This window comes from Solanum lycopersicum, chromosome 11 (assembly GCF_036512215.1).
Source record: "Solanum lycopersicum chromosome 11, SLM_r2.1".
Taxonomy (NCBI): domain Eukaryota; kingdom Viridiplantae; phylum Streptophyta; class Magnoliopsida; order Solanales; family Solanaceae; genus Solanum; species Solanum lycopersicum.
The window spans coordinates 12,323,318-12,391,466 of NC_090810.1; the positions used below are offsets into that span (position 1 = coordinate 12,323,318).

Below are 68,149 nucleotides of genomic sequence, written 5' to 3' on the forward strand. Positions count from 1 at the left end.
TACCTGAGTCTGTAAAAAGGTGTAGGTATCTTTCTTGCATATCAGCCTCCTTCTACCAAGTGGACTCTTTAACTGGCCGATTCTTCCATTGAACTTTGATAGATGCAATCTCCCTTGACCTCAACTTGCGGACTTCTCTATCTAAAATAGCAACAGACTCCTCCTCATAAGAAAAATTCTCATCAAGAAGAACTGAATCCCAACGAATGATGTAGCTTCCATCCCCATGGTATTTTTTCAACATAGACACATGAAATACCGGGTGCACTCCTGACAGTCTTGGGGGCAAGGCTAACTCATAAGCTACCTCCCCCACGCGCTTCAGAACCTCTAATGGACCAATATACCTCGGACTATACTTACCTCGCTTACCAAACCACATCACCCCTTTCATGGGTGAAACCTTCAGCAAGACTTGCTCACCCTCCATAAACTCCAAGTCTCTAACCTTTCGATCTGCATATTCTTTCTACCTACTTTGACCCGCTAGAAGCTTTTCCTGAATGGATTTCACTTTATCTAACGATTCCTTCAGAAGGTCAGTACCCTAAGGTCTAACCTCAAATGCATCAAACCATCGAATAGGAGACCTACATCTTCTCCCATACAGTTCCTCAAATGGGGCCATATCAATACTTGAGTGATAGCTATTGATGTATGAGAACACTGCTAAGGGTAAGAAGTTATCCCAATGACCACCAAATTCTATCACACATGCACAAAGTATATCCTCCAAAACCTGAATCGTTCGCTCAGACTGAACATCGGTCTGAGGGTGAAATGCAGTACTAAGATCAAACCTAGTACCTAATTCAGCATGCAATGTTTTCCAAAACATGGAAGTAAACTGCGTACCTCTATCTGATATGATGGAAAGTGGAACTCCATGCAATCGAACAATTTCTGAGATTTAAAGTTTGGCTAATTTCTCTGCATTGTAAGTCACCTTGACTAGAATAAAATGAGCAGACTTAGTTAATCTGTCAACAATTACCCAAATGGAGTCATACTTACCCATTGTCTTTGGAAGACCAACCACGAAGTCCATTGCAATTCTCTCCCACTTCCATTCAGGAATGGGCATTCTCTGAAGTGTACCTCCAGGCCTTTGGTGTTCATACTTTACCTGCTGACAATTCGGGCATTGAGCAACAAAATCAACAATATCACGCTTCATCCTACTCCATAAAAAATGTTGCTTTAAGTCACGATACATCTTGGTTACACCAGGATTTATGGAATACCTTGAACTATGAGCCTCCGTAAGAATAGTGTGAATCAAATCATCGACCCGAGGTACACATACCCTTCCCTTAATTCTCAAAACACCTTCCTCATTGATTTTTGCTTCTTTAGCCTCTCCTCGCAACACCTTATCTCGGACCCGGATCAGTTTCTCATCAGTAAACTGCTTTCCCTTAATCTTGTCAAGAAAGGAAGATCTTGACTCCACACAGGCCAAAAATCCTCCCTTCTCATTTACTTCTAGCCTCATAAAGTCATTAGACAGAGTCTGAACTTCTCTAGCCAATGGGCGTCTGGAAACCTGTAAGTGAGCTAGGCTTCCCATGCTCCCTGCATTTCTATTTAACGCATCTGCCACAACATTAGCTTTTCCCGGATGATACAAGATAGTGATATTGTAGTCCTTCAGTAGTTCCATCCATCTCCTCTGTCTCAAATTCAAATCTTTCTGAGTAAAAACATACTGTAAACTACGATGATTCGTATAGACTTCACACTTAACCCCATATAGATAATGTCTCCATTACTTTAATGCAAATACTACCGCAGCCAACTCCAAATCATGGGTCGGATAATTACGTTTATGCACCTTTAATTGCCTCGAGGCATATGCAATTACATTCTTCTCTTGCATTAGCACTGCACCCAAACCGAAATAGGATGCATCACAATAAACAATGAAATTCTTACCTTCCACTGGCAAGGTAAGAATTGGTGCAGTAGTCAACAAGGTCTTGAGTATCTGAAAGCTTTCTTTACACTCGTCCGACCATACAAATGGAACACTCTGCTTAGTCAAATTTGTCAATTGGGAAGCAATAGAAGAGAAACCCTTGACAAATCGACGGTAGTAGCTAGCTAAACCAACAAAGCTCCATACCTCTGTAACATTAGTAGGTCTTACCCAAAGCTTCACTGCTTCGATCTTAGAAGGATCCACCATCACTCCATTCTTAGAAACCACATGCCCTAACAAGGACACTGAATCTAGCCAAAACTCACACTTGGAGAATTTGGCGTAAAGCTTTTTCTCCTTCAACATTTCCAATACAATTCTCAACTGCTCCTCATGTTCTTTCCTGCTCTTTGAGTATACCAGTATATCATCAATGAATACAATGACAAAGAGATCCAGATATGGCTTAAAAATCCCGTTCATCAAGCTCATGAAAGCAGCAGGGGCATTCGTAAGCCCAAAAGACATTACTAAGAACTCATAATGCCCATACCTGGTCCGAAAAGCAGTCTTTGGCACATCCGTTGCCCGTATTTTAAATTGATGATAACCAGATCTCAAATCGATTTTTGAGAAGGTACAAGCACCTTGTAACTGATCGAACAAATCATCAATGCGAGGAACAGGATACTTGTTCTTAATAGTTACCTTATTCAGTTGTCTGTAGTCTATGCACATCTGAAAACTTCCATCCTTCTTCTTCACAAAAAAAACCGGAGCACCCCAAGGGGATGCACTTGGTCTAATAAAGCCTTTGATTAACAACTCTTGAAGTTGGGCCTTTAACTCCCTTAACTCAGCGGGAGCCATTCTATAAGGGGGTATGGAAATGGGACGAGTCCCCGGCTCCAGATCAATACAGAAATCAATATCTCTATCCGGAGACATACCAGGAAGGTCTGCAGGAAACACATCCAGAAACTCACGGACTATCGAAATAGACTCAATTGAAGGTACTTCGGTAGTATCATCCTTGAGGTGTGCCAAGAAAGATAAACACCCTTTACTAACCATTCTCTTGGCACGAAGAAAGGAGATGATACGAACTGGAGTGGAAGTGTAGTCACCCTCCCACACTAACGGATCTGTCCCAGGCTTGGCCAACGTTACGGTCTTAGCATTACAATCTAAGATTGCAAAATTTAGAGAAAGCCAAGTCATACCCAGAATTACATCGAAGTCAACCATTTCTAGGATAACCAAGTCTACATGAGTATTACTCCCCACAAAAGTCACAAGACAAGACCTATACACCTTTTCAACTATCACATACTCACCCACCGGAGTAGAAACACGAATAGGCATGTCAAGCAAATCACAATGTATATCAAAACCAGTAGCAAATGAGGAAGATACATATGCAAATGTGGATAAATGATCACATAATACAGAAGACATGCAATCACAAACCAAAAGATTACCTGTGATAACAACATCAGATGTCTCGGCTTCAGACCTCCCAGAGAAAGCATAATAATGGGCCCTATCACCTGTCTGTCTGTTGCCCCTACCATGTTGTGCTGCAGTCGCTCCGGCTTGCCCGCCACTCCGGTTAGTTTGGTGACCACCATTACCTTGGCCACCACGTCCTCCAGAATGGCGGCCTCTCCCATGACCACCTCTACCTCTGACTATTGGGGGTCTGTAACTTTGTTTTGGACAAAACCTCCTAATATGTCCGGTCTCTCCACATCCATAACACTCTCTGGATTCAAGCATAGGTCTCTGTGAGAACGACGAAGTCTGGGTATAACCTCCAAACTCATAGAAATATTGACCGGTCTGCGGTGGACCCCCAGCTACAGCCTGCAGTGAAGACTGAATAGGTCGGGCAGGATAACCTCCTGAACTCTGCTCTGTGGAGTAAGAAGCACTAAACTCGCCTCCCTTACGAAACTTCTTAGGTGTTTATGTCATGGTGAAGTGGTCTGGCTTCACTCCCTCCACTTCTATCACAAAATCTACCACCTCTTGAAAGGATTTTGCTGCAGTATCTACCTGTAAGGCTGGAATCTGCAAATCTGACCTCAATCCCTTCACAAAACGGCGAATCCGCTCTTGTGGACTGAAGCAAAGCTGGGTGGCATACCTGGATAATGCACGAAACTTAGCCTCATAAGTAGTAACCGACATCCTGCCTTGCTCTAGACTCAGGAACTCATCCCTCCTCCTATCCCTCAAAGTCCGGGGTATATACTTCTCCATAAACAAGCTAGAGAATGATTCCCAAGTCATAGGTGGTGCCCGTGCTGGTTGACACTCAACATACAACCGCCACCACATTTTGGCATCTCCCTAAAACTGATAGGTTACAAACTCAACACCGAATCGTTCCACTATGCCAATCTTATGTAGCAGCTCAAGACAATCAACCAGAAAATCATAGGCATCCTCAGATTCAGCACCCTTGAAGATTGGAGGTTTAAATTTCAAGAACTTACTGAAAAGTTCATGCTGATCACTCGTCATTATAGGCCCTGTAGTCAATCGAGGAAACATGCCTATTTCCAATGAGGCATCCATGCGGGGAGCCACAGCAGCGGCATGTTGTACTCCCGGAACCTGAGGTGCTGGTGCAGAAAACACTGGAGGTGTCTGGTCTTGATCAAATAACCCGCTAAGATAAGCAAGAACCTGATTAATCATCTCTGGGGTAGGTTGGGGTGGTAATTCCTCATTATGCACTTGTTCATTCTCCCCTTCCTCGCCCTCTCTTAATACTTACTCAGTCGGTGGAGGAGTCACCGCCCTAGTACTAGCTGGGCTAGGTGCTTGTCCTCTTCCACTACAGGACGTCCTCCCGCGACCTCTACCACGGCCTCTTACCACTGCTCTTCTTCGAGCTACAGCCCCAGTGGCTGGCTCAGACGCATCCTGTCTTGCCAGTGTGGATGTTGGCGCAGTTGTTGCTCTGGTTCTAACCATCTGCAAAATAGAATGAAGATGGTCAGATACCAATTTGTATCACCTAGATACCAATTGGATCCAAGTAATATCACGAAAGAAAGAAAGAATGGAATTTTCCTAATGTCTTATAGCCTCTTAAAGAAAAGTAAAGGCGTGCCCCACCGTTCCTCAAGACTCTACTAGACTCGTTCTTGTGTGATGAGACCAACGAACCTAATGCTCTGATACCAAGTTTGTCACGACCCAAAACGAGTCGCGAGTGGCACCCACACTTATCCTATAATGTGAGCGAACCAACCAATCTAAACTCCAATATTTCAACCATAATAAACAGAATATAATGCGGAAGACTTAAAACTCATTAACGAAAATCGATTAAATAACTTCTAAAACATAATATTGATCATTCCCAAAATCTGGAAGTCATCACTACAAGAACATCTATAATCAAATTACTAATTAAGAGAATCTAGGAAGCTAAAATAAGTAAACAGATGGTCCATGTCCGAACTTCAAGGACATCAAGACATAAATGAGAGAGAATCCAGTCCGAGCTAGGAATAATAGCTCACCCTGAAATATGATGTGATGAAGACTGGCTAGAGTTGGGTTGAGTTGAAGTCGATGGCACGTTTGCTGCACTCCACAAATAACAAAGAAGGAAATTACAAGTAGGGGTCAGTACAAGGCACAAGTAGTGAGTAGGTATCATCGGCCAACTCAAAATAGAAAGCAATATATATATCACATAATAACATAAAATCGACTACCATACTCAACAGGTGACAACAACAAGTACCATAACCATTGGCCACAACCCAAGCACATCTATGAGGACTCAAGCCTTGTCACGACCCAAAACCGAGCCGCGACTAGCACCCACATTTACCCTCCTATGTGAGCGAACCAACAGATCTAACCCTTAACATTTCAATATAATATCGACAGAAAGTAATGCGGAAGACTTAAACTCATTAATAAAAACCAATTCAATAACTATTATTTCCCAAAATCTGGAAGTCATCATCACAAGAACATCTATCCTCAAATTTCTAAACTAAGAGTATTCTAAGAAGCTAAAACAAATAGAGCTAGTCCATGCCGAAAGCTCAAGCTATCAAGACTTGAAGAAGAAGATCCAGTCCAAGCTAGAAGCATTAGCTCACCCTAAATTTCCGATGAAGTGAAGACTGTCTTGAATTACTGTTGAGTCGAAGACGACGGCACGTTTGCTGCACTCCACAAGTAACAAAGAAGAAAACATAAAAGTAGGGGTCAGTACAAAAAACGGGTACTGAGTAGATATCATCGGCCAACTCAAAATAGAAGACAATATATATCAAGTAATATTATCAAATCAACTATGATACTCAACATGTAGCAACAACAAGTACTATATCATTAACAATTACCGTCAAGTTCACACATGAGGACTCAAGCCTCAATACCGTACTCATTTGGGAATTAGATTCATTAAATTGAGTATATTAGCATCTTTCAAGATTCATTATATTTATTCCCCTCGTGTCGGTACGTGACACTCCGCTCCATATACTATCCTGATGTCGGAACGTGACACTCTGATCCTCATTCTATCCTGGTACCGAAACGTGGCACCCGATCCATATACTATCCTGGTGTCGGAATGTGACACTCCGATCCTCATTCTATCCTGGTACCGGAACGTGGCACCCGATCCATATACTATCCTGGTGTCAAAACGTGACACTCCGATCCTCATTCTATCCTGGTATTGGAACGTGGCACCCGATCCATATACTATCCTGGAGTCGGAACATGACACTCCGATCCTCATTCTATCCTGGTACCGGAACGTGGCACCCGATCCTCTATCTCTATCCTGGTACCGGAACGTGGCACCCGATCCCCTAATCTCACCACTTTCGTTCATCAAGCCTTCTTTTATACCAAGGCCTCATCATTAACAAAGTAGATTAGGGTTTTTTTTTCAAGATTTGGGATTCAATAGCTTCATCATGCTTATTTATTCACAATTACATAATCATATTCATGCAAGCATACAATTAAGCATATAGAAGACTTTACAATACAACCCAACACATATCATTCGCTATTAAGAGTTTACTATGAATAGCATAAAATAACCATAACCTACCCCCACCGAAGATTCGTGATCAAGCAAAAAATTCCTCAAAGCTTTGCTATCCTCTCCGTTTCTCTCTTTCTCGTTCAATTCTCTCTCTCTCTCTCTTGTTCTTTCTATTTTCTTATTCAAATCCTCTTTCTTTTACCCTAATTAACATATAATTAAGAATGAAAGATGGCAATAATAACCCACTAATTAACTTAAGGTTACCTCTTTTAACCCCCAAGTAATTAGACTTATTAACCTTAACCCTCTAACTTTATAATTAAAGTAGGAATAGTCCAAAACGTCCCTTAAAACGTGTAAAAAATTCCAACCCAGACTGGGATTACGGAACCTGTGACGGCTCGTCGTGCCTGCGACGGTCCGTCCTGCAGGTCGTCGCAAAGTTCAGAGACTCAATTTCCACCAAAGAGTCTGTGACGGTCCGTCACGCCTGTGACGGTCTATCCTGCCATTTCGTTACGAAGTTCAGAGAGTCGATTTTCAGTACCCAATTTCAGAATTTCTAAGTGTTTTTAAACGAGACCATGTGACGGTCCGTCGTGCCCATGACGGTCCGTCGTGGGGTCTGTCGTCTCAGCCAGTTTTCCAGAAATAAAATCTACTACTCAAAACGACTAAACAGGTCGTTACAAGCCTCCACACCATACTCATTTGGGAAATACGTTCTTTAAATTTGAGTATAATAACATAATTCAAGATTCATTCTCTTTATCATCCTGGTGTCGGAACGTGACACTCTGATCCCCTACTATCCTGGTGTCGGAACGGGACACTCCGATCCCCTACTATCCTGGTGTCGGAACGTGACACTCTGATCCCCTACTATCCTGGTGTCGGAACGTGACACTCCGATCCCCTAATACTACGTGTCGGTTCGTGACACCCGATCCCCTAATCTCATTATTTTCCAGTTCATCAACCTTCCTTTATGTCAAGACATCATCATTAATAAAGAGGTTTTAAGGTTTAAGATTCAACGGCCTTATCATGATAATTCATCACAATTGTATAATCACATCATGCAACCACACAATTAAGCATATACAAAACTTTGCAATACTACCCAATACATATCAATCGCTATTTAGAGTTTACTATGAGATAGCATAAACCATAACCTACCTCCACCGAAGAATCGTGATCAAGCAATCTACTTTCCCAAAGCTGCATTCTTCTCTTTCTCTCGCTCGTTCTCTCTTTTTCTTTCTGATTTTTCCTTATTCAAACTCTTTTTCTTTTACCCTATTTATCATATAATTAAGTATAAAAGATGATAGAAGTAACCCACTATTTATTTCAAGGTTATCTCCTATAACCCCCAAGTAATTAAATTATTGACATTAACCCACTAACTTTATAATTATTGCAGGAATAGTCCAAAACGCCCCTTAAAAACTTGTAACAAAAATCCGACCCAGTCAGGGTTACGCAGCCTCTGGCGGTCCGTCATGACTGTGACGGTCCGTCCTGCAGTTTCGTCACGAAGTTCAGAGAGTTAACTTCTGTGGAAAGGATTGTGACGGTCCGTCGTGCCTACGACGATGCGTCCTGCATTTCCGTCACGAAGTTCAGAGAGTCGATCTCAGTACCCAAATTTCAGAATCTAAGTGTTTTGGAACGAGACCCTCTCGACGGCCCATCGTGCCCATGACAGTCCGTCATGGGATCCGTCGACCCAGACAGTTACTACCAGAAATAAACTCTACTGCTCAAAACGACTAAACAGGTCGTTACAGTAGTTATTTAAACATAAAAGTTACACTTTTAGTTGAAATCGAAGGTATAAAGATAAGCCATGACAATGACTACGACTCACTAATTTTAATGTGGCTATCATTTTTTTCAACATTTTTTTATTACTTTGTTAAATTCCTCGGTTACTTATTTTGAGAAATTGAATGAGAGTTTCCTAACAAAAAGAAAAAATACAGAGAACATATAGATAACATAACTAAATAAATAAGTTTACCTACAAATGTTTTCATCCAGAATCAACCAAAGCCTTCATAATCAGTTCCTAGCCTCGACAAAAAAAGCATGTTAGCTAGAAAACACATCGGCTACTCTCATTGTACATTTGAAAGTCAAACAATTAGATACCAAAATCTAGAAGAGTTTGAAAACAATGGATAGAGTAACTTTGAGTCTCATTCATGAGGAAAATACATTACCTACTCTCACTATTGAAAATACGGAAAACGTTAATGATATACCTCCATTATTAATTTCTGCATTAAGTTGTCCACTACCAATATAACATATTATATTTCCAGCATACTAGGACCCAATTGTACGACAATAGCCATGTAGACCCATCATGAGTTCACCACCTGCCTTAATAATAGTAAAAAAAAGTGTCAAATAACTGAGAAACTTAACCAAAAAAAGAGATAAGACCTTTTGCTTATAGACTGAAGGAGGAAGTAGAAAATATTGGATAGTATAAGAAGATGAGTCTACCAATAACAAAAATCCTTTTTTGAAATTGTACAGTATTAAACTTAACTCATCTAATAAAATCATAAATGCAACGTAATTAAAAAATTTAAGTAGTTTTTCAATAATTAATCCAACTTGAATATACATCCCTTCTTCCTAGGCTTCAATCCTCCTTTGTTCTGTCATTATCAATGTTCTATCAATACATTCAATTGTTACTGTTCAGTGTAAACAACCTTTAAGGCGGGGAAGAAAATTCATGATTCGAGTTCCCCTAAACATAAAAATGGAAAGGCCTTCTGAATTTAATTAACCTAAAGGAGGTCATTTATATACTAAAATTTTCAAAACGCGAAAGAAAAGATCTTCAAGGAATGCCAGATCTAAAAAAACATAGCTATACAGACTACAAATAATTATTGAAATCATGTAGTTAAATGATTCTAATCATGTTAGATGAACATGGAGGAATATAAACATTAGAAATTGCCAAAAAAATTAAATTACTAACGATGTAGAATAAGGTAATTTCGAACACGCCAAAAATCCATTGCCGCACATAAGTCAGAAAAATCTAAAAACGTGTTTTTACTCTCATCTATCTGGATAGAGAAGAGTTGAAATTAGGTAGCCATTAAATATAAAAACTTACCTCGCCTTAGAAGTTTCTTCTCTAGCTTTATTTGACACATTTGGCAAGCATCCCAGAATATACAAGTCATATGAAAAAATGACATATTTGTTTGTTCTTGAATTGATGGACTAACTTATTTATTGAATATGACTACGAATGTGGGCTAAACATCGAGGTATGAAAATGTGTGGATCACTACATCTACCATAGATGAAGACTCGATCTTGATTTGTGAAAAACTTATGGATCACCACCAGAAAAAACGGTTTCTGCATATGTAGAGGACTTGTACATCACCACTGGTAAAGAAAAACCATATCACGTATTTGAACCAACATCAAATAAAATGGCCTTGGATTAATGGTAAAGTTTTCTCATTATGTTTTTAAAGTAGTCCACATCACACTTCTTGAGGTGCGGACTTCCTCAAATCTGCTTATAATATGAGATGCTTTTTGTACCAAAGTGCCTTTTTACCACCATATCGGCATAATGACCTTACAATAGTCTAAATCTAACACTGAAGAGGAAATGATAGAAACCTAAGTTGGATCAGGAGTATTGATCATAACATGCTTAAACTATTTACAAGTAGCTAGTTTGTCACAATAGACCACAAATACATAAAAAGAGTTATTAATTACCACTCTAACAAAGGCTAACAATTGCAGTTGAAATGAAATTAGTTAGTGAAAAAAGACTCCAAAGAAGTAATAGAACTGATTAGTTTTAAAATAACTAATACTCAACATTGAATTACACGTGTTACTGCATAGGTTTACCTTAGCTTTTCCTCATGGATTGTATCCTCTTAAATTTGAAACAGACTTGATTCGGGTACTACAAATGGAAATTAATAAATAAGACATCAATTTGACATTGAACCACCTGGGAATGGAACCAGCATGCATTGATACCCATCCACTACTCTTTTTGAAGAACCACCCGCAAATGTAGTGAATACCTATGATACTGATAAAACAGTAACCAACTTTCCAAGGAAAATAAATAATAATGAATGGTGAATAATATAATTTAGAAAACCTTAGCTCCACACCAACATCAAGGTAATGACCAAGTATTATCATCCTCCACTCCAGATATATAGAAGTCCATGCATAGGCATTTTGGCTACTCGTAGGGAGACATTTCTTCAGGAAAATATTCAAAATTATGACCAAAAAAAATCATACCAACCCATTGAATTAATTCCATCCCATAAATGGAACAATTTTGTTGAATATCAAAGTCATAATGATAGAGGAAATAGGATACTTGAACCAGATATGCAGAGATATCCACCTCATTCATGAGATGGTGTGCAGGATTAGATGATGTATTGCATCACAAATTGTTCTCATTTTACTTATAAACAATGTATACAGAAAATTCCTTCAACCGAGCACCAACAATGCAGTCATTGAAATGCTCAAAGTCTCCTGTATCCAAGTGATCTCTTATTTCCCAATGGTATAGTCTCAACAGGAAAGCAAGTAACCTTCACTGCACCTTTGCTTTAATTGTGAATGAGACTGTTGGCATAGATGAAACCTTTCAACGGCCAACAGCTGATTCTCCCATTGGTTTTGGGAGATGCTCGCAAAGCTGTCAGTCATTTAGAAATCTATATCGAACAAAAGGAGAAAGTTATAGCAACAGGACTTCTTACCTCGTTCACATAGTCCAATATGTGATTTTGCGTCTGATTTTAGTTTATTCTCCATCCATATGACTGTCATTTAAGAAGCAGAGCACATAGCATCGTGTAGTCCTACTGATCTGCTCTACTGCAGAAGAAGGCCATAGAAAGATCCATATATGGACATGATATATTAACTAAGGCATTATATGGTCCCAGCATGGCAACAAGAGTCTGAAGACTAACATGACTCCGTGAGTTCCATTAAAGTGCATACTTCAACCTGTGAGCAGACCTTTGGATGTGCCTACTTAAAAGGTTAGTAAGGAGAAGGTCCTCAATTCTTTTGTGTTGTGGATCTTTGGTAAAATAAATGTCCTCATCTCTTTTCCTCTGACTTGCTCCTAGACCAATGTACTAGCCCATTGTAAAGTACTCTTTCAATTTGATATGTCGAGTTTATGTAATTTATGTGAATTATGCTTTGTCTTGGGTTGTTGAACATTTCCCCATCTTATTCATGCTTTGTATGATCTCATATGTGTGCTCAAATCAAATTTTATCCACAATTATAGAGTCACCTATTGTATTAGTTGTACCACTAACATGAGTAACCTGGCAGCTTGTCTTTTTTGCAAGCTCAACAATGTCATGATTTAATTTTAATTCATTCCGCAAATCAATGTACATAGTATGAATAATGATGTACAATACATTATATTGTTTTGGGATAATGCCCAAGTACCCCCTCAACCTATGCCCGAAATCTCAGAGACACACTTATACTATTCTAAGGTCCTATTATCCCCCTGAACTTATTTTATTAATAATTTTTTACCCCTTTTTAGCCTACGTGGCACTATCTGGTGGGCCCAAGGATGGTTGATTTTTTTTTTCAAACTAGTGCCACGTAGGTTAAAAAGGGGTAGAAAATTACTTACAAAAGAAGTTCAGGGGGGGTAATATGACCTTAGTATAGTATAAGTGTATCTCTTGGATTTCGGGCATAGGTTGAGGGGGTACTTGTGCATTTTCCCTTTTGTTTTCACTCTTATATAAAAATGAAAAGAAATTACCTTCCTGAAAGGCGAACCTCTTTTGTACAACAACTTCGTGAAAATGCTCGTGCAACTTATATAGATTGATACCGTAAATCAAGACTTTCACTAAAAACTTGGTTCATCATGAGAAGATTTGTTGCTAGTTTCTAGAATTTGGATTTCCTTATATGTGTTTGAAATTCGTAAAACTTGTATATTACTTGTGTCCTTGTTCTCTGTCTCTTAAACTCGTATATTCAATTAACATTTAGGTATTATCAGGTGACACTCAATATAGGCCAACCCCCCAAACCATACTTTCTTGACATAGAACATGGAGTGATCGCACTTGGCTCCAATTTACGCACCTTGTGTCAAATGTATTCTAGTGAGAACACCTTTTTATTCCTTATGCAACCTAGCTCTTTCAAGTTACACGGAAGATTATTAATATGAATTTAAATCTTTATGTTCGAAGTTGAATTGAGATGTTAGCTCGAACTTGATATCAAGTTATGATGATTTAACAAACTTATTAATCTAATAAGGAACCAGATCCTTGTTATTGGAACTGCTGACATTAAGATGAATGATAAACTCAGTGTGAGGTATATTTGTGTGTTATCATCAAAAAGTGGGAAAATATTATAATATAGGTATTTTGATAATCCTCACAAATGCAGAGACTTAGTCCCTGGCAAAGTGCTCTCGTCCATAAAAAAATGGGGTACAGTCGTAAAAGTTTTCATGTCAGGTGGTAGGTGAAAAGTGCAGTATCCTATACTAATAAGAAAAGAGGACGAGATTGTATGTTTCAATATCTCAAAAATGTAAGGACCTGGTCCTAGACAGAGTTTTGTCCATCAGACACATAATTGGTTATAGCTGTAAAGCTGACACTTTTGAGGTTAGTGAGACGTCATTGTACTACACCAATAAAAATGGAGGAGAGTCTTTGTCCAACGGATAATAACTCTTTATGTTTGATATTTTTAGCATGACAAACACCATTATATATACATTCATACAATGAAGGAAGTCATCCAACAAGACTTTTCAAGAACTCACAAAGAAGTTCGCGAGGGATCTAGTCCCGGCAACACTACAACGTGAAAAGTTGAAAAGACAGCTGTCAGAAAAGTTGTCACCTGTGATGCGGTAGGTGCACAACTTTTCCAACAGCAGGCCTTCAGTCAATGGGATGGTTTCAATGAATTTGTGGTGATTTATATTATCTATTTCCAACAAACACAAAATTTAAGACTTGGCAAATTTAACTTGGATTTCCTCTGAAAATTCACAAGCTTGAACAGAAGGTCATCTTCAAGGAAGAACATTGCTCCAGAAGGAACTGATAGAGTGAAGAAGAACCTTTGTTGTGTTTAGAACTTTGTGTCTATGTACTTACATTATAAATTTGTTCCTAATCTATAAAAGATTAAGATATTTATTTTGGATTTGTAACAGTCTAAATCAGTTAAGGTTAATTGATTTAGTGGACAACATTGCTTAGTCAAATTCTAAGTCGTCTAGAGTTAGGTGGTTTAGTGGGTGGTATGGTATCCACATAGAAAAGTGTAAGTTATCTAGGGGTGATAGCTTAGTGGGCGGTGTTGTATCCTCTTAGGCTCTTCAAGTAATAGGCAGATTACTTGATCGTAAGATTAATATATTTTTCTCACATTGGTTGTAACCGGGTTTTACTTTTGCTTGAGAAGATTAGTGAAGACGGTTGAATATCATGTGCTACAGGTCATTTTTTTACTCCCTTGAGCAAGGAGGTTTCCACGTAAACTTCCTGTGTTGTGTTCTCTGTATTGTTTACTCTTCTGCATTGTTTGTGTTGTGTCAAGGGACCTGGTCCGTTTAGTGATAGTGGACACAAATATTTCAACAAGTGGTATCAGAGCGGGTTCTCTCTATCTCTCTAACACCAAGAGAGAAGTTCCTACGAGAAATGGCATCACTACTGAATAAGCAATGAAATCAGTCTCCCACAAGACCTCCTCTTTTTGATAGTAAGCTCTATAAATATTGGAAGATTCAATGAGAGACTATCTCATGGCTGAGGACAGTGAAGTATGGAACGTCATATGTAAAGGTCCTAATGTGCCAACTTTGGAGGTTAAAGATGGAGAGGTCACAAGAGTCATTCCGAAAACTAGAAAACAATATAATGACTCTGATAGATTATTAGTCCAGAAAAGTTATAAAGCAAGGCATCTACTGATGTGTGGCCTTAATATAAATGAATACAATCTAATTTCTTTTTGTGATCAGCCAAGAAAATCTGGGATTTGTTGAAAATAACTTATGAGGGCACTAAGGAAAGAAGGAAATCTAAGCTAGATCTCTTTGCTGCTCAGTTTGAAAGTTTCCCCATGAATGAAGGTGAACTCATTCATAAAGTGCGCACCAGATTCTCCAACATCACAGATGAGTTCCTGTTCCTTTAAGAACCTATTCCCATTATTAAGCAAGTCTCTAGGATACTGAAAATTCTTCCTAGATCTTGGTCAAATGATTTTGTGACTGGAAATGAGGCAAAACAATCTGATGTAATGACGATGCATAAACTATTTGAGCATCTTCAAGTTCATGAGATGCACACAAAAAATGAGGGTCTCTTTATCAAGGGCAAACACAAGAGGAGAAATCTGGTTGATAAGGCCGATCATAAGAAAAAAAAAATCATGACAAGGCTACAAGCTCAAGTGAAGTGTGTGGCAAGAGTTATCTGCCTAGTCACTACATTGGACACTTTCGTGTGCACAAAGATGACTACATGAAATTTGTCAAGACTACATAAGATAAATACAAAGAGGGGGACCAGGTCAGTCCCAAGATAAGCAGAAGAGAAGTCGTCTTCGGGGCAGTAAAAAGGGATATGGCTGCATGGGAAAAACCCTCAAGTGATTCAAATGATTATGAAAACCCAGATAATAGTTTCATGGCAAAGTCAGACGAGGAAATGTTGATGAAAATGTAACTTTATCTTATTTCAAGCAAAATTTACTTGTTTTCTAGGAAAATAATTTCTAGGAAAACATTTTCCATGGAAAATATATTCCTTCGTACCAAACACACCCTTAGTTAAAACAATTACTTCATAATTGGCAGATATAAATAATGTCAATCCTTCATTAAAATATCATTTTATTATTTGTGTTTGCTCAATTAGTATTATTTGAAATTGCACAAGTGATGAATAAGGGTTGAAATGAAGTGATGAAGATAGTTGAATTATATATGATAAATAGATGAACGATAAGATTTTATGTTGTATATATATGGTAAGAAATAAAATAAAATAAAATAAAATAGAAAAACTCCAAATCTTGAAATTACTAGATCTCTTATGTAAGAATTGTTTCTTATCATAAATAAGAATCATTCAATGTAAATTATACATAAGCATAAGGGGGTGGTAGGGAAGCAATGCAACAACAAAGTTTGCTCACATCACATCCACAACTTTCAGAATTAAAATGATCTCTACAATAGGCCACACAATCTTCACCAGTTTCACATTCAAACTTCTCCATCTTATCATGTTTTTCATCCTCCAATGACTTCACCATTTGGCTTAAATCACATAAAATTAAGCAAAACATAACAAGAAAATTCAATTTAGCCTTTGCCATCACAAGTTTGAAGCAAGTGTATGGATTTTTTTCTGTAATAAAAAGTGAAAATATATTTATACACTCCAAAAAGAAGGCAACATACACAGTGTTAAATAAATTAACTAAAATGGGACAAAATTATGCAATGCTAATATATGGTATGTATTTACTTTATGTAATCGTTCTAATAAGAGCGTGTTTGATTCCTTCTAAAAATAGCTTATTTTTAAAATCACCTTTTTAAAATGACTTTTTTTAAAAGTCTTTGAAAAAGAATTAAAACTGTGTTTGACTAATTTATTTGAAAATTATTTTTCATAAGCAAATTGTGGTTGATTGATCTTTATTTAAAAAGTATTTTTGAGAGTCAAATTACAAAAAGGAATAACTGTTAATGTACTTGTATTATTAAGATTATTTGATACATAGAAACAATTATAAATATCTATAATAAGAAAATTAATCAAATTTTTATTTTTATTTTTATTAAATTAATATATACCTATTTAAATTTTCAATCAATATTATACCTTTTGGGAGACTAATATCTATAATCTTGCAAAAATATTGTTATTACCCTTACTCCAATTTTACGACTACCTTATTACGATTCGTAGATGGCTTCCTAAAATACTACCTTAGTGTAAAAAATGCAACTTTTTCTTTCCAATTCAACTTTCAATTTTCTACGTGTTACATATATATTGGATTGTGGATGGAAGTACAAAGATCATTGTTGTTGAAATTTGGTTGAACTGGCATAAGAGGCCACATAATTTCGTACATGATCTTAAAAAAAAGTTGGTAAAACTTATAGCAATTCAATATATGCATACCATGTATTTAAATTTATAATTCATTTCATTTCACTATAATTAATTAACATGTGTTTTATTTCATTAAATCACATAATAATATAAATTGAATTAGTTTGGTGTAAACACCCGATGTGAGTAAATTTTTTCCATACAAACAATATATATATATATATATATATATATATATATATCATAATTGTTATATCGAATTAACAAGGATGAACGCTAGAAAGATCATTCTTATCCTTGAATTTGAACAGTCAAATTTAAGAACAATATTGAAAGGGATTTTAGGAGTAATTTCCCTAGATAGTCACTCATGTTTGGAAAATTACCTAGGAATATCACTTATATTTGTTTTAGAACTATAATATCATCCAATTTTACCTATTTTCCTCAAACTTTACCCAAAAAATACAATATCTCTCTCCTATTAGGATTTCATGTCACATTATTTAGTTTTTTACTATTAAAAGAATTATGTTTTAAACCTATTTAAACGTTACGTTGCAATATGTTTTTTTTCCAAAAAATATTGTTTTCGATTTATGTTTTTTGAAAATGTTTTTTTTTAGATATAAAAAGATAAGTTTTAAAAATGAATGAAAAAAAAGTACCCTATTTCTACAACTACTTACTAATGGACTGTTTTGACTATTTTTTAAAAAAATAAAATTTTCTATTTTTTAATGATAATTATAATTTTTTACTATAGTTTTTTAATTAATTTTTTAAATAATAAGTTATGGTGCACTTTTTCTTCTCCTATTTAGATAGATATTTATATATTCCATTTTATTGGAGCATTCCCTAAAATCACTTAAAGTGTGATAAATATAAATAGACATTTCAGTGAAATTTGAAGCATTTAATAAACATCTTTCATTTTTTTCCAGTAAATGCCATTACTGTTTTTATAAAAAAAATAGTTCAATTTCATTTTTTTCCTTTAAAAGTGAAATGAGAGGCATTTAAAAATCATCAATTTTTTGCCGTTATAATTTTTTTCAACAAAAGAACTTATATTTTCTATTTAAAATTGCTATATTAAAAATTCCTTCTTTTCATTGTATTTTTAGAGTATATTTAAAATTCTTTTTGAAAAATTAAAATTCTTGAATATTTATGGTGCTGACATGAGACACTTTTTACTTCTCTTATTAAATATAGATAAAAAAAATTTTTAAAAAAATAGACAAATCCACATATTATATCTAGTAAAAAAAAACTAAAAATTGTAATATAAGTTCCTCCAATTCTTCAAGAAAATATGTGGATTCCTTCGGTTCTTTAAAAGAATTAGAAAAATATTAATAATAAATTAAAAATGTGACATGGCACCCTAGTAGGAGAGAAATAATGTATTTTTTGTGTCAAGTATATTTTGAGGAAAATAGGTAAAGTTGGGTGATATTATAGATCGAAAACAAACATAAGTGATAAACCTAGGTAATTTCCCAAACATGGGTGACCATGTAGGGAAATTACTCGGATTTTAGCTAGGGAATGTTCAAGAGGTAAGTCCTTTGATTAATTACTAAATTTGAGGATTAATTGAAATTTTGTAGCATATTAAAACATGGATAAATTTTTCCATATATATACATATATATATATATATATATATATATATATATATATATATATATATATATATTTCAACAGACAAATTTAAGAACAATATTGAAAGGGATTTTAGATAATGTTCACGAGGTAAGTCCTTTGATTTATTTGTTAAAATAATGATAAAAGTTCTATATCGGTGGTTAATGAGATGAATGAATTTCTTTTAAGTCTTGTGCAATCCTCCTCCCTTTGAGTTAGCTTTTTTTTGGGGTCTGAGTTAGGCCTAAGACCTAATTTTACATAGTATCAGAGCATGACTCGTCTCACCCGATGTTGGGGTCCCCCAAAATTAAAAATTATCCACGCACCAGATGTTAAGGACTAGGCATGAGGTGGGGTGTTAAAAGAATGACAAAAGTCTCACATCTGTGGTTAATGAGATGGGTTTGATCCTTATAAGGCTTGAGCAATCATCCTCCATTTGAGCTAGCTTTTAGGATGTGAGTTAAGCCTAAGACCTAATTTCACATAATTGATATAATTTGAGTATTAATTGAAATTTTGTAGCCTATTGAAAGACATTATTAGCAATGTGTGATTCTTGAATTTGTAAAATAAACATGATTTGAGGTTTATATGTGATCACTTCCCATTAATTGATTATTGACATTTATTAGATGGTAAATTTTAATTACTTGGTGCAAAATTATTATAGAATAACGTTGATAAATTTCAATGTAAATTTTTGTACTTATTTTAAACTTATATTTTACTACTTTTAATATTAGTAATTTGATAATAATAATAATAATAATAATAATAATAATATTAATAATAATAATTATATGATCAAATTTTACTTAACACCTTTCCACTTTTAGTATTTAGTATATTATGATATGATTACTATTTAGTATTTTATTAAGTAACTGCAACAATTAATGATTAATTGAATCAAAACGAATACAACAATCATTGAGAACAACAACTCAAAGTAGGCATTTAGGAGTTGTCAAAAGTAAAGGAAACACGTTAATTCCAACTGAAGTAAAAATGTCAAAGCACTATTTAAAGTATTACAACTACTCTTATCCATACTTTGAAAAGAAACCTTATAACTCATCCTAACACTACATCAGCCTAACGTCATAAGCAGAATCAAACCCAGTTTTGTGCAGAGAACGATTCAAGTAAAATCTATCAAAAAGAGGTCAGGTCAATTTATAAATGCCACAAAAAATATTACATAAATTCAATACATTTTATATGAACTTTATGGTTAATATTCAGACATGGTTATATGAGCTTCTTGTATATAGAAATCACAAACACATTTTCTTGAGCAACAGTATTGTGGGCAGATAAAATATACAATAACCTTTGTTTTTCTATTCCATGTTTCGTTCTCAGTAGCGGTCCAACATTTCATATTTTATGCCATAGTCAAGTTTTCGCTGATTTGCATAGTCATCTAATCACAATGGATAATACAATAGTAAGGAAAAACAAAAATAGAAAGTGACATGAAAAAACATAAAATTTATAGTGTACTCATGTATGTACAAAAACGCAGTTCATAGTAGAAACTGAAATGGCCAAAATATAAATTTCGTAGAACTTAGCATGTTAGTCCATCACCAAATTGAAAATAACCCAAACAAATGAAATTAGCAACAATTGATTAATATTTAGGGTTGAAGCAAATTGAATGTTATGGTGAATTGAACACCATAATATTTGGTGTATAAGTAAGTTCTAACAAAACTTAAGATGGTAAGAAGATTTTCTACAAAAATAAAGTCATTTCTTATGGTATTATTATGATCTCTTTTATGTATATAGAAATTACATACACAACTTCTCAAAGCATACTAATTAAGACCAAAAAACCACCGACCCATCATGATTAATTTTATTTTGATCCACAAAAACCTGTGAAAGTGATTTTTGACTCAAACACTACAAGAGAGATAACGACATGATTGATAGTCTAAATAAAAAATGGGTTGACCGCCTCTACGACGATGCGCCTATGCAGGAGGAGGTAAAATATGTACTAATACGATTTTGGAGGGGCTTGGATCTTTCATAACTTAAGTATTGTACTACAATTAGTGGTTCAGGTGATGTAGCAAAGGTGAATACAAATTTAGGTTCCGGAGAGGTGAGCGCAAATAGTAGTTTAGATTCAAGTTGGTTTAGTGAGGGTGACTGCGAAAGTCACCGAATAGCTCAGTACAGTCTCTGGGATTTTCTACGCTTTCATTGGATTAGTTTTCGGATAGGGAAGAAGGGTAGCAACATTCCGGGTGTTAGGATATATTTGTAATGTAGAATATTATGTTAATAAAAAACACTTGGAGTCATTTTTGCATCCTTGCATCAATACCCTAGCACCGACTATCCTTAACGCCTGCCACCAGGCCATACCCACAATTACACAATACTGTCGCCATACACTCTCTTAGACCCACATTTTTTAAAGAGACGAATTGGTACGTATGGGCTTCCGCCATCCATCTTATCATGCGTTAGGTATCTTATGTTGCGACAAACATACTATGATGCGACATTTATAGGGGGAAGTAGCCTTGTAGTCTTGCTTGTTCATCCTCGGGATACTGAACTCCCTTGAGATAGAGAAAAAAAAAGTGAGGTAGTGGACAACTAAGAAAAATTATCTTTTCAAGGCTAAAAGTGCTATAAAGGAAAGTAGGTAGAAGAAGGAGACAAGAACTATCTTGCGATACCCGAATCAGTTGCTTGCACTTGTATCTTTCTCCCCAGCTTCTTTCTATGATTCTAGTCAAGCCTCGCTAGTACGCCTTGAGAGTCTGAGCTACTCTTTTTTTCCTTACCCATATATCACAGTTAGTACCCTCAAAGCCACTGCCTTTCAAGTAGAGCATCTTTTCAAGTCAGTCTTGTCCCGCCTGCTCATTAGCAAGTGCATCGGGCCCTGCCTCTCTTTTCCAACAATCTCAGTCGAGTGCTTCTTTCCCTCCTTTTAGGTGAGCTACTTCATTTCAGCCTTTCTCTTTCTATTTTGAAACACTTCGGCTTGAACTCTATTTGCTTGAGCTCGCAACCCTTTTCGACCTGTCTTTTCAGACTCATTCACGTGCTCTTAATGATTATTTTCTCCTCTCTTTCTAACTGATAACTTTTGGTTTCTTTTTTTTTTGGTTATTTTAACTAAAAAAATAGGTATTTATAAGCCCTTTATTTCAAATCAAAATACTTCAAAACTACCTCAAAATTATATTTACTTTGAAAGGAATTAAATAAGTCGATCCAAAGAGACTCTTACTTTTCATATTCATGTTAGATTCTTGAAAATTCCTCATATTTTTTCTTATTTTATAGGAAAGCATAAGGAGGACTTTGTGAGTTGGGTTATGTAAATTATATAACTTCAATACAAGGAAATTATAAGAAAGAGGAACTAAGTAAAATAGGAAATATCCTATTTTTTTGTAGATCATTTATGTGCATTTGTATTTGGTTGTGGTATATATTTATTTAGTTACAACTCTTTATGTTAATTAATTTAAGATTAAAAGGAGGAAATCTTGATTCACATACTTGTTTAAAATTCTAGAAATTATAATTGACTCTTGCTCATTCACGTTCTCTTTCTAATAAATAACTTATAATTCAAGAATAATTAAAATAATATTATTTAATTAATTTAATGTTTTATTTACTCTAGAGATAAAATGGTAATTCAATTTTTCATCTTTGGAATTTTCTACTTATAATTATATAAGTGAAATGGTCTGAAAGACCCTTATACTTGGCTCAGATTGTCAACTAGACCCTTCTACTCATGACTTTGTCAATCAAATCCTTAAATTCAATGAAATGCAATATTTTAAACCCTCTGACTGTTGACCAATCCATTGTGGCAACTTAATAGTCGAGATGGAACAAACGTGTAATCTCGCACGTTAAAAGAGCGTAAATAGAAAATTTGAAAGAAAAGAAAAAATCAATAAAAAGCAAATCTTCTTTTCCCCATTTCTTTTCTTTCCTACCCAACTACTGTATCTTTCTTCCCTCATTCCTAGACCCCATCTTTCTTTCTTGCTCCCTTTCACCATTTTTTATAATCATTATATGTTTGAAAAAACTATTTCAGAAATTCTTTTTCAGAAGTAGCTGCTTCACTCTTTGTGAGATAAAAAATATATGAAGAGAAGCGATTAAGGAAATGAGGAGGGGTAATTTACATGCGACTAGATGATCGAGTTTTGATTATTTTTAAGAGTGAAGAATGTTATTGTATGTCTTTGTAAAATTAAGTTGAATTTATTTTAGTATGCTTCATTGACATCAATGGAGGAAACAGATCACAATGGTTCAAGTGGTGGATGAAGACCTTGATAATAAAAATATGACAAAAAATTATGAACGATGAAAACTTGGAGAACAATGATAATTTTTTAGTTATTTAAGATAGTGATAATGAGTAAGGAATAAGGTTATAACATGGCAATGAAGTATTTGGTGAAAAAAATGGAGAGAAGTAGTCAATGATAAAGTTAGAGTGAGGAAGAAACGGAGTGAAAAAGAAAAAATGGAAATTTTAATTAAAGTTAAAAATAAGTGAAAGAAATAAATTTAAACTTCTTAAAATAAAGTAAAAATAAGTGATGTATCACTAAAAGTCTGATATGGATCATGACATGTCATTTCTATTATGTGTTTGAAGTGCACGTGAAGTCAAAATGATTTAAAAGATTGTTTTCCATTGATTTTAAGTATTCAGTTGGTAATATCGTGAGTATAAGAGTTCAGTTGAAAATCTGAGTCAAGTATAAGGGTCTCCTAGGTCACATACTTATTTAAAATTTTAGATATCATTATTAGCTCTTGTTCTTCCACATTCTCTTTCTAATAAATAACTTATAATTCAAAAAATAATTAAAATAATATTATTTAATTAATTAGATGTTTAATTTAGTCTAGGTGTAAATGATAATTCAACTTTTCATCTTTGGAGCTTCCACTTATAATAATTCTACTTTCTGAGTACGTGTGTTGCTTGTGTGACCCATGCAAGTTTTCATAGATCCATTAAAACGATTAAGTATATATGAAAATACATTATTAGTAATAAAACAACAATTACAAATAAATTTTTAAAAGGATGACAAAAACAACATTTATAAATTTTGAACTTGTAGAGGAAAACGAAATACAAAATAATCATAACAATATAGAGGAAAACCAAATACAAAATTTACATAATTTTTTGAAATTTTTGTCAACGCCTTCTATAACCAATCAAAATTGTAGAGTTTTCTTCATTGAGTAAAACTAAAGAATAAATCAAATATAAAAAAAAATATAAGTGCTGCGCTACTTTGATAATCAAATATTACAAAGGATAATCTTTGGGGGGAGAAGGTCTCATAAAACCAAAAATATATGAATTTATATAGATAAAAGCACAGAAATACCAAAAAGTTTCAAATTAAACATTTGGAGGTTATAATTATAAAAAACATGCAATTTACGAATAATAAGATATCAATTGAACAAGTAATTAGATAAATTAAAAATACTATTAAATCTAGAGGAACTATGCAAACCTAATTCTCACTTTAATCAAATATATAGTCATGTTTCCTAAGTTTGATGATTAAAGTTAAAAAAATTTAAAAAAATAAATAAATTCTTAATCAAGAAAATGAAAAGTTTTTATCCTTGTTCAGAAAACAATGTTTATCCTTATTCAAAAAAAAAAAAGTTACTTCACATTTCAATTAATTTTATAAGGAGAAAAAAGATGAATAATTTTTTAGAACATAAAAGGTGTCATATCACATTTTTAAGAAGAGAAAATCCAAGAATGACCAAACTGAAAAGCAAAGGAAAATTACAACTAAATTTGGACATTCAACTATCCCTTTTTTCTGCTTGCCAATGGTTCTCGGTAGTGGATTGTTTTCATGTTCTAGAGCTCATGTTCCTCTACACAATCTTAATTTTACCATCAAATTTGCAAAATAAGAGATGTAAATTGAAAACTTGTAACACATGATATGATACCTGGTACACAATTGTTATGTCGTAAAATACCAATTAAAAATTATAGCGTGTATGCCCTGATAAAGAGAGGAAATAAGAGCACATCACATATGTGTTATTTAATAAAGATTACGTACTATATTTATTGAAAGAAACTAATCATAGATCAAGAGTAAATTTCAACTTTTCAGATTAAGTACTCACATATACATCATTTGTAAATGATGAATTCATGACTTGTCGCAAGGAATGAGAATTGGAGAAAGAACAGGAAGAAAGGAGGTGTATTTTAGTACACAAAGGACTCGACTGTTGAGTTCCGTTAAACTGAAAATATTAGCGGCTTATGGGTTTATTTGATGGAACAATTATCTAATATAATTATAATAATTAACCATTAAAGTCATTAAAAAATTTAAAAATGATAAGTTGAGCATCTGATCATATATTTTTTTTCTAGTCTAATTGTATTTCTTGATTTAAATTTTAAATTATTTTAATTAAAAAATAAGTGAAAGGCATTTTCATAATTTCACTTTGAACTTAAAATCTTCCCACTTGCAAAAGTATATGATATGATGAATTGAAATTCAAATTGTGGTTATAAAAAATAAATAACAATATATTAAAATTATGTATAACTTACATATATCTCATAGTGTAAAACCTAAATTACATTCTATCCCTACTCTTTTCTATTTTACAAGAATTCCTTAAAAATTGTAGCATTACATTATAGTCAACTGGTACATAGCGTCCGATACATTAAATAATTTGACTGTTGCGCTTAAAAGGAATCTAAATGTAAAATTAATTATCAGTCCACAAATCACGCAAAAGAAATTGATATCAATCTATTCCTATCCCTAACAGATTCAGAGAATTCAAAATTCAAATTTTCTTCTCCTCCATCTATCCCAGATCATAAAATATCCAAAATAGAAGATCCACGACGACTTCTACATGACGACTTATCGATTTTTTTTAGATTTTTTAGATTTTAGGTGATCAATCTGAGTTCTGAACGATGTAATAGCGATTGAATAGTTGTTGGAAAAATGATTTCTTTTATAAATCTGAAACCGCCATTACAACTGAATTGAATCTCAAATCCGTCACTGAAACAACAGACAAGATGATTGGAGAGATACATTATTTTGATTCTACATCCGGTATAATTGTACCTGTCGAAGTTGAGAAAAACGGTACTCGTAAAGCAGCTTTCATATTTGTAATAGTGAAATATAAAGTAAAGTACAACTTCAATTTCAAGGTACAAGGATCTTGTAAAAAATGTACTAGATATGTTGTTTTGTATTGTGAATTAGTATTTTTGATTTCTTGATACACAAGTCGTGATTTATTCATGATACAGTGTTAATTACTATTTTATACATAAATATGTTGCATTATAAAAATAAGGAATAGAGATTAGGATTTTTTCTTGAAGCAACTTGCAACATGTGTTATCGTACAAAAGCTCCAACACAATATGGATATTCCAAAGATTTCAAATGACACTGATTCACTTCACCCTCGTGCTGAGTTTGAGAAGAAAAAACACAAGATAAAGCGTTTTGTCCAATCACCTAATTCTACTTTTATAGGTGTCAAATGTCAAGGTTGCTTTCAAATAACAATAATTTTCAGTCACTCGCAAACCGTGGTTACATGCCCCATTTGCCAGCAAGTGCTATGCCAAACAACTGGTGGTCGCGCAAAAACTTATTGACCAATGCTCTTTTAGGATTAAAGAGAAGGATATGTGGTCTTGGTTGATACATGCTAGAGCTGATTTTAAGATATGCTATTTTAAACTAGGTTTTTAAAGAATGAGTTGGTCAAGAGAACTTTTCCTTTGCATAGTATTTTTTATGGCATTTTGACTATAATACTGTCCATCTTATTAATCTTTACACATTTTGAAGTAATTAACCTTCTATCCATGTTTGCTAAAAAAAAAGTTGCATCATATGTGTTATATGTTTAGAGTTGTATATCGTTGTGTGATAATTCTAAAGTATGTGTGAAATATTTCTTCGTTTTTTAATATGTCATTGCTTATGCATATGTAATTATGAAACATTAGTATGAAATATATCATGTAGTTATTCTGTATCTGAAACACGTAAATGTTGAGGACAATATGATTTGTTGAGGTTAGTTGTAATAATTTACCTTGTATTGATTTTTTTTGAAACGATACATAAAATTAGCAAATTTTTAATGTATCTTGTACAATTGCAAACAGTGAACAAAGGGAGCGTAATGACTTCTAACATCCCAGAATATATCAATAGTTAGCTTGTTGAGTCATGACAACTACCTACATTATACTTTTTGAATGAACTTAGAATTCTATTTGGTTCTTGAGACTGTAAAAATCGGGAAATAACATCTTTTATAAATAATACATTAAGGATGATATATAATGTAATGTATCTCTAACTTTACACAATTTCAGGTCATTTCATCTTTTTGATATTTTTGTATCAGAATCATGATATATAAATCCGATACTTATTTTTTGATATTTTGTAATAGATAATGATATAGTATCAAGTGTTATGTGTGTAAAATACTTATAATAGACAAAATGTAACCAGATACTAAAAGTATTGAAAATTACATTCAAAATAAACAATAGTTTTTTTTATAGAAAAATTGTAAAGCTTGGAACAATGTTCTTAAAAAATAATAAACTCCCAAAACATTATTTAATATATCTTAAAAACAAGGGAAAATGGTCACATATGCCCCTAAACTATTCGAAAAGGTCTAGATATACCCTCCTTATAAAGTTTGGGACTCTCATGCTCTCGTCGTCCAACTTTTGGCCCAAATATGCCCTTATGGGCGTTAGTTGGTATGTTGGACATATCCAACTTATTTTAATTTATTTCAACGCCACATGGTATTGTCATGTCATTTTTACCTTAACACATGACATTTATAAAAAAATTGAAAGGGATTCAGACTCATAAACAGCTAATCCGATCCATAAATCAATCCCCCTTTTAAATAAACTATCTATGATTAATTTTTATTTTTCAGTGAATCCCGGAATCGATCAATAAATATAGAAAAATAAGATAAAATTAATGTCAAACATTTAAAAATAAATATAGTAACCTTAAATCAAACAATTTCAATATTTTAATTAAAATTTGAGTTTCGGTAAATCTCGAGAACGAGTAATTGATTAATAAAAAATATGAAGAGTATATATAAAATAAATTAACGCCAAAAGTTCACAAATAAATATAGTAAACTTTAATTCTATAATTTTTTTTAAAATTTTATTTTTTTGACAAATTCCAAAATGAGTAATTTATTAATAAAAAATAAGAATTTTTTTAATATAATTTTTTTGATTAATTAATTACATTTTATTTTTTAAATTAATAAATTGCTCATTATCGGAATTTGTCAAAAAAAATAAAAAATGTAGAATTAAAGGTTACTGTATTTATTTGTGAACTTTTGACGTTACTTTTTTTATGTTTTTCATACTTTTCATATTTTTTATTAATCAATTACTTATTTACGAGATTTACCAAAAAAATCAAATTTTAATTAAAATATTGAAATTGCTGGATTTAAAGTTACTATATTTACTTTTAAATTTTTGGTATTAATTTTATATTATTTTTTCATATTTTTCCTATAATTTATTAATCAATTACTCATTTTTGGGATATATCGAAAAAATAAAAATTAATCAAAATTGTTAAAAATGGGTCGGGTAGATTATTTAAAAGGGGTATTGATTTATGGGTCGTATTAGGTGTTTATGAGTTCGGATCATTCTCCATTTTTATATAAATGTCATGTGTTAAGGTCAAAATGACACGACAATTTCATGTGCATTTAAATAAATAAAAATGAGTTGGATATGTCCAATATACCAACTAACACCTATAAGGGCAGATGTGGGCAAAAAATTGGACGGTAAGGAGTGACCCAAACTTTAAAAGGAGGGTATATCTAGATCTTTTCAAATACTTTAGGGGCATATTTGAGCATCATCCCTAAAAACAATAAAACATCAAAAGTTGTATGTGAATTGATGCAAATGTACTAATATACATGAACCAAGTCATCATGTTGTGATGGAGTTAAATATCCCTTCAACTTTGATGAGTTATCTTTATCTTTAGGGAAAATACCCAAGTACCCCCTCAACCTATGCCCGAAATCCCTGAGACACACTTATACTATACTAAGGCCCTATTACCCCCTGAACTTATTTTATATATAATTTTCTACTCCTTTTTAGCCTACGTGGCACTAGTTCAAAAAAAAAGTCAACCATCGTTGGGCCCACAAGATAGTGCCACGTAAGCTAAAAAGGGGTAAAAAATTATTAATAAAATAAGTTCAGGGGGGTAATAGGACCTTAGTATAGTATTAGTGTGTCTCTGAGATTTCGGGCATAGGTTGAGGGGGTACTTGACCATTATCCCTTATCTTTAACATATCTCGTCTTAGCCTTGTCGAAACCATACTTCATAAAAGTGTTGCATATCTTATGCGAAGATTGTCAGCTCGAAAATCATTAAATGGAATGTTGACTTCTTCACTAAAGAATTCAGCAAAGCCACTACAAACATTCCGTAACCACTGCAAATATTTCATAGATACATTATTAAATTTGAACTAAAATGTAACAAAAAATTTTAGTTACATGGTACACTATAATAACTACAAATTATCTTACTGTTTGGTTGATACATAATAATAAAATATAGTAACTGATACTCAATACCTTTTGATGATATTGTATCTGATAATAAATGAAATGTCATATATTCATTATATGTTATTAAAGTATCATGTTTAAACTATTGTATAATATAATACACTGTTATGCAAGTTAAATCCCATCAAAATAATTTCTACTATATGATTTGAGACATTAATTGCAATATATTGAAAAACAAAAAAAAGATAAACAAGATTAGGATTTTATGTATAATTTCAGAAGATTTAAAGCAAGCCACATAACAACATGATAATGTATTGACAACAATGTATAAATTTTCACACCCTGAGTCTACACGCTGTACGTGGCTAACACTCAATGACCATTGTTGGCCTTGAGCGGAACCTTGACCTGACTTACTTAACTCAGCAGAAGACCTGAATTAATGAAATAGACTCATTCAATAACTTAAAGTAAATAAGTTGTCCAAAATGACACTTAAGTCTCAATAACAAAATGTCAGCAATACAAAGATGAGAGACTCAATACTAACTCTCTGACTGTCTATGAAGCCTCTATAATACTAAAATTGATGTTGGGACAGACCCCACAACATCCTACAAGAAGAAATATTAAGAAGCAATAAATGTGTCCTCAAGAATGCAAGGAGACTCACCACTGACTATGAGTGCTCAGCTGGATCAACGAGGCGTTGGGTAATGATGATCCTAGTTACCTACGTCTGCATCATGATACGATGTAGGCCAACTTAAATTAGTACATTGAACGTACGAGTATGCGAGTTGGAATGTTAACAACAACTTAAGCTATAAAAAGAGTAAGAAGGAATACTTTCCTTGGCTCTGCTCAACTCATGAATGACTTGACTTAAAATAAAGCAGTAAGACATAAGCAATACATGAAAACTTGTAAAACAATGAAAACACTTAGTTTGTTAAAGAATGCAATAACAAACTTACTTTACTTATATATGAAATAATATAGTTTCCATGGGAGATTCTCTAACCGACAAACACCACCACTATGATCCTAAGTGATTATACAATGTCTTTCCCACTCTACTAGAATTGTCTTATACTTTGCCGTCGCATAGAACTAGTTAACTTAGTGGATCAACTAGTTTACTTACGTGATCATTTTAAAAGTATGACACTTTAATACCCATGATGTCTACATGGTCTTCACGGAGACTTGAGTTAATATAAACTAGCATCCCCACATTGGTGCTCAATACTTCTCCCAAAATATACTTTATCTCATGCTTTCAAAGCAACTTCTTTCTCTAGTTTGAGATAATTACTCAATGCTTAGCCCAAAGACTCATTTGAATCAGTGTTCCCTTTTCTCTCATACAGAAATACATTTCTCTCCACTGCTCAAGGGAGGATTTTTTGAAACAGGAGAGTACCCGAAAAAGGTTGGGAAATCTTGGTTCAATAGTTCAATTTTTGTGGTTGTTCGAATAATAGTTTAGAGTAGAAAGCTTGTGTTGCAATATTACTATTTCCAGGCTCTTTAAAGTTCACAATAAGAAATTTTCATTAGAATTTAAGTTTTTCTTTGAGTTCTTTGGATTATTTTAGGTTAGACGAATAGTTTTATTAGAGTGAAGATTTGTTATTTCTTGTTTAAATTTCAATGCCTTTCTTTTGTTATTTGTGACTTATTGTAGTAAGGTTTACCTTAATGTCTAAATATCAATGTCTTTCCAGACCATGATTAATTGAAGGTTTGGTTTGTTATGTGTATGATAGTGTTCACTGGTTTATTTTGTAATATGATACTTTGTCCATTGCTAAAAATGTTTCTTGATTTCCTTCCCTCTAATTGTTGAATTGTAGTTTCTGTGTTTTTTTTCCTTTTATTATATTTATTTCTTTTCTTTTTTGGTTTAATAATCATTATGAGCTTTTCAAAGCGTTTCCCTTTAATATCTTCTTAGGTTGATCAAATACTAATCTTTCTTTTCTTTTTCTTTTCTGCATGAAACTCTTCTATCGAGTCCAATTGGACTCACATTCTCTCGCATACACCTCCTCTATCAAGTCCTCCTCTAAGCTCTTGACAGGAAAGCTTGATATTGTTGGTTAATAACACAAAGAAGACAGCAGAAACAACAGTTTAAATCACCATCAATGTTTGGGAAGATTCCACCCTAAATGGATTTTGAAGAACAGAATTCTTAACGTAATTAATATATTCTACCTAATTCTATCACGATTATTGAAGCTAGATTCAATAAAGAGCTTATCTATATTGTTGTTCATCTTGTATTCCTAACATACTTAGAACAAAACTTTGAACATCTGTGTAAGACAACAAAGTTTAAGAACATTTTCACAACTAGAAAATTTAAACTAGTAGCGAAACTAGAATCAAAAACAAATTTTAAAAAAAATATACGAAATATTTTCCTTAAAAAAGAATTGTTGTTTATATGTGTCTAAAGAATCTTACTGATTCCAATAAACATTGTAGAAACACAAAGTTACCAAGTTTAATGAACCAATGAAGAAAAAAAGTATAGAAGAACTTAAATTAATTCACAAATGTACAATTTGTAAACCATGTACTAGAATCTAGAAAATTTTTAATAGGAAAAAGATCAAATCCACCGAACTCAAAGTGTCCCCTTAAGGAAATTATTCCCCTCTAGTATCCAAGGTTTGATTTGGAATATGATCTCCCAGGGTAAAATGATCTCACTCACCAGGGTATAAATACCAAAAACTTTGGCGTCAGCGAACCACTCAACGTCAGTAAAGTACACTTTGGATTCTAGATTTAGTAGTTGAAGAAGAAGTCCATGAATTATATATTAAAATGAGAGGAAATCCCTCAATTTATAGAAAAAAAGGGTAGTGCGAAAAGGTTATTTATGGAAAACAAAGGGTAGTGCGAAAATGTTCTTATTGTGCCTTACTGGAAAGGTCACAAACCTCTGGAAAAGTCACAAGCTTTCAAAAAGGCCGTCACCTTTCATAAAAGCCTCAACTTTCCATAAGAGACCCAACTTTTCATAAAAGTCACAATTTTTTCATAAAAGTCACAACTCTTCATTTTCCATTCACACCTTTTTAAAATCCAATAATTCCTCGCATGATTGGGGAATGACTCGAAGACAGAGAAACGGACAAGTATGTGTATTTTACAAGCAAGAATTAATTGCATCTGGATAAGTAGGTTTCCCCTTGGACTTTCCCTAGTGAACATATGTAAAATATACTCGGTCAATTGGTAGATGCGATATCTTTGAACCATCGAACTTTGGTGTATACCTTGACAACCATATGTCACACAATTAACCCTTTATCATTTATGGTTCTTACGGTTGTGTTCTTTTTAGACATGAAAACCTCCTTGTTTTATGAGTGTATAGAGAGATGGGCTTTTGACAATCATCTTCTTTGAAGCGGCTTACACTTCACACTCACATAGGTGATTCCTAACCGTGTTATCGCGTAGATACACTATTTGGTCAATTCTGCCTAACTTAGAAAATCATTAAAACCATTTAGCTTTATTAACCCATTAAAAAGTCTTAATGTTGTATCCTTGTCCTTGAGCATTGTCTTCATAATGAGAATGGATTGAGTTTGTTGAAAATGCTGAACCGTCATTCACAACTTTGTTTTTCTCCTTGAATCTAGCTCTTGGGGTCTCCAGTCTGCTAGATAGAGTTACCGCCATGATGACTTGTCCAAAGTCATAAATTCATTCCCTTAGATGATCTTTTAACTTCCTCTCTAGTTAGGCCTTTCCGTAAGTGGATCCGACACATTATCCTTTGACTTTACATAGTAAATTATGATAATTCCACTAGAGAGTAGTTTTCTAACGATATCATGTTTATGTCGTATTTGACGAGACTTTTCGTTATACGTCATGCTCCATGCCCAACCTATTGCATCTTAACTGTGAAAGTGTATGCATACTAATTCCAATTGTTTGGGCCCAAATAGAATATCTATAAAAAAATTCCAGAGTCTTTCAACTTATTCACCGACCATATCTAGAGCACCTAGCTGAAACAACATTGTAGAGCTAGTGATACATATCTCTTTTGAAATATTTCTAAGAGACTGCTCCTCTACCAATAGTAGATACACATCCACTAGTGAATTATACTTCATTCGTCCGATAACTCAATTTGCATCACTATATCTTTCAATATTGTTGGATATTGTTATAATGCAAGATACAATTTTAAGTATTATTTTAATTTCTCCAAAACTCTATTTGTTGTCATCTAATGAATTTATTTGGGATCACTTGTGAACCGACTCAGTTTAAAATAGCAAATGCTATATCTGATCGCACACACTATATGATATACATCATGCTTCCCAAAACTCTAGAAAAATCCAATTGTGAGTCACTATTGTTTTCACTCTTTTGAAATGCAAAGTTCACATATATTAGAGACTTGACAATATTGACATCCAAATATTTGAACTAGTTAAGTACCTTTTCAATGCAATGAGACCGTGAAAATGCTAAATATTATGGAGTTCTACTAATTTTTATATCTAAGATCACATTAGCAACTCCAACATTTTTCATTCCACTTGCTTTATTAAATACGTTTAGTAGCATTTATGTCATTAGTGTCTCTATTGATGATCAACATATCACCAATATACAAACAAACCATGACCTTATCATTTTAATGTTAACACATTTATCACATCCATCATTCTTCAATCCATTTTCCGACATGGATTGATTAGGTTATGTCATTGTTTGGGTGCTTTCATAATGTGACTTAACAAGTTCATACACTTTCTTTTATTTACCAGGAGCCACAAAACCCTCCGCTTGTTCCATGTAAATTTCTTCCTCCAATTCTACATTTAAGAAAGTTCTTTTCACATTTATTTGATGAATTTTGAGGTCATATACCACACTAATAATATTTGTATCCGAATGGATGTAATTCTAATTACTAACGAGTATATATATCGACAAGATCAAAATCTTGTTTTTTTTCATCTAAAGCTTTTGACGCAAAGTCTTACTTAATATTTTCAACAGTTCCATCAAATGTTATTTTCCTTCTAAAGATTCACTTTGAACCCAAAGGTTTATTTTCTTGAAGAAGATTAATTAACTTCCAATATTGTTTATTGACACCATTTTTCCAAAGAATGAGTCTACAAAAGACACAGGAAATGTTACAAAATCATATTTGAAGGAAGTAAATGTCCTTTGACATTTACTAAGCCTCTGAATCTCTTTATTAAGTACATTATCTTTTTCATTTCCTAGGCCTTTTAGACTCTTCTCTAGACTACTCAAGTCTAATTTTACAGTCCACAGTCATAGGTCCTATTTTAATTATTTAGGAATAGGAACTTGGACATTGACTAGATACCCCCACACTTTGAAATATTTCAAGTTGGATTTCCTTCCTTTCTATTTCTCATATGGAAAATATTGTATTCTGATCAAACAAAATTGCTTTCTTTCTAAAAAGACAACTTTTTATTGTTCCCTTTTGAAGTAAGGATAGTTCCTCCACACAAGTTTTGTGTAAACCCGAACTTATAAATAATGCATCCATCATTTCTTTCAACGTTCGATTTTTCATTAGATTGAGGTGAATATGGCAGTAGTTTGATAGATATTCCACTTTCCAAACATATTTTTGCACTATGAGATTTATACTCTCCATTCTTATCACTTCTTATATTTTTTCACACTTTCTAATGCAATTCTCAATAAAAATAACAAATACTTTTTCCCATCATGAGATGGTGTTAGCTTCATATCACAAATGTCAGTGTAAATCAATTCTAAGGGATTAGAATTCCTTTCAACAGATTTATAAGAATGCTCAACATATTTAGATTCCACAAAAACTTGACATTTTTATTTATTGCACTCAAAGTTAGGCAAAACATCTAAGTTGATCAGTTTTCCTTACAAGGTTTTGTAATTGACATGCCCCAAGTGTTCATGTCACAAACATTGACTCAAGCAAGTAGAAACATATAAAAATATTGAGTTCGAAAAGCTCTTCGCGAGGTAGATTTTTCCTCACTAATATTTTGTTCCTATTTCTTAGAATTTTGTGTGATACAAACATTGTTTCGATTGTTAAATGTCCTTTTCAGAAGGACATTTGCATAACTTTCAATATGATTGTTATAGAACTACCCATAAACAAAGTTTCATCGTGTTCCATAAAGACAATATAGTTCAAATGTTATTTTTACAAAATCATAACAAATGACTTTTCACCAATATTCGTGTCTATGCAAATACTTTTATTATAATAGACATATCTTTTCATGAAAAATCACAACATTTTAAGTGATATTTTTTTTCTATAAAAGAACACAATTATTTTGAACAAGTATATATATAATTTGGATGTTTTATACTACTCACACTATATACTAGTAATAGAGAAACTCAACAACCACAATACCAAATATACTCCAAGAATTTTGTGGGTATAACATAATACAAAAGTATCATTAAATTTCATATCTTTTGGTCCAAAGTTAAATTAGATACCGAGTCTAATCATTAGCAAATAACCCCCCCATTTCAAATGTGATCTCAAAAATATTTTTCAATTTTTTGAAAATATTTTTTTCACATACTTTTATGTTAGAAACATTATTCTACGAAAGAATTATAGTGCAACAATTCTCTTTGACAATGTTTACACATGTCAAAGTTCATTCCATAGAGACACAAAATCACAAATTCTAAGTCACTGGTATTTTTCATCTATCATAAATAGACATACCACTTAGTATTTTAAATACTAACAATAAGGACAAAAAAATTGTACATTTATTTCTATATTACATTGAAGTTTACAGAAAATCAAAAGTACAATACTGACTTATTATGTGAAGTTTTTATATTCTTCAAACCAATTGCATAGTCCAATTTATCAAAAGTATAAAACCACAAAAGTTTTTAGTCTACAAAAATCATACACACTAACATTTCTCATGGAGTAGAAAACTACAAAAGTCTTTTTTTTCTTCAAATAGAATAACACATATTCTTTATCACATAGAAATGTTTTTCTTATCAAATAGTCTTCCAACTATAACATTTTGACATACTATTTTATCAAACAAAAATATGCATCTCTCATTTTTGCAAACTAAAGAATTTTAAAAGCAACAATATTTGCTAAGTAAAATTCATTCCACAACATATGGTTTGCAGATATTTTTCAAAAGATACACATAATTAAAAAAAATCAAAGATGATTTCTTAGAAACTATTTTTCTCCTTAGATAATTTAATAAGAAGGTTACCTGGTAATCTTTAAACGGAATATCATAAAAATTTTCTGTTACATTCTCACTTCGACCTTGCTAAACAAAGCAACGAATTTTGGAGAAGTAATGCATTTATCTTCTACTTCCATGCTAAGATTCTCTCAATAAGTAGAATACAAAAAATATTAACAGTATAATAATTTCCTAAAGATTGTTGTTAATCTTGTATTCCAAACATACTTAGAACAAAACTTTTAAAATCTTTGTAAAATATCAAAGTTAAGAACATTTTCACAACTAAAAAATTAAAACTAGTAGTGAAACTAGAATCAAAAACATATATTTTTTAAAAATTACACGAAATATTTTTCTTAAAAAAGAATTGTTGTTAATATGTGTCTAAAGAATCTTTCTGATTCCAACAAACTTTGCAGAAACATGAAGTTACCAAGTTTAATGAACCAGTGAAGAACAAAGGAATAGAAGAACTGAAATTAATTCACAAATCTAAAACTTGTAAAACATGTACCAGAATCTGGAAAATTTTAATAGGAAAAAGATGAAGTCCACTGAACTCACAGTGTCCCCTTAAGGAAATTATTCTCCTCTAGTATTCGAGGTTTGATTTGGAATATGACCTCCCCTTGTAAAATGATCTCAATCACCAGAGTATAGATACCAAAAACTCCGCTGTCAGTGAACCACTCAACGACAGTAAAGTACACTTAGAATACTAGATTTAGTAGTTGAAGAAGAAGTCCATGAATTCTATATTAAAATGAAAGGAAATCCCTTAATCTATAGAAAACAAAGGGTAGTGCGAAATGTTATTTATAGAAAACAAAGAGTAGTGCAAAAATGTTCTTACTCTGCCTTACAAGAAAGGTCACAAACCTTTGGAAAAGTCACAATCTTTCAGAAAGGTCGTTACCTTTCATAAAAGTCACAACTTTCCATAAAAGTCACAACTTTCCATAAAAGTCACAACTTTTCATATTAGTCGCAACTTTTCATAAAAGTCACAACTCTTCATAAAAGTCGCAACTCTTCATTTTCCATTCACATTTTTTTAAAACCCAACAATTATTATATGGTGCACAAGTTAATATAAATATTCGTAATTGAAATATTTATCGATAATTGTTCACTTCCCTCTTATGGAATTAGACTTAATACTTATGATGTGTTGTTGAATAGTGTAAGATTTGACACATTATCACTTGAATATATTCCATCAGAAATATTATTGAGTTCTTTGTATAATCCTTTTATAACTACTTATGATCTCATAAGAATATACATCTAGAAACGTCATCCCAAAATAATTTAAGCTAAATCGCCAATATTTAAGATGACATATCTCTAAATTTTTTAATGAACTATTCTTATTCTAAAAGATATGAATTTATATATATTTGATTCGGTTTACTAATTAATAAGTCTATAAAAATCACATTTTTACTATAAAAGCCCAGGTCTATATGATCTCCTAACAACGTAACTACTAACTTTATCCTAAAATATATTTAAGAATAATTACGAAAATTCAAGTTGACGTATCTATAAACTTTTAAAAGTCATTCTTATCCTAAAATATATCAGTAATTATTAAATTGGTATGTCAATTAATAAGTCCACAATTTTTTTTACTATAAAAGCTGAATGTAATTTGTTTTTCACATCCACCATCAAGATAATTTTATATTTTTAGATAGTTTATTCCATGTCAAGCAAGGTTTCTACTTTCAAGCTTATATTTACAAGATTTTTTAATGTTTGACTTTATGAATTCACTATTATAAACTGATTTTTTTTTGGTGTAGATAAAATGAATACTTTCATCAACAATGAAGAGTTCAACAAGAAGAAAGTGATATTCATAATGGGGGCAACAGGAACGGGAAAATCTCATCTCTCTGTTGACCTTGCCACCCATTTTCGAAGAGAAATAATCAACTCGGATAAAATGCATGTTTACAAGGGATTTGGAATTTTTACAAACAATATCATACACACTGAGACACAAGGTGTAAAACACTATTTTTTAGGTATATATGTTTATTCTCAAGAATACTTATATCAAATGACTACCTAGATAATTTTATAGTTGTAATTGTAGATTCTAGTGAAAAATATACTTTACTATTAAAAAATTATTTCTTTCAATTCTGAGAAAGTTAACGTGATTATATTTTCTTAGGTGAAATTGAACCAGATTAGGACTTAACAACTGAAGATTTTTGATTGCAAGCTGTCGTCTATGTAGAAAAAATACTGAAGACTCAACGTGTTCTAAATATTTTTGGAGGGTCAAATTTGTATATTGAAAAACTTGTGGAAGATCATTTGCTCATGTTCAAATATAAGTATGATTGTTGCTTTATTTGGATTGATGTTGAGCAATAAGTCTTGAACTGTAGAGTTGACATGCGTGGTGATCAAATGGTCAAAGAAGGTAATTTTGTAATTATTTTATGTATTAATCAAGATATACTATCATGCAGCTAGCTAAAAACTTTTCTTATACAATTTTCTTAATAATACTTTTGGTTATCAATATATGTTATCCTAAATAAAACTCTTTTTTAAATTTGTGTTGCATGCAGGGCTAGTGGATGAGGTGCGACAAATTTTCATTCCAGATGCATATTACACTAAAGGAATCCGACTGTCCATCGGTGTCCCTGAAATGGATTGATATTTAAGGGAAGAAACAAATGTAGATAGAGGTGATGAATCAGAGTAGATGATTCTTCAAGCTTCAATTTCACGTATCAAGCGTAATACTCGTATGTTAATTTGTAACCAACTTGACAAGATTCAACGATTAATAAGCGAGAAAATGTGGTCAATGCATCATACTATTGCTACGGACGTTTTCAAATAAGAAAGAGAAGAAGATCTTTACGAAGCATGGACGAATACTATTTTGTAACCATGCCTAGATATTGTGAAGAGATTTCTCAAAAACGATCATAACGATATTATTATTGAGTGTACATACACTGTCATTACCGCCATCTTCTATTTTGTTCTCTTTATTTTTGACCTATTTTGTACAGTTTGCATCGTATTACAAATATATATGTATGAGATGACTCTTGTTTCTAAATATATTATTCTTGTCTGTAAAAAAATTCTTATCTATAGATTAAATATGTATTAAAAGTTTCGATCCAAGCCCAAGATCCAAGTCCAAGTCCAAGTCTTCTATATTTAATATATATTATTACAAATACGTACGTACACAATTATATGAGATCACTCATAATGTCAATCTAATAGAGTGATAAAACAATAAATCACCATGCATGTTCGGGAAGATTCCACCCTAAATGGATTTTGAAGGATGGAATTCTTAACTCAATACTTAAACATGTTACATAGACAAACAACATAAAATAGTAAATTTGTAATCTGTCGGTAATAAATATATTCTACTTAATTCTATCACGGTGATTAAATATTGTTTCAATAAAGTCCTTTTCTATTATTATATAGTGCACAAGTTAATATAAATACTCGTAATTGAAATAGTTATCGATAATTGTTAAATTTCCTCTTATGGAATTAGACTTAACACTTATAATGTGTCGATGAATACTGTAAGATTTGACGCATTATCACTTGATTATAATCCGTCTAAAATATTATTGAGTTCTTTGTACAATCCTTTTGTAACTAATTGTGATATCATAACCATATACATCTACAAACGTCATCCTAAAATAATTTAAGCTTAATTGCCAAAATTTAAGATGACATATCTCTAAATTTTTAATGAACTGTTCTTATTCTGAAATATATGAATTTATATATATTTAATTTGGTTTAATAATTAATAAGTCTATAAAAATCATATTTTTACCATAAAAGCCTAGCTCAATGTGATCTCTTAACAACATACTCTAATAACTTTATCCTAATATATATTTAAAAATAATTACAAAATTCAAGTTGACATATCTATAAGCTTTTGAAAGTCAATCTTATCGTAAAATATATCAGTAAATATGAAATCGGTATGTCAATTAGTAAGTCCACAAAAAGATTTTACTATAAAAGCTGTATGATATTTTTTTTCACATCCACCATCAAGAATATTTTATATTTTTAGATAGTATATTCCAAGTCAAGCAAGGTTTCTACTACTAGCTTTATATTTACAAGATTTTTTAATGTCACACTTTATGAATTCACTATTACAAACTATTTTTTTTGTGTGTAGATAAAAGGAATACTTTCATCAACAATGATGAGTTCAACAAGAAGAAAGTGATCTTCATAATGGGGGCCACACGAACGGGAAAATCCTGTCTCTATGTTGACTTTGCCACCAATTTTCGAGGAGAAATAATAAACTTGAATAAAATGCAAGTTTACAAGGGACTTGAAATTGTTACAAACAAGATAACACACACTGACAAAAAAGGTGAACGACACTATTTGTTAGTTAAATATGTTTATTCTCGAGAATACTTATATCAAATGACTACCTAGATAATTTTTTGTAGTAGTAATTATAGATTCTACTGAAAAATATACTTTACTATTAAGAAATTATTTCTTTCAATTATGAGAAAGTTAATTTGATCCAATTTTCTTAGGTGAATGTCACGACCCAAAAATCATGAGTCATGATGGCACCTATGTTCCCAACCAATAGGTAAGACAACAAACATATTTAAACAATCTTAACTAACTAATGAGTGAAAAGACAACAATTATCCTAATCTCCAACTCTAAGTTTCTTATAAGTACGAATGCGGAAAACTGAAAAAAAAATTACTACCCAAAAATTAGAGTCATAAGTACAAAAACTTCTAAAATACGATGCAAGTCTGGAACTAAAATGACAAATCTAACATAAGGGATATCATGCCTGTGAATAACAGAATAATTAAAAGATAGAAGGAGGTGTGGGCCAGAGAACAACCAAGCACCTCACCACAACTCCAAGACACTCCAAACTCGGACTCAAACTGCTCCTCTAGATGTGCTCCTACTCGGAATTGAATTTGCACCACAGAGAGTGAAACAAGTGTAGTATGAGTTGAAACCACGTGTAGCCAATATGTCTCATTGATAGACAATGAAGAAATAGTGACGGGAGTTTATATAAGAAATAAATAAAAATTTTAAATTATATAAGTATATATATAATACACTTACTATTTAAGTTTCATCAATAAAGGTAATCAAACATCAAGTACTTTCCAAATTCTATACAAAAACATATAATCATCAAGAATGAACAATGTGATGAAATGCAATGCAATATATATCATGTAGTGATATGTCTCAGAATACCCAGTACTCACTCAACCGTATATACATGATACTCCTCGGAAGTACATCGAGAGCTCATGACCCATCGGGACTCGAGAGGTCCATATACCGACACGGACGATCTCCACCAATCTGTGAAGACGATCTCAAACAACTATCATAATATCAAACAATTTCCGCACGGACGGTCTCTACGTTCCCAAATTACAATATTAACATCTCACCATCCCCAGCACGGACGATCTCCACGTGCCCAACTTATGCCCAATCCCATGTTAATGCATGTACACAATATTATTCAAATATAAGAGGATGATGATGCATCTCACTCAATCAATATCAACATAATACATAACTATCTCAATTATCACAACTATACGGGTGTAATAAAGAAAACACAATCAGACAATAATTTCAAGTCAATAATATATCAGCTAATGTCCATATGCTTTGGAAATTCTCAAATTACAATCCGCATTCTATAGTAGTAACTTTCTGTTTTATAACACCGGTACTCGTACCAATGCCCGTCACACCATTGATATGAGACCCCCATCTTTCGCCCTTACCACTTTGTCTATTATCAATTTTTATATTTAATTAGGAATTCGTCCTTCAACAAGTCTAAAAAGTCTTAACATACCTCAAGTGCCGAATTCGTGTCACGAATCTTCAAGATAGTTCCTTTACTTTTCGCAAAGTTTTGAAATGTCATGATCTACCAATGATCCAATATTCATAAGTTAGAGAGTTTGTAGACATTCATATTATTATGTGTCTATCATAGACCCTAAAATTCACTCATACTTCTATTCAAGCTCCAAATCTTGATATAATTTGTATGCCAAAATTATCGTACTTGCTAAATTTCAAGCCAAAAACTTATCTTTAACCTATCCAAATACCCTAGAATTCAATGTTAAATCATAATGTACTCCTAAAAATTAATTACCTATCTCGATATTTGAAAAACTAGTATCATAATTTGATAAAATAAATACAAATAAGAATCAATTAAGAGAACCAAAGAATACAGTAATGCCGAGACCACGTTCTTTCTTTTCTTCAAATGAATATTGTCAAGTGTCTAACTTTTTAAAGAATTATACATATAAATGCATGAGAAATCTAATGTATCCAATGATTAAGTAATCATTGGTCATCATTATCCCAATCAACCCTATGTAACTTTGAAGTTTAATAAAATATGCATTACAGTAACTACCCTGCGATTTAATCACCTCTAAAAATCTTAGTTTATTATATTACTACAAGTTCACCATACAATTATATATAATTATTTATTAATTTCGATTGGTTTACCTGGAAATTAATGTTCTTTGTAGGCGTTTGATTCCTCTTTTTTCCAGGTAGTTTCTAACCTCTATTGTTTTTTCTTCTAAAATAACCTTACTTATCTGTTTTAATTTTATAGTCAAATGGTAAGGGTTATTAAAAAAATATGAATTTGACCCAATTACTATTCAAGAATATTAATTATAATGTAGATATATATATCAACTAAGTACTCCTATTTATCAAATAGTTTAAAATACCTCTTTGATTTTTCAGAAAGATCCAAAATAGTCCTATTTCTCAAAACGACCTAGCGGGTCATTATATCACCTACAACTTAAATAAACGTTCATCCCAAACGAAAAAATAAAGAGCTAACCTAAATTCTCAAAAAGCCGAGGATATTTACTTGTCATGTCTGACTCTGTCTCCCATGTAGCCACGAGACGATGCTTCCATTGAACCTTTACTGAAGCAATCTCTTTTGACCTCACCTTCCAAATTTGCCTATCCAAAATAGTTATCGGCTCTTCCTCAAAAGTCAAATTCTGATCAAGTAACACTGAATCCCATGGAATCACATGAGCACCACTCTGATGATACTTCTTCAACATTGAAATATGAAATACCAGGTGGACACCTGACAAACCTGGTGGCAAATCCAACTGATATGCCACTTCACTAATACGCTCCACAATCTCGAAAGGACCAATATACCTTGGGCTCAACTTGACCTTCTTTCCAAATCTCATCACACCTTTCATGGGTGAAACCTTTAATAGAACCTTCTCTCCAACCATAAATTCCAAATCATGAACCTTCCTATATGCATAACTCTTTTGCCTACTATGAGCCATGTGAAGTGTATCTTGGATCAACTTGACCTTGTCCAAGGACTCCCTCAACCAATCTGTACCCCACGGTCTTACCTCAAATGCATCAAACACTGGATGAATAGAGTACCTTGAACTATGGGCCTCCTCCATGATCAATCTAGTCAAATCACTTGTTGAAGGAACACAAATACGACCCTTAAACCTCAAAACTCCCTCATTATCAAGAATTTCAGCCTTTGTTTTTCTTTTATATCTAATGTTAAATAAATCACCATCATAAAACTGTTGAGCCCGAATCTGTTCTAGCAAGGATGACCTAGCCTCCATATAAGCCAACACCTTACCAGGTTCTGAAATATCAAGTCTCACAAAGCTATTGGCCCAGGATTGAGCAACCCTAGCTAAAGGACGCTCGTCAACCTGTAACATGGCTAGACTACCCATACTTACCGCCTTTCAGTTCAAGGCATCTACTACAACATTTGTCTTGCCTTGATTATAAAGAATAGTCATATCATAGTCGTTTAGCAACTCCAACCATCTCAGCTGCCTCAAATTGAGATGCTTCTGATTGAATTTATACTGGACACTACGATGATCCGTGAACATTTCACAATGCACACCATAAAGATAATGCCTCCAAATCTTCAATGCAAACACAACAACAGCCATGTCTAAATCATGAATAGGCTAGTTCTTCTCATGAACTTGAAACTGCCTCAAAGCATAAGCTATCACCTTTTTCTTCTGCATCAATACATAACCCAGACCAATCCGAGAAGCATCACAATATACAACAAAACCCTCTCCCTCCATGGGTAGGGTCAAAATTGGACCAGTAGTCAATAAAGTCTTGAGCTTTTGTAAACTAACCCCACACTCGTTAGACCATTCAAAATTCAACTCCTTTTGTGTCAATCTAGTTAATGGTGATGCAATGGATGGGAAGCCCTCTACAAAATGTTACACCCATAGCCAAAACAAACCAAAAATTAGTTTTTCAAAAAAATCTGTAGGTGCTACCAATGGTGGCATCAACGGACCGTAGCCTGAACCACGGTCTGTCCTGCACAACCATCGATGGCATCTGAAACTCCCAAAAATTTCAGCCTAGACAAATTGGTTAAGTATTGGACGACGGACGGACTTATGGTCCGTAGGTGAAACGACGGTACGAAGTCCGTGACCGTCAATCAAGACTCCCTTCAACAACTCTCTAACAAGAGCTATGGATGACCATCATGGTTCGTAAGTGGACCTACGGTATGTGGGTCTGATCATAGATGGAAAATTTGCAGCCAGTTAATGGGAAATGCAGTTGGGTCATTTTAACATTATCATAACTCTTAAAACAAAATGAATTAGGTCTCTCATGACATACCCATATATAGATAATTGAATTATCTTTCCATAGACACCAACCATGCTAAAATCAAACCTTCGAGTAAAAAGTTATGCTCATTTTAGTAAAGGCCTTATGAATAAGCCCTCACGAAGGACCCAATGATGGGGCGTTGGGCATATGACGGACCGTCAATCCTGCCTGTCGTGAGGCCCGACAGAAACCTTCTGAGGGGTCTTTCTGACGTTTCCCACTCCGTTTAAACAATAAATTATGTCGTTTTGACTCTAAATAATCAGTTTTTAGTCAGTTTAAGCCTAGAAACATAATTAAAACATATCCAAGTTAAATCATTAAATTAAAACTTAAAAACTTAGAAGCAACATATCATCAGTTTTTAGTCAGTTTAAGCCTAGAAAAATAATTAAAACATATCCAAGTTAAATCATTAAATTAAAACTTAAAAAATTAGAAGCAAGAGAGGAGAAAAAAAATCTCAAGAACCCTAGTTCAAGAACGCCACAAGCTCCTACAGTTCCAGCCCCGAAACTTAAGTATTTTTCTGTGGATTTGATCACCAGGTATGTGAGATTTCACTAGTGGGTTCCTTTCACCCATTGGGTCTGTAGTTTTCAGTCAAATTCTTAATTCCCATATCATGATTAGATATAGGGTTTCTAGAACTTCATGAACTTATTAGTTATATGTTCCAAATCAGATTATCATGTTATTATTCATTTTATTGCATTAATTTCAGAACCCTAACTTTGTATTTCTTTAGTTCTTGAATTACCCATGCTAGGTAATAAATTTCAGACACTTCAGATATACATGCCTCAGTTATGAATGCATAATTACCAGATTAATTGTTGCATTCTCAGTTTGAATGTTTAGTTTCGGGCTTTCCAATATTTTACAGAAATATAGATATAATAAGCTAATTTATATAATTTATTGGGAGTAGCATAATACAGAGTTGGACTAGGGTTTTTCGTACCCAATAGTCCCAAAACTACTAGTCGAGTAAGTTGTAAGTCCCCTCTGTGTGCAATCAGTTTAGTGATCACTCCAGCATGTCTTTATACCTTTGGCTGGGTATATTGGGTTCTCTCGATGGGGCGTATACATCAGACCCCACATTTAGCTCATGTGGTTTTATTATCGGTTATTAGTAGCTCCCACAGTTTAGTCAGACTCTCTACATTAACAATTTATTATTATATTCAGTATTCAGTTTCAGCATGTTATAAGTTGGTAATTGCATCCAATTAGCTCAGAAATAAGCACATCACGTTTAGATTATTATACTTGTTTTTGTGCTTGCTTAGTTATGTTTTATTTAAGCTTAGCTCTATCCTACATGCTCAGTACCTTTCAAGTACTGACGCATACGTGCACTACATTTTCTTGTGATGTAGGTTCAGGTCCGTACTAAGTAGATTCTTTTTCATGGGTATGAAGTGCACCACATCTAATGTTAGGGAGGCTATAAAGTGTTTTAGGAAAAACTTCACTTACTTGTTACTCTGATCGTGCATAAGGTATGATCAAATTCCATTCTAACTTGACGTTGTGCGCTTAAGATCATTCCTTCTTGTAGAGCTTAGGCATGGAATGCTAATGCACGCAATGCTAAGGCAGTTCCTCCAGTACTAGATAAGGAAGTTCAAATGCAGAGTTTCCGAACACCAATTCAGCTTTTGGCTTAGAGTATGACCTACCAGAACAATCAGTAGGTTCTATTTCCTACTAATAGAAATGACCGATCAGTGGTATCCATAGTTAATGATTTTGTTAGTATTAATCCGCCTAAATTTTTAGGATCGCAAGCTGGTAAGGACCCATAGAAGTTCATTGATGAGGTAAAGAAATTATTTGGTGTGATGTCAGTAATTAGTAATAATAGTTGAGATTGGCATCTTACAAACTCAAGGATGTGACTCACATATGGTTCACTCAGTGGAAAGATGACAGACATGACTTTGTCTTTTCTAACTCTGTATAGTTGTCCAAATCAGTATTAGTGCAGAAACTCTCTTAGAACCCTTCTCAGTCTCTTCTCCAGTCGGTGACCCAATTATAGCTAGACGAGTATACAAAAAATTGCCATGTCATAGTCTCTAATAAAGTCACATCTGCAGATCTATTATAGTTAGAAATGGTAGATTTTGATGTCATTCTAGGCATGGATTTGTTACACTCATGTTATGCCTCAGTTGATTGTAGAACTAGGATTGTTCGTTTTCAGTTTCAAATTGAACCAATCTAAGAATGGAAGCGTAGTAACCTAGTTCTTATGGGTTGATTTATTTCTTACCTTAAGGCCAGAAAGATGATATCTAAGTGTTATCTTTATCATCTAGTTCAGGTTAAGGACTCAAGCCTTGAAACCCCATCTCTTGAGTCAGTTCCAGTAGTCTGTGAAATTCCGGGAGTATTTCCAAAAGATCTTCCCAGGGTTTCTCCCGAAAGGGAAATTGACTTTGGAATTGATCTCATTCTAGATACACAACCTATTTCTATTCCTCCTTACAGAATGGCTCCAGCAGATCTTAAGGAATTGAAAGAGCTGTTGAAAGACCTTTTAGATAAGGGTTTCATCAGACCTAGTATTTCACCATGGGGTGCACCAATATTGTTCGCAAAGATGAAAGATGGTCCTCTAAGAATGTGCATTGACTATTGATACGCTCAAACTTACTTCTCAAATAAGAAGTAAAGCGGTCATATCAAGTAAATAACCCAACTAGTGAGGTTGGGATCGTTCCCACGAGGAAAATAGTTTAGACTTAACTTTACCCTATTATTACTATTGTTCGGTCAATGACTTCCTTGGAAAATAAAAAAACAATAAAAGGGGGGTTTCTATTTCAAAATGAATGAAAATAACTAACGAAATTGAAAGAGACACTTAACAACTTTGAATATTGGAGTTTAATCAATTAATCAAAGTAACTAGGGTTACGTGTTCCCCACAGGTTCATAACTTGATAATTCTAACTATAATAATTCTTTCATAGTATCTTGCATGCAAAGTGATAAGTTATGTGTTTCTAAATCCTTGGTCCGGCATCTAGAAAATCTCACTCCGCACCTTGGTCCGGCTACGTGTGTTGCTATCCTAACCCTTATATTTACCTCATATTAAGCATCATATTCGATATTTGACTAAGTTATCACCTCGTAGAAATCAATACTAGCCTATTAGATAGTATACACTAAATATATGTTGATAATTCTTTTCCTATTATCTACCTCCTTGGTCCAACAAGTAGCATTAAGGCGAGTTCTAACGTTGGCCATCCGTTAAAAAGACTTCTAAGCAAAAGAATTAATAATACATGCAAGAAACTATTCTGGAATTGTTATTTTAGTTAGCTTTTATCTCATTATTTGTCTATGATTCCCACAACCCTAGTTATGGAGTTTAGTTACTCATAGTCATAATCACAATATTTTAATATATTAGATAAGAATTCATGTACTTAATTCAATGAGAAAGAGTAAAATCCGAAAGTTCACTTGATTATTCAGCAAAAATCACCCACAATCAATGATAAAAGTCTCAAGATAATCCATAATCTCTCAAAGAGTCTACAAATTAATCAAGAGTCTAACACTAATACACAGAGTCTAATAATGATCCATATTCTAACAGTACGGAGTCTAACAATACGGAGTCTAACTTCAAAAACGAGGTTTTTCAAACTCTTTATAGAAAATAAAATACCTAATTAAACAAGGAATCTATTTGCTAGAAATCTACCAAAACGCGGCTGGGTCAACGGACCTTGCGACGGATCGTCGTGGTCACGACGGAGCGTCATGGACTCCGTCGTCCCATACTTATGCAATTTTTTCTGCTGCTCTCTTCATTACCCTCGACGGCAAGTATGACGGACCGTCATAACCACAACGGTCCGTCGAGGGTCTTCGTTTCAAAACACTTGAACTCTTGGAATATGGGTACTGGACTACTTCTCTGAACTTCATGACGAACCTGTAGGACGGACCGTCATAGACACGACTGACCGTCATGGACTCCGTAACCCCACACTTGGTCAGACTTCCCCATCTTCCTTCAGCAGCTGCACTACGCTTCCACCTATAGACTGTCACAAGCACGACGGACCGTCACAAGCTCTGTAGGTGGTCTCTTTTGCATTTCTTCGCTCAAAATCTCCGCCATTCATCTTTGGACAGATTTCCTACAAATAAGGAGAAACTTATATAAAAATTAGCACAAAAAGTCTTTTGGACACACTAAACTTTAAGGAAAAAGTATTAATAATACCGTGAAACCACGGTATATCAACACCCTCAACTTAAATTCGTTGTTTGTCCTAAAGCGACGTACTATGACTCAATACAAAATCTTTGTACAATAGTATCCCTGTTTTATCATTTGCAATCATTTAGCTATCATTCCCGATTAATCTCATCATATCTATGCATGCTATCACTATTAGGCTTGACATATGTGGGATCAGAACATGACACAAGCTCATCATACACTAACAGCTATCATCTTCAATTTCTCACCGAGATGCTAATTCTTCCGGTATTGCAACTAGTGTCCTCACATTGAAACAAAATCCTCATTTTTCACACAATGACAGTTTGAGTATAAGGATTACTTTTCAACACTTGCTCTCAGAACAAAGTCACACTCATTCAACCTATTGCCATAAGCTTGCCCTTATTTTCACTGCCTTAAGTTCGCTATACAACCCTTAGGATCACAATAGGACTTTCTTAGCTTGTAACATAGGCTCAGGGTCAGGTAGGCTATATTTCGGAATACATTAGTGAATTTTTGTCCTCCTTGACATATCGACTAAACATACCATTTCTACCATTTTATCTTGCCCAGTTTCTCATATTCTTTCACCTTGCTATTTTCTCTTCTTTCTTCATTTGTGTACGTGACTCTCTTCTTTGCTTGCTTGTATTTCTTGTATATTTTTCTTTTTCTTTACTTATCTTTCAACTAATTCTTGAGTCACTTTACTTTTGTTCTTTCTCTCTCTTTGTTCTTTCAACCCCACTTTCCAGAGCATTCCTCATAATAGCCACCCTCAACTCATGGCTTTGCCATGAGTCAAGGTACACAATACCCAAAGTTGGGTAAGGGCCATAACGAAGGTTGTTTAGTGCCATAGACACCCTCAACTTATGCTTTTGGCATAAGCTGAGGTGCACATGTCCAAGGAGGGACCAGGGCCAACACATTATTCCAAGAAAAGATCAGTTGGGGTGAAAAAGAAAGGTCTAATTTAAGCTTAGATTATTTGGATCAAAGAAGGATAAATTTCATTAGTTTTCTTTTATTTAGGCTAAAAATGGGCTATATTGAATAAGGGCCTATGATCCTTTCCTAATTGTCTATTAAAGCTTACTTTTAGCAGGACTAACCAGGCAAGTTCTAGCTCAGTACAAATAGTGCACTATTCAAATCTTCCTCACACTCACTTGACATCTGATCACTCTACCAGATTATCAGACACCTAGTTCGAATTTTAGACTTAGGGTAATGCAATGGTGTACCTCTATGTCATGCTTAGAGCCACATATTTATCAGTTACTATGCCTAGTCATGCATCATTTTCCAATTTATCAGGATATCATTTTAGCCATTATTCTCCAGAATTAAACTATGTACAAAATATATAGACATGTCGGTTCAAAAGAAAAAGTAATCAGTCTTTTGGGGAAAAAGAACACAGGCAAGAAAACCCCAAAAGAGGATAGTGAATTGGGCTACTCAGACTTCACCCTAGCACTCACAAAAAACATGTAATTGTCCCTAATGCATAAAAAATTTAAATACTAGAGTGGTAGGTGAAGAAAAACTGTAGCGCAAAGCTCCGGCGATCAGCAAGCTGGTGGGTCCGGTTCCCCGAAACCCACGTCCTCTTCAATTTGGACACCCTCAGTGGTATCCTTAGCAACAACCGCACTATCAGCAATGCCTCCCTCTATCTCCACTTTTCTGGAGCTAGACGCTCCAGCCGCTAACTCTCCTCCTCTCATCTGGTGCGTCGCCTCCTCAGCAAGTGAGGCTCTCCTTGCAGCCTCCATCTCACGGCGCTCCTTCTTCAGTGCTCGTGCCTGTTCTCTTCTCGAGCCCTACGCCTCTTGGCATGCTCTCGAGGGAGAGGTGGTTGAATCTTTGAGGTGGTGAATAGGGCCGCCAACACTGTGTCTTGAGTAGGCTCGACAGAAGGGGCCTCAGTCTCCGGCACCCTAGACTCTAAGATAGTGTCTATATCTGCGCGAAGACTAACGACCGCAGCCTGAAGAGTCGACACATCCACCGGAGGGGCTGGCCGGGCTAGCACTCGCAACTTAAAGGCGTCCAAGCGCAGGTGAACCTCAGCTATCTTCCCCTCTGTATACTGAACCATTTTCCGCTCCTGGTGCTCTTCTGCCTTGGTAATAAACCTCTACATCCACGGCTGGATATGATACAGAAGTGTATCCATTTGCACCTCGAATTTTTGGACCCTAGCAAGCGGGACCAGCGCGGGTAGAGGGGCTGTGCGAGAGGAGCTCGGGGCAGTGCTACTACTCGGGATACACTCGAGTGGGGTAGTGTTAGTGGACGGCGGTGTAGCCGTGCGGGCCTGGGCTACCGTATCAGCAAGATCTTCAGCAAGTGGGGCAACTCTGGACGGGGCCTTCTGCGTGGAGCAAACTCATTAGCCTCATCATAGCCGACATTAAAAGTGCCAATAGGGGTCTTGAGCTGATCTACGTGCCATATAGGCACATCTGTGGACCTGCAGAGAGAAAAGATCATGCACGAGAAAGGGTAAGTAGTTGTGACTTTGAAAGCCCTCTCGTGCATGACTGCCTGTAGAAGCCACGCGAAATCCACCTCAAACCCGGCTATCATCGTCGCCATCAATATTGCTCGATCCCATGTAACGATATTATCAGCGGCTGTGGGGGAAAGGCAGTGGCGGACAATCAGCCACAAGAACTTCGCCGTGAAAGTTAGGTTGGCCGTCTTGATGGCCCCCTTTGGCTCGGTCACCCAGTCAACACCCTCTCCATCAACTGACAGGTGCAGGGCCATCCACCTCTTGGTGGTCTCTCTCAGCGATGGCTCACGCAGGAACTGGACATCTTTATCAAGCTGCCATCGGTAGTAAAACTCGGCAGTGAGAGGGGTCCGAGTATCATCAACACCCTCGCCGTATAAAAACCGGCGGATGGCAGGCAGGGAAATGTCGACCTGCACGCCCCGTACTCAGACCTGCTCCAATGGGGCCTGTTTGGCGGGGGCAGCCCGCCTATCAATTTGTGATCGGAGAGTCGCTACGTAGGATGCGTAGATCTGTCGGATCATTTCTTCACTATAACGTCCCAACGGACGTGCTGTCCACTCCAGGCGATGCCTGGTGAAGAGATTGTGGATCTCAGGCATCGTCGGGAGATTCCTTGTAAGGAATCGCCGCTCCAATGTGAGTGTTCGAGTCATAATTCCTTTGTCGTTCAGGAACTTGGCGTCAGAGTAGACTTGAAATTGCCTGTCGACACCACCTGTTGGGCTGGTCAGTAACGGGGGTGAGGGCATGAGCTAGTCATCGTGGTGTAGATTCCAAACTGTCAGCCTCATCAGAAGAGGCCGACGCTGCAGCGGTCGGGGGTGCAGGAACCTCAGCAGAGCCGGAGGCTTCCTCTAACCACGAAACTCCTAAAGATCCAGACGCTCCTTCTTTGTTGGTGGCTGACCCAGAAGGTGTGCCGGTCAGTGTGCACTCCTCATCAGACTGGGAGGCAGTGACTACGCCAGACGCCACCTTTGTGGGTGTTGCTGTGGTGGCACGTGAAGCACGGGAAAGGGTGGAAGTGCCTGGGGGGCACGTACTCGGGGTCACGCTCATCATCAGAGCCAATGACCATGCGGGCAGACGGGGCGACAGACTTCGATTGCCTGCGTGCATATATTCGATCTTGCTTGGGTGCCATAGTAGATAGTACCTAAGAATTGGAGAAAAACAAGATGGAAAAGTATTAGGTGACCTAGAAGACACCCACAACAGCAACTTTGACTAGTAGATGATAACTTTTAGGGCTTTGGAGGATTTTTGAGGAATAATGATCGGTTGGTAGAGGGAGAGATTTTGGAAGTTGAAAAGGGAGGGAAATAGGCGGAATAGTGAAGGAATGGGGGGTGAAATGAGGGGTTTGGGGGAGTTTAAACGGTATGATTTGGAAAAAGACTATAGCCGTTCGGGTCGGGTACGCCTTATTAATGACGCGATGACTCCCTGACGACGGTCCATCTCAGTTGTGAAATCCGTCGTTGGGTCCGTCGTGTGTGCCCTTGTTTGAGAATAACAGCAAGACGTACCTGGCACGAAGGATGCATACGACAGTCCGTCGCGGGTGAAACGATTCGTCGCTGTATTCGTCAGTGACTGTTGCAGAGTAATTTTCTGTAGAATTTCCTGGTGATGTGCCTGAAAATTTAAAACCCATTAGTAGAAAAATGCTACCATTACTAAAAAGACTTGCCTCCCAACAAGCGCCTGATTAAATGTCGCGGCACGACTGAGGACACTTGATTACTCAGCCTTCATCAAGATGGTATGCCTCTATCACTTAATTCACCGATTCAGCATGCCCGAAATAGGGTTTTATTCGTTCTCTATTCACCTTAAACCGCACTCCCTCCTTGGCTTTTAACTCTACTGCTCCATGGGGGAATACTTGGGTAATCAAGTAAGGGCCAATCCGTTTGGACTTGAGCTTTCCCGGAAGACAAAGCACCCCAGAAGTGTCTACAAGCACCAAATCCCCAACCATAAACTCTTGTTTTGCACTTTTTTGTTCATTCTCCTTCTTCATCTTTTCTTTGTGGGATATGACGGATACCGATTGGAGTTCACCACTCTGCCTCATGGTCCTACAAATGTTGAAGGTGGCTTCTTGATTGTTCAACCGAAATTTCATCTGCCCCTTTTCCATATAAACTAAGGCTCTACCTGTAGAAAGGAATGGCCTCCAAAGAATAGTAGGCACTTCAAAATCGACTTCACAATCAAGAATAACAAAATTTACCAGAAATATGAATGACTCCACTTTTACTAGCAGATCATGGAGTATCCCTATTGTCCTTTTCAGTATCCGATCAGCCATCAGTAGCCGCATCGCTGTGTGTATTGGATCCCCCAAACCCAACTTCTTGTAAATCGAGAGGGGCATGAGATTTATGCTTGCCCCCAGATCACATAATGCTTTCGTAAAACGTAATAACCCAACTGTACAAGGAATAGTGAACGCACACAGATCTTCTTTCTTTTGTACGAGGGATCTTGTAGAAATAGATTTACAATGCTGCTGTCCATCATCATGCTCGAAAGTGACCGATCTTTTCTTTGTGACCAAATATTTCATTAACTTGGCATAACCGGGCATTTGTTATAGAGCTTCTCCCAAAGGGACATTGATAGAAAGCTGCTTCAGCATTGTTATGAAACGCCGATATTTACCATCCTCGGTCTTTTTCACTAATTTCTGAGGAAAGGGTGGTGGTGGCCTAGGCATGGGAATTACCTTCATAGGTACTTCTGCATCTTTTCCATTACTTTCCTCTGCATCACCACTACCCTTTACCACCTTATCATCATCATTTCTTACATTTTCCTCATTAGACGGCATAGGTGGGTCAATGGTTTGCTTACCACCCCGAGTAGTGATTGCCATACAGTGCGCATCATTTTTTGGGTTTTGGATAGTGTTTCTTGGGAGAGTGCTCGGTTGCTGTGTGTTCACTGTTGCAGATAATTGGGCCATTTGCAACTCGATCTGCTTAATCGATATTGCATGTGTATCAACTTTTTGCCCAATACTTGCTAAATCACACCTTAACTCTTTAATGTGCTCACCACTAGCATCGAACCTCCTCATCATTTTGTGAAACATATCCTCAACTAGCGCCAAACTGTCTCCACCATCCCTAGGAGTAACTTCACGATTTTGAGGAGGGACATAGGGCCTATTCCTATCATTTCTTGTACCGTAGTTACCCCTGTTGAAGTTGTAGTCGCGGTTGTAGTTTCCATCTTGGACATAATGACCCTCACTGTTGTAGTTACAATTGTTCTGACCTTTGTTCCCTTGACCTTGGCGCCAATTATCCTAATTTGAGCCTTGGGTGCTTGGTCAAAAACCCCCCGTCTGCTCATTTACTGCATAGGTGTCCTCCGCATAATAGCATTCATCATTGGGAGGTGGTGGTTTAGACAAATAGTTGACTGCATTTATCTTTTCTGCACCCCAGTGATATGTTTTAGTACCAACCCAAGCTCAGTTCTCATCTGAGCCATTTCTTCGCGAATCTCATCTGGGGCTGGGTTGTGAGTGGACTAGACTGCGAAAGTGTTTCTCCCGGTATCTGACTTCCTAGTACTCCAAGCTTTATTATTCCATGAGATTTTCTCTAATTTTTCAGCAATCTAAGCATAAGGACACTCCCCATAAGATCCACCTGCTATAGTGTCCAACACCGCTTTATTATTATCATCTTGTCCCCGATAGAAGTATTCCTTCAGTGACTCATCATCTATATGGTGATTTGGGACACTTCTTAAGAACAAGGTCAATCTATCACAAGAACTACTAACTGACTCTCCTGGTAGTGCCACATAGTTGTTCACTTTGTCTTTGTGGTTTAGTTTCTTGGAGACCGGATAGTAGCGTGCTAAGAAGACTTTCCTTAGTTGGTTCCAAGTGAAAATTGAGTCATAAGGGAGCTCAGTGAACCATATAGCAGCCTCTCCCATCAGTCAGAGAGGAAACACTCTGAGCCCTATTACATCTATGTCCAAGTCAGGCCTCCCTACACAGCTTTTACACACTGCCTTTACCTTAGCTATATGGGCATGTGGATCCTCAAAAGGTAGCCCTGAAAACAAACCTCTGGCAGTGAGCATTTGCATCAGGCTGCTAGTTACCACAAAGGTGTGGCCTGTGGGTAGAGGAGGCAAGACAAGTGGCCCATCCGAGTCTGCTATGTTATGATAGCCTCAGTAGTATGCTTGGGGACGTGGAATGGGATTTTGTCCCCTGTGTTGGTGTTCACCCGGAGCATCGGGTAACAACCGACCATGAAAATCAACAGGAGCTGGGATTTTCTTGTTTGGATCATCATCAATTATTCCCAAGTTCTGTACGCTCTAATTCGTGATCGTAGGGAAAAAAAGGTTCTCTTCCTCTCTGTGTATTTGACATACAAGGAGGTTGGTTCTGCACAAATCAAATACAATAAAACAAAGTAAAATCAAGAACACATCAACCAAACCATAGTAATAAGTTTAAGTTAATCTAATAGCTATAAGACCCTCGACAGCGGCGCCAAAATTTGATAAACTCAAACTTACTTCTCAAATAAGAATTAAAGCGGTCTTGTCAAGTAAATAACCCAACTAGTGAGGTTGGGATCGTTCCCACGAGGAAAATAGTTTAGACTTAAATTTAACCTATTATTACTATTGTTCTGTCAATGACTTCCTTGGAAAGTAAAAAACAATAAATGGGGGGTTTCTATTTCTAAATGAATGAAAATAACTAACGAAATTGACACTTAACAACTTTGAATGTTGGAGTTTAATCAATTAATCAAAGTAACTAGGGTTTACGTGTTCCCCACAGGTTCATAACTTGATAATTGTAACTATAACAATTCTTTCCTAGTATCTTGCATGCAAAGTGATAAGTTATGTACTTCTAAATCCTTGGTCCGGCATCTAGAATATCTCACTCCACACCTTGGTCTGGCTACGTGTGTTGCTACCCTAACCCTTATATTTACTTCATATTGAGCATCATATTCGATATTTGACTAAGTTATTACCTCGTACCAATCAATACTAGCCTATTAGATAGTATACACTAAATCTATGTTGATAATTCTTATCTACCTCCTTGGTATGGAAAGTAGCTTTAAGGCGAGTTCTAACGTTGGCCATCCGTTAAAAAGACTTCTAAGCGAAAGAATTATTAATACATGCAAGACACTACAATAGAATTGTTATTTTAATTAGGTTTTATCTCATTATTTGCCTATGGTTCCCACAACCCTAGTTATGGAGTTTAGTTACTGATAGTCATAGTCACAATACTAAAATATATTATATAAGAATTCATGTACTTACTTCAATGAGAAAGAGTAAAATCCCAAAGTTCACTTGATTAATCAGCAAAAATCACCCACAATCAATGATAAAAGTCTCAAGATAATCAATAATCTCTCAAAAAGTCTACAAATTAATCAAGAGTCTAACACTAATACACAGAGTCTAATAATGATCCAGAGTCTAACAATACATATTCTAACAATACGGAGTCTAACCTCAAAAATGAGGTTTTTCGAACTCTTTGTAGAAAATAAAAAACCTAATAAAACAAGGACTATATTTGCTGGAAATCTGCCAAAACGCGACTGGGTCGACGGACCTCGCGACGGATCGTCGTGGTCACGACAGACCGTCATGGACTCTGTCGTCCCATACTTATGCAATTTCGTCTGCTTCTCTCTTCATTACCCTCGACGGCAAGAATGACGGACCGTCATAGGCACAACAGTCCGTCGAGGGTCTTCGTTTCAAAACACTTGAACTCTTGGAATATGGGTACTGGGACTACTTCTCTGAACTTCATGACGAACCTGCAGGACGGACCGTCATAGACACGACAGACCGTCATGGACTCCGCAACCCCACACTTGGTAAGACTCCCCCATCTTCCTTCAGCAGCTGCACTACGCTGCCACCTACGGACCGTCACAAGCACGACGGAACATCACAAGCTCCGTAGGTGGTCTCTTCTGCATTTCTTCGCTCAAAATCTCCGCATTCATCTTTGGACAGATTTCCTACAAAAATAAAGAGAAACTTATATAAAAATTAGCACAAAAAGTCTTTTGGACACACTAAACTATTAGGAAAAAGTATTAATAATACCGTAAAACCACGGTATATCAACTATAGACAGTTGAAAAAGGTCACAATCAAGAACAAGTATCCCATCCCCTGGTTTTATGACTTGTTTGACCAACTTTAGGGTGCTAGTCATTTCTCAAAGATAGACGTCAAATTAGGTTATCATCAGCTAAGAGTCAGACATAGTGACATTCCGAAAATAGCCTTCAGAACTCGATATTGTCATTAAGAATTTGTAGTTATGTCGTTTGGACTAACCAATGCTCCTGCAGCTTTCATGGATTTGATGCACAGAGTGTTCAAACAATACTTAGACTTGTTCGTTATTGTCTCATTGATGATATCCTTATTTACTCTAGGAGTGAGGAAGAACATGGAAGTCATTTGAGAGTTTTTGGCAGACTCTCAAAGATTGCAAGTTATTAGCTAAATTTAGTAAATGTGAGTTTTGGTTGCAATACGGTTCTTTCCTTGGTCACATTGTATCTAGCGAAGGGATCCGCGTTGATTCACAAAAGATACAAGCAGTGAATTAATGGTCCACACCTACCTCTGCTACAGATATAAGAGGTTTCTTAAGTTTTGCAGGTTATTACAGAAGGTTCATGGAAGGATTTTCATCCATAGCCTCACCATTGACTAGGTTGACTCAGGAGATGGTCAAGTTCCAATGGTCAGATGATTGTGAGAAAAGCTTAGCAGAATTGAAAACTAGATTGAGTACAACTACTGTCTTAACTCTACTAGAGGGTTCAGATGGTTATGTGATCTATTGCGATGCATCCGGAGTTGGCCATGATTGTGTTGATGCAAAGAGATAAGGTTATATCTTATGCCTCTAGAAAGCTTAAGGTGCATGAGAAGAACTATCCAACTCATGACCTCGAGCTTGCAGCAGTGGTGTTTGCACTCAAGATATGGAGACACTACTTGTATAGTGTTCATGTAGATGTATTCACCGATCGTAAGAGTCTTCAGTATGTGTTCACCCAGAAAGAGTTGAATCTTCGCCAGAGGACGTTGCTTGAGTTCCTTAAGGATTATGATATTAGTGTGCATTATTAATCTTGAAAGGCGAATGTAGTGGCCGATGCTCTTAGTAGATTATTTATGGGTAGTGTAGCCCATGTTGAGGAAAAAAGAAAGTACCTAGTGAAGGATGTTCACAGGCTTGCTCGCTTGGGAGTTCGGCTTATGAGCATATCAGACAACGATGTAATAGTTCAGAATGGGGAAGAATCATCTTTGGTAGTTGAGGTTAAGGAAAATCAAGAGAGTGATCCGATTTTTCTTGAACTAAAGGGTGAAGTCAACAATTAGAGAGTGGAGGTTTTCTCCCAAGGGGGAGATAGTGTACTTCGCTACCAAGGTAGATTGTTTGTTCCTGATATGGGAGAGTTGAGGCAACATATTCTTGCAGAAGCTCATAACTCTAGGTATTCTATTCATTCAGGTGCCACTAAGATGTACCGCAATCTGCGGGAAGTCTATTGGTAGAATAGCATGAAGAATGATATAGCAAACTTTGTGAGTAAGTGCCTCAATTTCCAACAAGTCAAGGTAGAAGATCAGAAATCAGGAGGAATGACTCAAGATATCGATATTCCTACTTGGAAGTGGGATGTGATCAATATTGAGTTCATCACAGGTTTACCTCCTACTCGCATACAGCATGACTAAATTTGGGTGATAGTTTATAGGATGACTAAGTCTTCTCTCTTTTTGGCGATCAAGACTACATATTCGACAGAGTACTACGCCAAGCTTTACATTAATTAAATTGTGAGGTATCATGGGGTTCCTTTGTCTATCATATCAGATAAAGGTCCTCACTTTACCTCTCATTTCTTGAAGTCATTTAAAAAAGGTCTTGGTACTCAAGTTAACCTTAGTACAACATTTTATCCACAAAGGGATGGGCAAGCACAACATACCATTCAAGCCTTAGAGGATATGTTGAGAGCTTATGTGCTTGATTTCAAAGGTAGTTGGGATGATCACCTTCCTCTTATTCTGTTTGCCTACAATAATAGCTACCATTCCAGCATTTAGATGGACCTTATGAGTCTTTATATCGGCGTAGATGTATATCTCCTGTTGGTGGGTCTAAGAACGTGAACCAACTTTGATAGGTCCAGATTCAATCCTTTATGCTATGGAGAAAGTGCAACTCATTAGAGATAGACCTAAGACAACCCAAAGTCATCAGAAATCTTATGCAAATGTAAGGAGAAGGGAACTAGAGTTCCAAGTTAATGGTTGGATTTTTCTAAAAGTCTCGCCTATGAAAGGAGTGAAGATATTTAGAAAGAAAGGGAAGCTCTGTCCTAGATATGTAGGACTTTACAAGATGTTGAAAAGGATTAGCAAGGTGGCATATGAGTTAGAATTACCAGCAAAAATTAGTAGCAGTGCATCTACTCTTCCACATCTCACTCTTGTAGAAGTGCGTGGGTGACCCAGCCTCTATAGTGTCATTAGAGAGTGTGGCAGTGAGATAGTATTTCTTATGAGGATGTACCAGTTGAGATTCTTGACTGTCAGGTTAGAAGGTTGAGAAACAAAGAAGTCGCTTCAGTCAAGGTTTTGTGGAGGAGTCAGTCAGTAGAGGGAGCTACTTCGGAAGTAGAAGCAGCCATGAAAGCCAAGTATCCTTAGCGTTTTCCTTCCGATTCCACTCTAGATTGAGGTAATAGTTCCTCTACAGTTTTACAGTCATTTATGCATAAATTCAGTTTTTCAACCATGTTCCCTCAGTTTGGACTTTCATTTTAGCGTAATTGCATGTACTCAGAACTTATTTCAGTCAGAACTTAGTTCTCGGTGTTCAGTAGTGGGGTTTACATCTCTCTCCCTCTATTTCATCTAGTTCAATCTTCATTCGAGGATGAATGTTTTCAAAGGGGAGATATTGTAACTCCCCATAGCCAAAACTGAACAAAAATTAGTTTTTTAGAAAAATCTGCAGCTGCTACCAACTGTGGCATCGACGGACTGTAGCCTGAACCATGGTCTGTCCTGCACAACCGTCGATGGGTTCAGAAACTCCAAAAAATTTCAGCCTAGAAAAATTGGTCCAAAATTTCAGCCTAGAAAAATTGGTTAAGTCTTGGACGCAGACAGACTTACGGTCTGTATGTCAAACGATGGTCCGTAGTCTGTGGCCGTCAATCAAGACTCCTTTCAACCACTTTCTGACAAGAGTTATGGATGACCAACATTGTTCGTAGGTGGACCTACGGTCCGTGGGTATGACTAGGTGGAAAATTTGCAGCCAGTTAAGGGGAAATGTAGTTGGGCCAATATAAAATTATCATTACTCTTACAACAAAATTTATTAGGTCTCCCATGACCTACCCACATATAGATAATTGAATTATCTTTCTATAGCCACCGACCTTGCTAAAATAAGACCTCCGAGTTAAACGTTTTGCCCATTTTAGTAAAGGCCGGTTGAACAGGCCCTCAGGAACGGATCCAACGATGGGGCGTCAGGCGCACGGCGGACCGTCAGTCCTGGCCGTCGTGGGGCCCGACAGAAACCTTTCCAGGGGTCTTTTTGACCTGTCCTACTCCGTTCAAATCCTAAGTTATGTCATTTTTACCCTAAATCATCAGATTTTTGTCAGTATAAGCCTAGAAACATAATTAAAATATATCCAAGTCAAATCATTACATAAAAACATAGAAAATTAAAAGCAAGAGAGGAGAAAAAAAGCTCAAGAACCCTAGTTCAAGAACGCCACAAGCTCCAGCAGTTCCAACCCCTAAACTTATGTATTTTTCCCTTGATTATATCACTAAGTATGTGGGATTTCACTAGTGGGTTCCTTTCACCCATTGGGTTTGTAGTTTTCAATCAGAATCTTGATTCCCATATCATGATTAGATATAGGGTTTCTAGAACTTCATGAACTTATTATTTATATGTTCCAAATCATATTATCATGTTATTATTCAGTTTATTGCATGAATATCAGAACCCTATCTTTGTATTTCTTTAGTTCTTGAATTACACATGCTAGGTCATAAGTTTCAGACACATTTCAGTTATGCATGCCACAGTTATAAATGCATAATTACCAGATTAATTGTTGCATTCTCAGTTTGAATGTTCAGTTTCGAGCTTTCCAGTATTTACAAAAATGTAGATATAATAAGTTAATTTACAAAATTCATTGGAAGTAGAATAATAACAAGTTGGACTAGGGTTTAGTGTACCCAATAGTCTCAGAACTACTAGCCGAGTAGGTTGTAAGTCCCCTCTATGGGCAATCAGTTTAGTGATCACGCCAGCACGCCTTTATACCTTTGGCAGGGTATATTGGGTCCTCTCGATGGGGCGTATACATCGGACTCCACATTTAGCTCATGTGGATTTATTATCGGTTATTGGTAGATCCCACAGTTCAGTCAGACTCTCTGCATTGACCATTTATCAATATATTCAGTATTCAGTTTCAGCATGTTATAAATTGGTCATTGCATCCAATTAGCTCAAAATCAGCACATCACGTTAAAATTATTATACATGTTTTGGTGCTTGTTCAGTTATGTTTTTTTGAGCTTTACTTTATCCTACATTCTCAGTACCTTTCAAGTACTAACGCATATGTGCGCTACATCTTCTCATGATTTAGGTTCAGGTTCTCTCCATCGACATGTTCAACAGTTTCAATGGTGTGTCCTCATTCTCTGAGGACAACGGTCATGAATTTCATTGCAGTCTTTAGTCATTTAGTTTCAGTTTTGTTAGATTTAGCTGGGGCTTGTCCCAGTATTTCTAGTCTAGTTTAGAGTATATTTTAAGACATAGATTTGTCTTAGTATTGAGTTAATATTTCTTATGTATTAAACTCATTGTTTTCAAATATCTCATTATAGAATATGAGTATTCCCCATCTTTTCACTTTAAGTATGATTTAGCTTCCGCAACAATTTATTATCTTTAGTATGCTCATGATCATGCCAGCAGGGTTAGCTTGGGATCACTTGTGGTCCTAGGTTATGTGTCCGCGTCCCAGGGGTAGTTCAGGGCGTGACACAAACCGTCTATAATAACAAGCAAGGCCTAAGAAACTCCAAATCTTAGTAACTAAAGCAGGACTGACCCAATCTCTAAATGCCTTAATCTTCTTAGGATCCACCATGATACCCTCTTTAGACACTACATGTCATATGAATGCTACCAAACTAAGACAAAATTCACACTTTGAAAACTATGCATAAAGCTTCTTCTCCTTTAAAAATTCCCAGCACGATCCTCAAATGATGTTCATGTTCCTCCTTAGTGCGTGAGTATATCAATATATCGTCTATGAATACACTAACAACGAAATCCAAATACGGTCTGAAAACTCAATTTATCAAGTTCATAAAAGCTGCAGGGGGATTAGTCAATCCAAAAGACATCACCAAAAACTCATAATGGTCATAACGTGTTCGAAAAGATGTGTTAGGGATATCCTCTGCCCTAACCTTTTAGCTGGTGATAGCCAGATCTCAAATCAATCATGGAGAAAACTGAAGCACCCTTCAACTGATCAAATAAGTCATTAATACGAGGTATCGGTAACTTATTTCTGATGGTTACCTTGTTCAATTGTCGATAGTCAATACACATACACATAGATCCATCTTTCTTCTTTAAAAATAACACTGGAGCAGCCCAAGGAGATACACTTGGTCTAGTAAAACCTTTGCCCAACAAATCCTACAACTGCTCCTTCAACTCTTTCAATTCAACCGGTGCCATATGATAAGGAGGAGTAGAAATAGGCTGAGTTCCTAGCTCCACATCAATACAAAAATCAATATCAGGATCTGGTGGAAGACCTAGCAAATCGGTCGGGAATACGTATGAAAATTCACTCACCACTGCAATAGACTCAAGCATAGGAGTCTAAACACTAGTATCTCGAATGTGTGACAAGTAAGCCAAACATCCTCTCTCTACTAACTGACGAATCTTAGGAAATGATATCACACCCATAGGAGGGTGACTAAGAGAACTTCTCTATTCTACAATAGAAATTCAGGCATAGCTAAAATAATTGTCTTGGCATGGCAATTTAAATTTGCATGGTAAGAATATAAACAATCCATACCAAGAATCACATCAAAATCTATCATATCTAAGACCTTTATATCCACATGAGTGGCATACCCCATCAAGGTAACAATACATAATCGTTAAACCCGATCTACAACTACAGAATCCCCGACAGGAGTAGAAACATGTATCGGCAAATCAAGAGACTCACATATTATATCTAGACTAGGAGAAAAATATGGGGACACGTAAGAATAAGTAGATCCTACATCAAATAATAAGTAGTTGGTCGATGTCAAACCGGAATTATACCTGTGATAATAGCATCTGAAGCCTCAACATCTGGCCTACCTAGAAAAGCATAACAGTGAGAACGACCTCCATCAGATTGTGAACCTCCACGATTAGCACCTCGACCAGAAGGAGAACCACCTCTACCTGAATGAGAACCACCTCTATCATTCTTTGCACCAGTCCTAGCTGTAGGTTGTGCAACCCTTGAAGTCGAAGCCTGAGAACCCTGATGTAAGCCACCACGTCTGGTCTTAGGACAGTCTCTCACAAAGTGTCCCATATCACCTCACTCAAAACAGCCCATACGAGACACAGGCTGATGAGAGGAACATGACTGACAAGAATGCCCTCCACAAGCTATAGGCCTAGAAGATGACCATGTGAAGTATGCATTGAGCTCGAAGAATTATGCATAGTGTAACCAGCCTCAAACATAGGTATAGCAGCATGAATGGGTCTGATAGACTACGAGTTATAACCTCTTCCTACAAAACCCCGACTCCTAGGAGGAGCACCACTGAAATCACCTAAATAACGGGTCCTATTGCCCTCACGCTGCTCAAATCCCTCACGTCGAATCATCTCCAACTCCGCAGCAGCATCCACCACTTTCTGGAACGGAAGACAAGAAGCAGTAACTTGAGAAACTCCTAGACGAATCGGAATAATCAGCCCCTTAACCAACCTTCTGACTCTCTCAGCCTCCGTAGGAAGTATCATCGAAGCATTTCTAGCCAAGGCATGAAATTTACCCTCGTACTTTGCAACTAACATACTACCTTGCTGCAAACCCTCAAACTAGGTCCTCTTGCGCTCCCTCTCACTACATGAAACAAATTTTCATAGAAATGCCTGAGTAAACTGAGTCCAAGATAGTGGAGAGGATCCATCTAGCCTACTACTAATATAGTCCCTCCACCACTGTTTGGCAGAGCCAGTCATCTAAAAACTGTATCGTCAACTCCTTGAGACTCTACCAATCCAAGATTATGCAACCTCTCATGACAACTAACTATAAATTCATATGCATCGTTAGTTAAGTCACCAGTATAAGTAGGAGAATTCATTAGTATGAACCTCCCAAACATCTTTTGCTCATCAATTGTCATAGAAGGCTTGTTCACCAAATATGATGTCATATCTGGAAACTCCATACTATCAAAACGAGGAGCTACAGTAGAAGCTGGATGAGTCCAGGGAGTCTGAGAATATGGAGTAACTACCGGATATGAAGTCTGACCTCCGACACGGGTCTGTGAGCCATCAGAAGTGACAGGAAAAGCTCCTACCTAAGCCATCCCCTCTAGGAGTCCTAACATACGAGCCAAGGTATGTTGAAGCACTGGGTGACAATAGTACTGGGTGGAGCCTGAGCTGGTCCATCCCCATCGACACGATCTTAAACATCCCCATGAATAACCTCTACATCAGGAGGTACGGTCTTATCACGACCCTGGGTAACTATTGGTCCTTGACCTTCCTAAGGTGCTGCAATACGTCCCCTACCCCGACCTTGAGCTCGTCTCTTGTCTCTACCTCGTATAGTATTCGCAGAAGCAAGCGCAGGAATAGGATTCTGACCACCACTTGCCGTTGTACGAGTTCTCTCCTTCTTAGAGGATGGGATATCAAAATTAGAATTTCAACAAGGTCAAGTGTGCACGATAGTGAATGAAAGAATAGAATATTTCCTAAATGTCCTATAGACTCTCAAAGATAGGTATGGACGTCTTCATACCGATTCCCAAGACTCTAGTAGACATTGCTCTTGTACTCGTGAGATCGATGAACCTAGGGCTCTGATACCAAATTTTTCATGACTCAAAAATCACGAGTCGTGATGGCAGCTATGTTCCCAACAAATAGGTAAGCCAACCAACATATTCAAACAAACTTAACTAACTAATTAATGAAAAGACAAAAATTATCCAAATATCCAACTCTGTGTTTCTTATAAGTACGAATGCGTAAAACTGAAAAAAAGTACTACCCAAGAATTGGAGTCATAAGTACAAGAGCTTCTAAAATACGATGCAAGTTTGGAACTACAATGACAAATCTAACATAAGGGATATCCTTCCTGAATACTGAATAACATAATAAGTAAAAGATAGAGGGGGTGCGGGCCACAGAACAACCAAGCAGCTCACCACAAGTCCAAGACACTCCAAACTTGGACTCAAACTGCTCCTCGTGATGTGCTCCTACTCGGAATTGAATATGCACCATAGAGAGTGCAACACGTGTAGTATGTGTATGAAACCACGTGTACCATGTATGTCTCATTGTCCGACAATGAAGAAGTAGTGACGGGAGTTTATATTACAAAAATAAATTCTTAAATTATATAAGTATATATATAATACGCTTACTAGTTTAGTTCAATTAATAAAGGTAATCAAACATCAAGTACTTTCCAAATACCAAACAAAAACACATCACCATCAAGAATGACTGATGTGATGAAATGCAATGCAATATGATACCATGTGATGATATGTTTTAGAATACCCAGTACTTACTCAACCGTATATGCACGATACTCCTCGAAAATACATCGATAGCTCATGACCCATGGTGGAATCGCGAGGTCCATATACCGACATGGATGATCTTCATGTGTCTGTGTAGACGATCTAAACGCACTATAATAATATCAAACCATTTCCGCACAGAAGTTTCTACGTGCCCAAATTAAAATCTGAACGTCTTACCATCCCCATCACCGACGATCTCCATGTGCCCAACTTATACCCAATCTCATGTGAATGCATGTACACAATATTATTTCAATATAAGGGGATGGTGATTCATCTCACTCAATAAAATATCAACATAATACATAACCACCTCAATTATCACAACTATACAGGTGTAATAAAGAAAACATAATCACACAATAATTTCAAGTAAATAATATATAAGCTAATGCCCATGTGGTTTGGAAATTCTCAAGTTACAATCCGCATTATATAGTAGTAACTTTTCATTTTATAACACCGGCACTCATACCAATGCCCATCACATCATTGATACGAGACCCCCATATTTCGCCCTTACCCCTTTGTCTATTTTAATTATTTATCTTTAATTAGGAAAACGTCGTTCAACAAGTCTAAGAAGTCTTAACATACCTAAAGTGCCAAATTCGTGTCACGAATCTTCAAGATAGTTCCTTCCCTTTTCGCAAAGTTTCGGAATGTTCAAATATATATGTATGATATGACCCTTATTTCTATATATTTTAGTCTTGTCTTTAAACAAATTCTTATCAATAGATGAAATATTTAT

At 35.5% G+C, this 68,149-nt stretch overlaps 1 protein-coding gene and 1 pseudogene across 1 annotated transcript; both read left to right on the plus strand.

The window, feature by feature from the left end:
- Positions 1 to 26,308: 26,308 nt before the first annotated feature.
- LOC112940249 (small ribosomal subunit protein eS27w-like) lies at positions 26,309 to 26,649 on the plus strand (annotated as a pseudogene).
- A 32,640-nt stretch (positions 26,650 to 59,289) lies between these two features.
- LOC138339234 (uncharacterized) lies at positions 59,290 to 59,832 on the plus strand. The gene is made up of 2 exons (XM_069290815.1): positions 59,290 to 59,476; positions 59,597 to 59,832. Exons 1-2 carry the CDS (start codon positions 59,290 to 59,292, stop codon positions 59,830 to 59,832), a joined length of 423 nt encoding a protein of 140 aa, XP_069146916.1.
- The last annotated feature ends 8,317 nt before the right edge of the window (positions 59,833 to 68,149 follow it).

Excerpts from the sequence above, each read along its gene's own strand:
- LOC138339234 (XM_069290815.1), top strand. The coding sequence starts at position 59,290 with ATGCATCCGGAGTTGGCCATGATTGTGTTGATGCAAAGAGATAAGGTT. Across the intron at positions 59,477-59,596 it reads TGTAGATGTATTCACCGATC|TGGCCGATGCTCTTAGTAGA; the intron begins GTAAGAGTCTTC and ends AGGCGAATGTAG.